Source organism: Elaeis guineensis, chromosome 8 (genome assembly GCF_000442705.2).
Source record: "Elaeis guineensis isolate ETL-2024a chromosome 8, EG11, whole genome shotgun sequence".
Taxonomy (NCBI): Eukaryota; Viridiplantae; Streptophyta; class Magnoliopsida; order Arecales; family Arecaceae; genus Elaeis; species Elaeis guineensis.
This window is the reverse complement of record NC_026000.2, coordinates 121,333,649-121,405,737: the sequence shown is the minus strand read 5'-3', so window position 1 is coordinate 121,405,737 and position 72,089 is coordinate 121,333,649. Positions and strand designations below refer to the sequence as shown.

General features: G+C 36.1%; 1 protein-coding gene and 1 non-coding gene across 9 annotated transcripts; one reads left to right on the top strand and one right to left on the bottom strand.

Moving 5' to 3' along the window:
- Positions 1-37,418: 37,418 nt before the first annotated feature.
- On the top strand, positions 37,419-45,651 carry LOC105061399 (uncharacterized). The gene is made up of 4 exons (XR_012143361.1): positions 37,419-38,375; positions 38,603-38,653; positions 38,799-38,871; positions 45,095-45,651. It is a non-coding gene; the product is annotated as an uncharacterized protein (transcript).
- Positions 45,652-46,684: 1,033 nt separating this feature from the next.
- Positions 46,685-59,350, bottom strand: LOC105061398 (uncharacterized). Of its 8 annotated transcripts, none has more exons than XM_073261857.1 (3): positions 58,314-59,350; positions 58,095-58,189; positions 46,685-47,127 (listed from the first exon to the last, which is right to left on the bottom strand). In XM_073261857.1, exon 1 carries the CDS (start codon positions 59,241-59,243, stop codon positions 58,380-58,382), a length of 864 nt encoding a protein of 287 aa, XP_073117958.1. In that variant the 5' UTR covers positions 59,244-59,350; the 3' UTR covers positions 46,685-47,127; positions 58,095-58,189; positions 58,314-58,379. The 8 variants fall into 8 exon arrangements, with proteins under 8 accessions (XP_073117958.1, XP_029116622.1, XP_010943724.1 ...); XM_010945422.4 differs by having other exon boundaries at positions 46,730-47,127; positions 58,318-59,350; XM_073261856.1 differs by lacking the exon at positions 46,685-47,127 and adding an exon at positions 47,235-47,964.
- Positions 59,351-72,089: the final 12,739 nt, after the last annotated feature.

Here is a 72,089-nt window from a genome sequence, read left to right as displayed (position 1 = left end):
TTTAGAGATAAGGTGGGGTTCTTATCTGATGGGATCAGAGACATCACTTCATCAATCAAAATTTTTTTAGAATTAATTAGAATTTTCTGATTGGTCGAATGATGTGGCACTGTGCAGCATCCAGGATCTATAAAATCCCTATCTGCGCCTAGGGTTTGTAAGTTTCTACTCAATACCCAGCCAAAATGAGAATCCTCTCCTCTCCTCTATATCCTACCTGCTCTCCTCTCTCCCCTCTTCACGTCCAAGGAGTTGGACGTCCATCTGGCAAAGGTCCAAGGCGTGGTGATGCCTGGAACAGAAAGGCTGCAGGACATCTTTGACAAGCTGCTACTCCAACTTCAGAAGGAGTTCTGAGGTACTTTCAAATTAGATAAAGATCTGATTTTTGGAGCATAGATTTGTGAGGAGAAGACATTCTAGGTCCTGCCCGAGTGGATACCAGTAGAGGCCAAGCGCTTGTGTGGCTACATCAGAACCTCAGGCTGTACTGAGATCATCTACAGGGTAATCAGATTACCCTTGAGGTATTACTTGTTTCCTCATCCCTTTTAGATTTATTTTAGACTTAATATTAGATATGAAGATTAGATCTAGAGACTTAGATCTGAAATAAATATAGGATAAATTTTTTTTTTAAAATTATTCTATCCCAGATTTGATGAAATCCGAAAGATCCTACAAAGAAAAAAGATGATTTTTCCTTCACTATTATGGCAAAAATAAATGCCACAAATAATTGCCATCAAAAGCTCTGACCTTTTACAACAATTAAAAGGCCTTTACCGACACTACCCTTAATCACTGGTAAAATCTTTTCTGACGCTGCCTTAGGTGGCAAATTGCCTTTTGCCGATAAATATAATAGCAACGAATATAATCACTGCTAAAGGCAATAAAAGCCGCCACCAAAACCTATTTCTATTGTAGTGCAATTATAGAATATGCTCTTTCTCACATTACATGAAAATAAAGTAAAAATTTTAATACATTATGAAAGTATACTTACACCAAAATAAGGCTTATAGCGAGGATGTTTTAGCTTGTGAAATTGTGCTTCATTATTGTAGTTTGAGTGTGGTCTTATTATATCTCTCACCAACAACTGCCCATAGAACACTATGAAAATATCATGAAATTATTTCACTTGAGTAGTTAAACATTTCTTGAACCAGTCGATTCCCAGCCCCATGAGCACAAGTGAGTAAGAATATACCAACCATTTCATAAATTGAGACATACTTTGTGGGCTTCAGGCTATAATTATCCCTCAAATCATCATATAAATCTTTGAAAACCCATTTGTGTAGGCAAAAATTTTGGTAATAGTGAGCATCATTTCCATTCAAAATCTCAAGAATAAATATATGCCCTTCATGAATTAACGTACGGCATGGTTCTTTGCAAAAGTATTTGGCATAGTATATTGCCAGGTATTGACCTGCTTTGACAAGATTGCCTTGTTATATCGTTTATCATTGCTAATTTATTGACCTCTTCCAATTCATCCTCCTCTTCATCATCACCATCAGTGAAAGTAGCATCCACAATATCACAGATATCCCAAAATTTCATAAGTCTGGAGAAAGACTTGAAGACATTAATCACATATCCATAAGTAAGTTTGTCTAAAGATAACATCTACATGCTATAACATTAATCACATATCCATAATAATTGTCCAACCATGCATAGATACTAGAAAAATCAAATAAACATGATAAGTTTGTCATTCTCAAATTCAACAATATAGACAGCTACAAAACGACTTAAAAGTGCATCACATATTCTTCCTAGAATAACCATCTATCACTTGGATCTATTTTGTTTACTCTCCAAGTACTCGTTGTAGTATAATGAATCCAGTCCATGCGGTCCTCATCGGTTGGCTGAGCAACAAAAGTCTCCCAATTGTAAGGCTTTGCCATTAGGTTGACACTACAAAAGTACATATAGGGCTCTTTGTATCCATTATAGGCAAACTTCTGATAACATTCACACATTCAGTAATCTTGGATATTTTTGGAGCCATGGGTCAAATGATGTACCAGTGCTCAAATCATTAGCAACTTTCAAAAGTTTTTCTATATTCTGATTCACAGTGGATATGCAGACTTAATGCCCTTTCTCTTACTAGCACTGCTGCTTCCCTCCCCACTTTTTCTCTTCCTGGGAGTTGGTGGGAACATGGGATCACCAGGAGCACTAACACCCATCCTCGGATCATCACTATCACCACTTCCCTCCTATTGATTAGCATCAGCCTAGGCTATGGTTGGTGTATCTCCCAAGGCATCATCAAATGAATGTGGATTCTCTGTACTCTCTTGAGTGGCTAGATGAATTTGGTATAGTGCATGTGCTCTATGACCAATTGCAGCAATATCAGAGAACAAATTATCATAACGAAAATACAATAAACTCAAATCTTTATTTCTAAACTTCTTATAACTCGCATTAGCCTGCAATCATTCCGATCCAAAAAGCACAACATCAATATATGCATTAGTAGATATTACATTATAAAATCTTAAAAGTTCAAACAATAAGTTTAATAGATGGTACCTCAATTTTTGCTGCCACCACTCCTTAGATATCATAATAGTTTTTTTGGTGTCACCCCATCCTAATCTTGTTTCTCCTTTGATAAGATTCTTATAAAGAAGCCATTCACTTTTCATCGAGGTCCAATGATTCATCAATTGCTTCTTGGTGTAATTCCTACCAGAATGCACATTGAATAATCGGGCTATATTGGCCCAACCATTTTGCTAATTTCATCACCTGGCCTAATTCTTTTACTAATTTGTTCTTCACAAACTTCAATGAATGCAAGGTGGGCATTGTCATCCCAGTTAGTTGCATGCCTATCCTTACTTGTAGCCATCACCTAAAATCAATAAGTTACAGAACAACATCTAAGACTGCATATGATTACCCCTCAGATCCTTAGCATATTGAACAAAATATAATAGACCAAATATAGAGCATGACCATCCATACACACACACACTAATGTCAATGTCCATAATATGTGGTGCAAGAAAGCTAAATAAGGAGGAGGAGGATGAGAGGTAGCTTACCAGTGGCATCTCTACTCACGGTGGTGACTGCTATTTTCGGTAGAAGAGATAAGGAGCTGCTTTCGGTGGAAGAGATAAGGGAGATGTGAGAAAGGAAAAGAAAGAGACGTTGGGAGGCAGTTGGTTGGAAATTGAAACAAATACATAAGGATAAAATAGATATTTTATTTTGAACTTTAAGTTCGAAGCAAGTATCCAGCTATTTTTTGCTTCTTGTTTATTTTGAACTTTTAATACCCGATTTTAAGTTTAAGTTAACATTTGTAATAACCAAACACCCAAGACTTTTACCATCTACTTTAGGTCTACTTTAAGTTAGAAGCTCCTCCATCCAAATGGGCTCTTACATGTTTTAACCAAAGTATTTATGTCATCTAGAGACATTAATAGATACTACAGTCAAAGCCTTTGAATTCTAGCATATAGTCGACCTCGAGGGCTCACCGCAATAGCTAATTACAATACCTCTTCAACTATTACCATTATTTATTTTATCAAAAAGCTACATACGATCGGAAATATTCTTAAATGTGAAATATCAATACATTACTTATCTCTATAGGCTATATTATACACCCTCTTGCATATTTCTACACTTAAAAGGCATGAAAGTGCATCCAAATCTTACTTAAACCATTTTAAACAACCAGTCTAAATCCATCTCCAATTGGATGTAACTCTACTACCTTTATAAGTTTTGTGTTACACCAATTATCCATCACTCAAACCAGCCTTTCATTAATGTCATCTTTAATGTTTACCACAGCAATACCTGATTCTTATCCTTTTAATTCACTCTTTGATCTTTCTGATGATCAACAAGAATCTCTGGAGTATTTTAGGAGGCTATGTTTTGGAGTGAGAAACTTTGAGGTGTTTAGAGAGACGTCTTCTTCTTGAGTTAATCCTATATAGGATGGGAAGAACCCTTCAACCAGGGATTAATGGTGTGGAGACCTACTTGAGAGGTGACTTGTCATCTTGCTTCCATATGGTCTCTTGCAAGACAAGAGAAGAGGATCGTCCTTCAACAAGCCTCCGTCGGTTGGAGTCTCTTGCTCCCACAAGATGAGGATGCCCCTAAGAAGATTTGATGTCTGTAAGGATTTCTGGTGTAAAAGAGGTTAAATCCTATAGAGATGCTACTGTGGAAGGATGGACTCCTAATCTTTCTCCACCTTCCTTGGGTGGGTTGGTGGTGCTTACGGTGGTGGTTAGTGCATGTAACTGGGCTTCTAACCCTGAAGAGAACTGCTTCCACCCCTAAACATTTCAATACTAGTGTCTGTTTTAGATGTGGAGAAGGTCATTTCAAATCTATTTACAAAAATGACCTCAGTTAACAATTTGAATGTGGAGATATGAGGCATTCTTATTCTAGATGCAAAATGAGATCCAAGTCTTTCTTTGCCTCAAGATTGGAGAGTATGCACCTTCATGGGTATCCAGAGGCAGCAAATACCTTCTTGACCAGATGCCGGCTCTCCTCAATCACCTTGAATCGGCAAGCATTTAGAGGTATCTTGGAAAGCTCTTCCAAAGGTTATTATCAAATTTATTTTGTCACTATGCTTACAGACCAAGCTTATCTTGTTTCTTACACTAATCCAAGTGTAGGGCACACTACAAGAATTCAGACTATTAGCGACAGCTAGTTGCCATCGCTAATAATTCACATACCATCGCTAATAGTCCACATGCCATTGCTAATAATATCACCGTCGCTAATTCTATCATAACAGTCAATCTGAAAAAATTTGATAGCTAAATATCCTTATTAGTGACGAAAACTCTAGTCGTCGCTAATAAGGCTATTAGCAATGGCTTTAGTGACAGAACTTTTTCATCGCTAATTATTTTTTAATTTTTAAATTAAATTTTTAAAAAAATAAAAAAAAATATTAGTGACGGTATTTTCATGGCTAATGTCGTCGTTAATAATTATTAACGACCAATAATACCGTCACTAATATCGTCTCTAATTTTTTTTAATTTTTAAATAAAATAAAAAAATTTAAAAAATATTAGCGATGGCATTATCATCGCTAATACCATCGCAAATAAGTATTAGCGATGGTATTTTCCATCGCTAATACCATCGCTAATAGTTCATTTTATTTTTTAAAAAATTAATAATAATATTTTTTAAAATTTATTTTAATTAATCACAATGAATTATGATTCTTAATATCTATTATAATTAAAATTCAAAGATAATATGATAATCAAAAATTAAAAACTAATTATATTATATTAAAAATATAAATTATATAATTTTTTTAAAAGCAGTATCAAAAAAAAAAGATTCGATCCTCATCGTCGTCTATCTCCATCTCTTGCTCCTCTCCAGCAGCTGGTAGATAAGAGCCGGATATCCCAGCATCCTGTAATGAAAAAAATAAAATAATATTAGTAAATTTTGATACGAAGATGTATCTTTCGATATACTCCTTCGATTCTCAAACAGATTGTTCTTATACATTTTATTCGATGATATAGAGCTATAGATACCCCTGACCCATCGATTAGATGGTTAGATTGAATTTTTAATTCCTAGATCTCCTTCTCGAACTCAAATCTAAATATATGAAGCTTCTAAATATGAAAATTTAAAACAAGTAAAAGGGTTTAGTAATATAATTATCTAATGTGATGGTTGGGAGGACAAGCTCAATCGATCGTGCAGCTGCAGATCTCGGAGAAACTCCACAATCGTATCACGGATGGCATCCAAGAGGCTCTAAGCTCGCTGGCTCAGAAGCCTCTGCACAACCTCCTCCATGTGCACATCGCTTCAGATCTAGGACGTCGAGGCCTGTGAGGATGTCGAAAGGGTATCAAGCCGGTGGAGGATCGAAGCTGTGGTCGAATTCTATGACTCGGCTCCTACACACCCTCTCGATGACGTTGAGCCATCCCTTAAGATCAAGGGGGGCTGAGAAGATGGGTCATCACCGTACCTCTCAACAACGTATGCTGCATAAAGCATCTGCAAAGTTCAAAAATATATTAATTCTAATATAAAAATAAGATCCTGTAACAACTTAATTAATAAATAAAGTTTGAAGTTTTTATCGCAATTTGTTACGATGTAGAATCTAAATAGTCACCAGTCCTCCTAGACTGGCGTATGGCCTGCCACAACTGCAACTGGTCAGGTGGACGATCCAACTGCCGTATCTACAATAAGTAAATAATAAAATTAAATTAATTAAAGCATGCATATAAGAGTTTTTATAGTTCTAATGAAGAGTTTTGGTATAGATTTTTTATCAGTCTATCAACTACAATATGTGTGCTGACCAAGCCATCCGTGTGCCTGATCGAATCCTGCTAGGTGATCTGATTCTATCGAGCCCTCTGCCATCATCAAAGTTCTCCTTGCTACTCCACTGATTGTAAAGGGCCTGTCATATATCTATCTGTATCCAGTGATCTGTAAAGGATCTCCAGTCCGATGGTGACTAAAAATCGGAGTGCTGGATGGTAGACTGCTTGAGGTTGTAAAGGCTATCTCGGAGCCTCTATGTGGCTACCTCCTCGAAGGTTAGATGGCCAGTCTCCTCATCCGAGAGAGTCTTGAATCAATAGTACTCCTACAAGATAGAAGCGAACATATATTAATATGTAATTAAAATACCAACGTACTGAAAATTTAAAAATTAAACTAGTCTTGACTTACAAGAAATATCTCTCAAGCTGCATCATGAGCTCCTGACTACGGATGGCAAAATCGACCTGACCCGATGGATATGCACCCTACCCAAACCTGATCAAACCCAAAAAATAGGGTTTGATTAGGTTTGGATAAAATCAAAAAACTATAGCACGGGTATGGGTAGTGCTGTTTTCTACCCAAATCCAAATTCGATCTGAACTTATGGATATAGATAATATCTGAACCCATACTCGAATATATATATATATATATAATATATAATATATATATATATATAATAAATATATAATATATATATATAATATATATATATATATATAAAGAAAGAGAGAGAGAGATCATCTATATATATATGTATATGTATGTATGTATGTATGTATATGTATGTGTGTGTGTGTATGTATGTATGTATAGATGATCTCTTTCTCTCTCTCTCTCTCTCTCTTTGTGTGTGTATGTGTATTTATTTATATATATATGATCTATCTCTAGATATAAATATTCAATTTATAGTTAATATGATAATTATATTAGTTTCATCAATTATTGAATTATATTTATATATTTTTTTCTTTATTCTCATTATCTTTTAGTATCTCAAGCTTTTTTTTCACTTAATCTTTTTTATTATAGAATAAGATAATTAATATTTTTATATCTTAAAAATATTATAATTTTGAATTTTTTATCTGTTTGAACAAGTCGTAATAGAGATAGTCTTATTTTATTTAAAAATAATGCCCTTCCATCTTTATAAAGTGAGGAATATAAACTTATTCAAAATATCAATAATAATAATAATAATAATTATTATTATTATTATGACTTTATCTTCAAATAGATAATTTCAATTCATCTAACGATAGTGATTTATCTTTATTTCATCCCATAAAAATTAAGTTTAAAATTAAAAAACACATCAAGTTTATATCAACCAAGCTAATAAAGCAATTGAATCTAATAAAAAACTATTTCTACACTATATAATCATTAACATATATTTTATAATAAAATTAATTTGTTGTCTTGGTTCTAAAGTAAAAAATTGAAAGTAAAATATTCTCATCATATATTGCAGCTAAGTGTATAATAAGTAATTAATATAGAACTTATAAGTATATATGTGTATTCAATATTTTATTACATAAGTGTATAATAAGTGTTATATAAACTATAGTAATTTCAATATAGCAAATTTCAATATAATAAGTGAGTAACATAAATGTATTCAATATTGTTATTACATAAGTGTTACATAAATTATAGTAATTTTAATATAGTGAATTTTAATGTAATAAATGACTCATATAAGTATATAATAAGTGTCTTTGATATTGTTATCATATAAGTATATAATAAGTGTGACATAAACTATAGTAATTTCAATTATAAGTATTACATAAACTATAATATTTATTTTTATAATATAAGTGTATAACAAGTATAAAGTGTTACATTAAATTATAGTAATTTCATAAAATAAATTTAGTAAGCAAACCATTAACCAACTAATGTCTATTGTCCAAATTCAATTAGAAATAAACTCAAAATTATATTATCTATTAATATTCTAATGTCTAAATTTAATTAGAATAAACTCTAAATTATTAATTATAATATCTAAACTCTAAATTAATAAATTATAATATATATTTTTTTGGTAAAATAAATTGTAATATATTAAAATACGCTAACCATGATAGTAACCCTAAACCTAAATTCCTAACTTTATTTCTTAATTTTCTTCTACCTTCTGAATCTGGAGACTGGAATCTCATTCGCCACATCATTGTGCCCATCCAACCATGCCACCTCACCATCTAGCCGTGCCTCTGCACTGTCCAGCCATGCCTCCGTGCCATCCAGCCATCCCCTGCTTGCCTCACATCAAGCCTAAAGCTTGCTCGTCGCCTCACGACTTGCTCACAGTCACCGCCACTCCGCTGCTCTTGCTTGCCACATCATGTGAAGCCCTACAACCACACCTTCACCGCCTCATGTCCAATCCTGCTGTCCCTACTTGCCTCACATCAAGCCCCACAGGCCCTGCTCGCCGCCACTCCACTGCCTCATATGAAAGGAACATTATTTAGAGGAACATTATTCAAAGTAAAAAGAAAGCTAAAGTAACAATTATGGTCGAGTTGGACCATTATTTAGAGGATGATGTGTTGCTTTGGTTTGATGATTTTGATATTTTGGTATGGTGGAAGCAAAATGGACTAAAATATCCTATATTACAAACTATTGTTAGAGATGTAATTGCTATTCCTGTGTCAACAGTTGCTTCTGAATCTGCTTTTAATACAAACAGTAGACTTATGAGTCCTCATCGAAGCCAACTCTATGCAAAAATAATTAAGGCATTGATGTGTGCTCAAAATTGATTATTGACTTCTAAAAAAAAAAATAAATTAAATTTAGCATTGTCTATTAGTTTGTATATTTTTCACTATATTAATATGCTTATCTTATTTTGAATCATTAATAGATGGATCATTAGCTACAAATGGTTATGATGATGACGATGCTTATTTGGATTATTCAAGTAATAATATTTTCACTTTATGATTAATTTTCTAACTTTATTATATATATTTACTTAATTACATATTTATTTCTTTTGATTACTTGTTGCAGAGCCTACTATTTACCTTGAATGATTTGTGGAGTTGCAGTTGTTACTTCATGAAATTATTTGAAAGTTTGATATTTAAGTTCACTACTTTTTCAGTACTATACTAAATTTTCATGGATGAAATAATAGACTAAATGGTTATATTTTATATTAAATTATAATTCTATTTTTATGTTTGATTTCTATAAATCTGGACTTGTAAATTATGTTCTATATTGAATTGATAATTTTATTTTAGTTGATAATATGCATAAAATTATTTTGATTGTTTATATGTTCTATATTAAAATATAATTCTATTTCTATATTTGATTTCTATAAATCTGGACTTATAAATTATGTTTAATGTTGAATTGATAATTCTACTTTGGTTAATAATATGCATAAAATTATTTTGATTGTTTATTTTTTTAGGTATGGGATGGGCATAGGGCAGGTATGGGTTGGGTCTAGAGAAATGGATTATGCATGAGTATCTCTGAACCCATTGGGTATGGAGATGTGTATCTCTTTTCTTATCCGATCAAATATCGGATAGAGTTTGGGTATAGGGTATTAAGTTTGAGTTTGAAGATGGATAGTACAATATCTGATCCAAATCTTATCCATTGCCATCTTTACTCCCAATAGCCAACTTGAGAACTCGTTCACCAATTTTAGCATCAATCGATGTATGATCCCGATAACGACACAAGATGTAGAAGGCTCTCTAAATGTGCTGCAAAATTGATTTCAAAAAATAAATATTAACTCTAAAATTACTAAATTCTAAATATATTAATTGAGCATGTAGTACTTACGAGCGGCTCTGGATATGGATGATCTCTCTATCCTTCGATCAAGTTGGAGATGCCACGAGCTGGATGGGTCCTCGACCACAGTATTGTGTTTGAGAGCCGATGATAGCTACTGCATACGACTGTGCGGTCACTTGTGACCCTCTATCCTTCGAATCTGAGCATAAAATATCTAATACAAAGAATGTTATATTAGTTAATAAATGATAAAATAACATAAATGAGAAAGCTTACCCTCTGATATGAGAGGTACATAACCATATGAGCTAGCCGCATGATCGCTCTCTCCTCGAGAGCTCCATCCTTGACTAATGCGGCTCTGGCCTCTGGAAAACATGACATATGCTCTCTAAAAATAAAAATAAATAGATTCACCAAATTAATTATATAATTATAGATGGCAATATAAGATTTAAAATGATGCAAGATAAGTAATTAAAATGATCCAAAAATTATATACTTAGCACTACTCATCGACCTCTTCAGATGTTTGGTATCCTTCGGAATCTTTTTTCGATTCTTCCTCTTCTTCTTCCTCTTCTTCCATCTCTTCCTCTTCTTCTTCCTCTTCTTCCCCTTCTTAAGGAGGATTATCCTTTAAAACAATGTCAGTTGGATCTACCTCCTCATGCTGGCCATCTTCACATAGGAGAATTTTTGGAGCATCCAATTCCACATCATCAAAGGATTGATGAACTCCTACTATCTCATCCTCTTGAAAGCATTCTGGTAATTGAGACTCTTCTTCTTCTTTGAGTGTATAATGAACAACTCGAGACTTAATTTTGCATATAGCCCACCAATCTTTCTTTCTTCTTTTTTTGATGGAAAAAGAGTATAATACACTTGAGCAGCTTATGCAGCTAGTACAAACGACTCATTGACATAAGCTATCGATCTATATTTGATTTCAATAAGCCCGTACTATATATCAACCTTCATATCATTATCGGTATTGAACCATTGGGACTTAAATAAAATGAGACTATTACCATCCATTGTAGCTCATTTTAATCATTTCTTCGAGGATTCCATAGTAGTCACTCTTCGTCTTATCTTCCCACCAGCTACCTTTTATACACACACCACTAGTCAAATTTATAATATGTACATCAATCAATTGACGGGTCTATCACTCAATGCAATGCAAATTTTATTAAACTTAATACATAATTAATGCTGCCTGGCACCTTCCATAGGCCTGAGTGCACAAGGCACGCGAGGGTTAGTTGCCTTGGATGTCAGCTGTGACCCGAGGCCTGGGCACGCTCCGACTCCATGTTTGTAATGATGTCTGACACCTTCCCTCGATCCGAGCACTCTACTTGTCGAGACCCAAGACCGTGCATCTAATTAATTAATTAAATATTTAACTAATTAATTAAATCAATATTTAATTAACTTTTAGCGATGGCACTAGCCATCACTAATACTAGACAACACTAGCCATCGCTACTGCCATCGCTAATACTCACAATAGTCGGTGTGCTAGCACGGGGACAGGACCGCGGGTCGGGACTGTAGGCTCGAGGTAGTGAGGCAGGGGCCACGCGGTCAGGCCGGCAGGGATGAGGCCATGGGGAGGCCGATGGGGCAAGGTTCGCGGGTCCGATCGATGGGGTCAGGGTGACCGCGAGCAAGGCGGGGTCGGGGTGGCTGGCTCGAGGCCGCGGCATAGAGGCACCGACGGGGTTGGGGTGACCATGGGGTAGACGGGGCTAGGGCGGTGGGCTCAGGGCCGTGGCGTAGGTGGTACTGGCAGGGTCAGAGAGGCTGCAAGCAAGGCGGGGCTGGGGCGGCTAGCTCGAGGCCATGATGTAGGAGGCACCGGTGGGGTCGGGGTGGCCACAGGCAAGGTGGGCCCGAGGTGGTGGGCTTAGGATCGTGGTGTAGGAGGCACTGATGGGGTCGGAACATTGGGAAGGAGGACACACAGGGAGCAGGGAACGTCAAGAAGGATGCATCGGGGAGGGGGGTCACCGTCGGTCAGGAGGAGGTGCCGGTGAGGTTGAAAAAAGTTGAAAAAGAGGAGAACGAGAGGAGATTCACAGGGAAGAGGAGAATGAGTGTGAAATTTTTTTAACTTCGACGGGCTGGGGGTGTTTTTTGCTGAACTATTGCCGACGACAACATGATCGTCGGTAATACGGTCGGTAAAACTTCATTTTACATGCCAGGGTATTAGCGACGGTAGTTTCCATCGCTAATACCCATCCACCATCGCTAATGTTATTAAATTTTTTTAAAATATTAAATTTTAATATTAATTTTTTTCAAAATTTTTAAATAATATATATTTTTTTAAATCATTAGCAATGATAAATTATTCTGTCGCAAATTATTCCATCACTAATACTATTAAATTTTTTTAATATTAAATTTTAATATTAATTTTTTTTCTTATCATTTTTTAGGTGGCTAAAAATCATTATTGGGTTTTATTAAATTTTTTAGCTTAATTAATTTATGGATCAAGTCCTAATTGATTTAAATTAGATTTAATTTAATTAGGTTTGATTTAATTTGAGGATAATTAGGTTTTAATATTTTAAGTAGGACTTGGATTCAATGTATAATTAAATTAAGTTTGATAGAATTTTAAATTAGATTCAAATCAGATTCGAATTAGATTTGAATTGAATCATGGATCAAGTCCTAATTTATTTAAATCAAATTTAACTTAATTAGGCCTAACTTAATTTAAAATTAATTAAATTTTATAATCTAAATAAGATTTAGATTTAAAGTCTAAATGAATTAGGTTTGACAAGATTTTGAATTGGATTCGAATCAAGTTCGAATTAGATTCGAATTAAATCATGGATCAAGTCCTAATTGATTTAAATCAGATTTAATTTAATTAGATTTGACTTAATTTGAAGCTAATTGAGTTCTATAATTCAAGTAGGACTTGGATTCAAAATCTAATTAAATTAGGTTTGACAAGATTTTGAATTAGAATCGAATCGGGTTCGAATTGGATTCAAATTAAATTATGGATTAAGTTTTAATTGACTTAAATCAAATTTAATTTAATTAGACTTGAATTAATTTAAGACTAATTAGATTTTATAATTCAAGTAGGACTTGGATTCCAAGTCTAACTGAATTAGATTTGATAAGATTTTAAATTTGATTCGAATCGGATTTGAATTAGAATCGAATTGAATCATGGATCAAGTCTTAATTGATTTAAATTAGATTTAATTTAAATAGACTTGACTTAATTTTAGACTAATTGGATTTTATAATCTAAGTAAGATTTTGATTCAAAGCCTAATTGAATGAGGTTTGATAGGATTTCGAATTGGATTCGAATCGAATTTGAATTAGATTCGAATCGAACCTAAATTGAAAACTATTTTCTCTTAATTGATTTAAATCAAATTAAATTTAATTAGATTTGACTTAATTTAAGTGTAATTAGATTTTATTATCTAATTAAGATTTAGATTCAAAGTCTAATTGAATTAGGTTTGACAAATTTTTTGAATTAGATTCGAATCGAATTCGAATTGTATTCGAATCGAATTTGAATTTTATTCGAATCAAATTCAAATTAGATTCAAATTGAATCCAAATTAAAAATTATTTTTTTTAATTGATTTAAATCAGATTAAATTTAATTAGACTTGACTTAATTTGAAGATAATTAGATTTTACAATTCAAGTAGGACTTGGATTCAAAGTCTAATTAAATTAGATTTGACATAATTTCAAATTAGATTTGAATTATATTCGAATTGGATTCGAATTGAATCCAAATTATTTTTTAGATTATTAGTGATAAAAAAATATCACCGTCATTAATTTCATCGCTAATAATATTTTAAAAAAAATATTTTTTTAAATTAATATTTAATTTTTTTAAAAAAAAATATTAGTGATGATAAAATTTTTATCACTAATAATTATTTTATATTTAAATATTATAAAAAAATTTTAAGAAATTTAAACACTGTTAGCGATGGCAAAAGTCATCACTAATAATTAAATTACCATCGCTAACAGTGTTAGTGACGATAAGATTTTTGGTCAATTTTATGGTGGCTCAAAGGTGTTATTAGTGATAAAATTTTTTTCATCACTAATACCATCACTAATATTCAATATTCTTGTAGTGACATTTCTTTACAACAATAGAGTAGCCTATTCATAAGAGCTCTCTTTCTCTCTTTCTATTTTGCCAAATTTTCTTTCTTGTCAAAAATAACATTATAGTTAGGTGATTTAGCCCATCACAGACATAGGGATTTGGATGGTTGTTGTAGAGATAGTAATTTTTATCGATCTGTCAATCCTTACTACTGTAGAACAGGCCTATGGTAGTACTTACTACGACAGTGGTTCAAAAATCGCTGCCATAGCAAGTATAGCAGTAGTTATTCATAACTGCTATCATATATTGGATATATCACAACGGTTATAAATAACTGCTATCATAGGTAGAACCTATGGCAGCAGTTAAATATAACCGCAGCCATAGTCTTGACCTATGGCAGCAGTTATAAATAACCACTGCAATAGGTTCTAGATGTTGCAGCGGTTGACTAACCACGGTCATAAGTTAGAGATATAACAGCGGTTACAAATAACCACTGTCATAGATTTGATCTATGATAGCGGTTATATGTAACTGCTTCTATAGGTTCGATATATGGCAGCAGTTATAGTAACCGCTGCCATATCTCCAACCTATGATAGCGGTTAGGTATAACTGCTGCTATAGAAAATCTATGGCAGTGATTAATAATAACTGCTACTATAACTAATACAGTGGCGGTTACGTAACCACTGCTAAAAATGTATAGCAGCGGTTTCATGCAACCACTACTATATAGATTGAATATAAATTTTTTTTATATTTTTCTCTAAATATGATATAATTTTAAAATTTAAAATTTATCTTTATCATTCATTATTTAAATAATTATCATTAGAGTATGATCATAAAAGATCACCTCGATCCGATAACCATAGCTATGTCGATCAATAAAATTTGATTTCAACGATCGTGAACGGCCGCATGATGATCTGATAGATAGAGATCACTGATGGATCTAAAAACTTGCAAAGATAATCTTGATGATATTCGTAGCATACTGTCAAAATTTTACTTCAATTAGATATTATTATCATGGTCAATTTAGCACAGAATGATTTTGACCATTAAATAAAAAATGAATGATGAAAAGGTCAAATGATGTCCGATTATAAGATAATTTTTTAGATAAATGATCTTTACCACTACTTTAATTATTTATATGGTAGTGATCATAAAATTCAAACTGTGCCTATATGAACTATCCACATTAAGTAGATCTTACAAAAGCACAAGCATAATTACTTAAGGACTTTAAAAATGAGTATCAAGAGACATATAATTTTGGATCGTTCATATGTATGCAGTTTAATTTTTTTAATCACCATCATATAAATGATTAAAATAGTAGCAAAGATTATTTATCTAAAAAAATAACTCATAATTGAATGTCATTTGGCTTTTTGATTACTCATTTTTCATTTAACAGTCAAAATCATCTCGTACTAAATTGACCATAATAATGATGTCCGATTGAAGTAAAATTTTGAAAGTATGCTACAAACATTATTGAGATTATCGTTGTAAGTTTTTAGACCTATCGATGATCTCTATTTATCATATCATCATGCGATCGTTTGTGACCGTTGAAATCAAATTTTATTGATCAACATAGTTAGAACTATTGGATCGAGGCAATCATTTGTGACGACACTCTAATGATAATTACTTAGATAATGAATGGTGAAGATGGACTTTAAATTTTAAATTATATCATATTCAGAGAAAAATATAAAATTTATATTCTACCTATGGCAATGGCAGTGGTTATGAAGTGGCAGCGGTTATTGGTTATGAAGTGGTAGCGGTTATGAATAACCACTGCCATAGGTCACGTATGGCAGCAGTTATGGATCGCATATGGCAGTGGTTTTAAAAATCGCTGCCATTGGTTAGGTCTTTTTCCCAACCCACCCCCTCTTCTTTATTTTGCACCGATGTTTTGGTTTCTCTCATCTCTCTCTCTCCTCTCTACCCGAGCCCTATCCTATCCACCGTCAGCCCACCCCACTATCGCCCCCTCCCTTTAGCACTATTGTTAGTTCCCTCTTCCCAGATCTCCCTCGACCCCGCACCCCACCTCCCTCAGCCCCGGCCTTCGCCGGCCCCGCCTCCCTCTTTCCTTAGCCCCGCCTCCCTCGACCCTGGCCTTCCTTAGCCCTGCCTCCCTCGGCCTTGCCTCCTTCGGCTCTGGCCTTCCTTGGCCCTCTTCCCCAGCCCCGCCTCCCTCTTCCCTCGACCCCACCTCCCTCGACCCCGACCTTCTTCGGCCTCACCTCCCTCTTCCTCGACCCCACCTCCCTCTTCCCTCGGCCCCGCCACTGGCCCCCTTTGGCCCTGCACCCTACCTCCCTCGGCCCCGGTCGCCTTTGGCCCTGCACCGCACCCTGCAACCGCCCTCTTCCTTTAGCACTGCTGCTGGTGACATCCACAGCTCTGTGCAACCCCCCTCCCACAGTTATAGGTATGACTTTTATTTTTTTTCATTTCATGTCATATTATTTTTATAATTATATTTATAATTATGTCATAATAATATTTAATAGTAATTATGTCATAATAATTATGTCATAATAATTATATCATAATAATATTTAAACAAAACCACCATCAGTAGGTTCTGGGCCTTGCCAACAGCTATGGGCCGTGACGTCAGATTTTGGGCCATGCTGGTGGGTTTTGGACCATGCCAGCGGGTTCTGGACTATCAGGTTCTAGGCTGGACTAGTGGGTTCTGGGCCGGACCAATGGGTTCTGGGCCATATTGGTAGGTTTTTGGACCGTGCCGATGGGTTTTGGGTTGTCGAGTTCTGGGCCAGGCCGGCAAGTTCTGGGTCCAGCCGGTGGGTTTTGGACCGTCGAGTTCTAGGCTATGCCGGTGGATTTTGGGCCATGCTGGTGGGTTCTAGGCCATTGGATTTTGGGTTGTGCTAGTGAATTCTGGGCTATTGGGTTCTAAGACATCGATATTTCCTTCATCGAAACCATCCATACAGAAGGGATGCACGCTCCTTCGATAGCACTATTGAAAAAGGTGAGGCATCTAGTCGGATGTCTGGAAGTAAGGTATTGAGAGAGTTGGATGGTCTCAGTATTGAATTTGAAAAAGATGATCTAATTGGTGATAAGAAGAGGAAGCGTCGATCAAAAGCAGATGACACACACTTTAATTGGAAGAAAAAAAGTATATTCTTTGACTTACCATATTGGAAGACAAACTTATTGCGCCACCGCTTAGATATCATGCACATTGATAAAAACATGTGTGAGCTTCTATTGATAATGATCTTGAACATCAAGGATAAGACCAATGATGACTTGAATTTCTGATTTGACTTGAAAGAATGGGGTATTAGGAGATCACTTCACTGGGAGCCGGTAGGGGGAGTACAGTGGAGGTTCCCTCATGCAAGCTATGTTATAAATGTCTCCAAATGGTCCATATTTTTTCGTGTGTTGGAGAACATAAAGATCCCAGATAAGTACTCAAGCAATATATCAAAGCATGTGAATAGTAAGAATGTCAGACTTGGTGAATTGAAGACTCATAATTACCATATGTTGATGCAAGAGTTGATCCCAATAGCTATTCATTGTATGTTGTCAAAAAATGTGAGCATGACTGTTATTCATCTTTACAACTTCTACAGAGATATTTGTACGAAGAGGTTACTTAAGAAAGATGTGAAGAAAATGAAAGTAAGGGCAGCGACTATATTATGTGATCTGAAGAAGATATTTCCACCATCATTTTTCACAGTTATGATGCATCTCACCATGCACCTTACAGGAAAAGTTGCATTTGGAGGCCCAATATTCTGTCGATGGATGTATCCCATCAAGAAGAATATTCAAATACCAAAATCTTATATAAGGAATATGAATCGCTCAGAGAGATCCATAGCAAAAAGTTATTTGGGTTAAGGGTGTATGGATTTTTGTACCATGTATTTAAACAAGCTCGAGATACGTCGTAACCAACCAATGAGGAATCAGAATGATCAGTATAAGCCAATTGAACCTGCATTTGAGTCTATTCTATAGCCAAATGGACTTTCCACTTCATACCGCCTCACTAGTTTGAGCCTTGAAGAAAGAGATAAGGCACACCGCTACGTGTTGTTCAATTATGATGTCATTAAGCCATACATAAGGTGAGTCATTCAGACTTATTTATTTTTTATTACTTAAAATAAAATATCCCATTACATCTAATTTATTCTTTATGCATGTAGCAAACACAAGGAGGTCATAAGAGTAAAATACGATGCTCTAAGTATGTACAAAAAAGAGAAAATATACAGAAAAGAGTTCTCTGAGTGGTTCAAAGATCATATAAGTAAGTATATATTTCTGTCTTGTACAACTTATTTGAACATGTTTACTAATTAGGTGTCATCTTCTTAGGTGTAGAGATTATCGCTTGATGATGTGAGCCCTAAAGTGCGTGCTTTTTCAATGGGACCTAATAATATCGTGTGTAAGTACAAACAGCTTGTCATTAATGGCTATAGATTCAATATTCACAGTCGGTCTGTAAACATAGCAACACAAAATAGTGGCATGATGTTAAGCACTACCACTAGATGTTATGCTAGTTCGAGAGATTCACAGTCTCGTATGAAGGATCTGAACTGTTATGAGGTTGTAGAGAAGATAGTCATCTTGGATTTCTATTCTAAAGGGAGAATTGTATTGATGAAATACGATTGGTTTGACACCTTATCTCAGTTAGGGATGAAGATTGATAAGTACGATTTTATTCTTGTCAACATGCAACGCCATCTCCATACTAAAGAACCATATATACTTGCCTCTCAAGCTAGTCAAGTCTTCTATGTTAGTGATCCCTTGGTGCCTCAATTGGGTGTTGTGAAGATGGTGCCTAAGCATATCTTTGATGATACTGAGGTTGATGATGATGCTGGACCATGTATACAAAGTATTCCTCTAGGACAAAACTTACCTGGTGTTATCGAGGTCTCGGATACATTTGTCAGGAGTAATGGTGATGTCCATATTGTAGATGCCATTGGACAATGAGTTCAACATCCTGATATAAATGTTAGTATTTATTTATTGATGCTCTACTAATATTATTGTTCAACAACATGTTATATTGGTTAACATTCATTAATATTGCAGGTCACGATGGCACCAAAACGTCATCTAGCTTTCACCTCCGTCCCTCGACAGGCTATGCGGAGCTCCGCATCTGAGCCGCTGCTGATGCATACTCCATCCACCTCCGCATCAGCTTCAGCTTCATAGGCACCACCGACATCTGAGCCTCCACTGACAGCCACATCTCAGGCACATACTCCACCCATCGATGAGGCTCCACCAGCATCTACGTCGCACGATCCCAATGAGAGTAGGTTTTCATTATGTTATTTATTTATTTATTTATTTTTTATATAGTTATTGCATACTCTTATATATTCGTAATATATTTTCATTGCAAGTACATCATCCAATAAGATATTTCATGATCTCACACGCATGCCGCATATGTGGAACCACTAGCATTAGGTCATAGTGGAGTACAATCAGGAGGAGAGGCCAGTAGGGGAGACCATGCAGAAGATGCGTTTCTTTTTTGGAGTACTTGTGAGGTAGTCTGACATCATTTTCGTACTATCTGTAGACTGACGATTGATGGACGCTGGTGTCAAAGATCGGATGTGGAAGAAGATTTGGATAAGTGTTTCTTAATATATATATATATATATATATATATATATATATATATATATATATATATATATATATATATATGCATGTGATATTTTTACACTATATTTGATTAAATTAATTTCGTAACTGACTTCTGATAATTTTATGCAGAGGAGGTATGATTTTTTAGATCATGAGAGCACTCAAGATGCCCGACTGCAGAAGATTGGAGAGTTGTACCAGAACTATAAGGTCAAGCTTTGTAGAAGGTGGCTAGAGCACCATAAGGACACTGAGGAGGAGCTTATTTCTTGGATCTAGGATGGTCCTCCGAGTCAGTGGGAGAGGATGGTCAAGTATTAGAGGAGCCAGGAGTTTCAGAATTAATTTGTAACTTATAAATTTTTTATTACACTGATAATTATATTTGATTTTAATATATATAATTTAAATATTTTTTAGGCTACCTCCTATTAGAATCAGAAGAATCAGACTGCTCGGGAGTACACGCACACTCTCGATCGAGAGTTTATGGCCAGTCGTATGCACAGAAAGGTAATGAATTCTAACCCTTAGTTTGCAAGTTATTGAATTGTTATTTTTTTGTGTATTTCTAACAAGCTGATTGATCATTATAATTGACGAAAGAGGGGGTGATGCCCACCCATAGCACCATCTTCCAATCCAGTCGTACGGACAAGAAGGGCGATTCAATGAACACCGCGATCAGAAGGATTTTTGTAAGTAATAACTAGAGTATGATTAGTATGATTAGTATTATAGTATTTTTTATGAGATTTTATTTGAATTTGTAATTACATGAGTAGTTAGATGTGCTTGCGAGCGAGGGCCCAGACATCTCTAGCCCCCATGACCATCTGTCTCAGGTCTTAGGATCTGAGCACTCTGGAAGGATTCGTTGCAAGTCCGGATATATGCCGACGAGCTATTGGTCTGAGGTGAGTGTCCCTCACACGCTTTCAGGATCGTCAGTTGAGAGCAGCTTGACAAAGCCTTGACGCATACAGCTTAGGCTCAGAAATGTACATCTCAGACTGAGCATGCATCTCAGTTACAGAGCATCATGTCTACTATGGTGATAAAGCTCTCTGCTCATCTTGGAGCTGATTTTTCTAACATTTAGGATATGTTGACCAGCATTTCAGCTCCAGTCCCTCCAGCTCTTGCTCCAGCCCCTCCAGCTCCTACTCCAGCCCTTTCCGATGATGATGAGATGCTTGGAGAGGAGAATTTAGATTTAATAGATTTTTGATATATTTTATTTTATTTAAAAATATTATAATATAATTTGATCGTAATAAAATTTGAGTATTTGAGACATATTCTTGCATTATTATTGAGTTTTATATAAAATTTTTGATTCTTTCAAATTTTAATTTGAGCAATTATATATTGAACTAAATTTATCAGATAAAAAAAGATTAAAAAAATGATAAATTTATATATTTTTTACTGTCCAACAGTCTATGACGGCGGTTGCACAACCGCTGCCGTATCCGTGCCAATTGCTGCCATATATTTGTGCCAACCGCTACCATAATCTATGGTAGCAGTTCAATAACCACTGCTATAGTCTACAATAGTGGTTACAAAACTCTGTCGTAGAGAGAAGCTATAGCAGCAGTTTCTAAACTGCTGCTATAGAAGCTATAGCAGCGATTTAGGAACCACTGCTATAGATGCTATAGCAGTAATTTACCAACCGCTGCTATATATCGCTGCGATAGATTGTTTTAGCAGCGGTTTAATAACCACTGCTATACCCATATACAGCAATAATTGCAGTAACCGCTACAACAACCACTGCCATAGACCTACGACGGCGGCGATAGTGACAGCGGTTATAAAATCGCTACCGTATGCTATGATAGCGATTTTTTAGACTACGACAGTGGTTCTGAACCGCTACCATAGTCCTATCCTGTAGTAGTACCTGTCTGTAACTTACCTAAAATAAACAAATCCAGGATGAGAATATATGGGTTCAAATTGCAAACAAGTTTTTCTAATTATTTTGTTCCAAAAAAAAAAAGATGGTTGGATTCAAGGTTAGAAATTTGATCCCTTCAATCTAAGTCAATCCACATTATCATTAATTAGGCTGGCATGACCCCCACCACCTCTCTTTTTTTATAGTAGAGGAAGGCAGCAAGGGATGGTGCCCTTCCCTTAGTTGAACTAGGAGGAGTAATGGGGTCCCCTCCCCCTAGCCTATCTCATATATTTCCTCTCTCATGGCTTAAATAGCAAATTAGTGTCATTTGGTAGTCAAATCAGGTAATCAACCTACGTCTACTATCTCCCAATCTAAATTGATGAGACTAGATCTTGGTATGAAGAAGCTTGCTAAACCGTCATCGCCCAATTTGCTAGGAGCTGAATTTTTCAAGCCAGGGAGGATTGATGCAAGCTAAAACTAACATTGCCCCAAGATTTATGGTAAGCTAAATGAACAGAATGAAGGCATCATAAGCAACCTCTAGGGAGTGTAATTAATGGCTTAGTATGACTACTTGGCGGGACTTGACTCATAGATATCCGAAGAAAAATGATCACGGTATTAGGATGTACCTAGGTAGCAATGATTTTAAAATTTTACTAAAAAATTTTTGGTTAAAATTTCTATATGAATTTGCATCATGTTAATCATCAAGTAAGCTTTCCAATACAAAAGAAATTCGCATTAGCTAGAAATGAGAGGAGAAAGTTGTAGCCAAAAAATTTGAAGCTATATCAATGCAATCCAAGTCTATAATTTGATGGCAGTCAAATTATTAGATGTTAAATGATTCAATGCCTAGCAGTAAACTAGATCAAATAGAAGGGAGATGGAGTACAAAGAAGTTGTTTATAGTAACGAATGCATTACATTTTTTTTTTTTTTGCCATGGCAGCATTGTCTTGAGTTTCACTATAGCCACTAGAAGTTGACACTACCAGAAAAAATAAAGATTTTCAACTTATTGACCATCAAAAATAGTCTTTACTTCCGAAAACATGAATAAAGAAGATAGATATGACTTGAAAGATATCCCCTCCATGGAAAGAAGAAGAAACAACTTGCCATCTTTTCATCAATGGTCTGCTTGTTCTGAATTTGCTGTGCGCTCAGTAAGGAGCTCCTTTCCCCTTGGATTTATTTGGGTCTTGTAGTTTTTCTGAACGGACTTGTTATCTTGTAGCTTCACTCTGAAAGGACTCTTTATGCTTTTGTGTTTCTCTTCCTTCTATCCTTTTGTATATTCTCTGCTTCACCTCTTCATCTCCATAAATTTCTGACTCTGAATAAAGTTTAGGTGGCTGCTTTGTAGCTTCGGATCACATTTAAAAAAAAAAAAAAAGAGTTCCTATCACCAATTTGGGAATAGATTAGATTATAGTTGCAAGTTACTCAAGTTGATGTACAAGCTTCTTGGATGATCTGAAGAACATCAAAGAAAATAGGACTTGCATGGGATTGCCTTTTCTCTATATTGTGTTGGAGCATAACGAAAAAAAGGAACAACCATGTTTTTTGCTTTGAAGTATCATCGATAGAAAAAGTACGGCAAAGCTGTCTCTTCTTGCTTAGCAGATGACTTCATGTGATCATCAAGGAAAATGTAGAAATCTAGTACAAGAATGTTTAAGAATTCTCAAATGGGATGACAATAATGATGCAAAACAGAGAGATACAAATCAATTGGAATCACAATTAAATTTTCTCTATGTTTTTGTACAATTTTTGAGAGAAAATGGATGACTAGGACAGCAGGTGCAACTATGACATCTCCACAATAGCTTTGATGCAGCCTGTCTCCGGTGAGCTACTTGGCCAGGAGCCAAGTTGTTGTTGCACTTAAACAATGAATGATAGAAAATCTGCAAAAGAAGTTCACTTGCTGGAAGTTGTTCGGTGGGAGACCTTTGATGCTTAAGTTAGGCAAAAAAAAGGACAGCCCAAGAGAGCCAAAAATGAGAGTGAAAGCTAATATTAAGAAAGCTTATCAGGTCCTCAATTACTTATCAGTATTTATAGAATAAATGATGCCATTACTGCATAACTTTCATCTCTAAATGTTCGAGACATGGGAGTTATGGTATTTACTAGGCGGTTACCTTGTTAACTATTGTTAAGGTCGAGTAATAGGCTGCTCATGGGTGACTATTACACTCCACATTCGCATATAGTTAATACCCATGCCAGATAACTGTCGTCGATTTTCGAATGTATGAAATTCAAGTAGTCGGCATGGTATCAAGGAAGTAGTCGGCATAGTATTAAGAAAGTAGTCAGCTATATGCTGAATATCACTAGTTAATTGTAGGTTGCGTGTCGAATTAAGTCGGTTAGATACCGACTTGATTAGGTCCATCGCCTTTAGTTGGTGGTCAAGTCACATCGATCTTAGTCAGTCGAATTCGGTTGTATGTTGATCTTAGTTGGCCAAACTTAGTCAGCAGAATATAATCAGCTCAACTTAATCGGCAGAACATAGTCGACTCAACTTAGTCGGTAGGATATAGTCAGCTCAGCTTAATCGGTAGGACATAGTCGGCTTCTTGGCCCCTGCTTGTTTTTCTTCCTCTCCCCTTCCTTAATTTAGTAAGCTCTTATACATAAAATCCATTATTAATAAATGGGTGGTCATGATCCTCCCTTTTCATAAAATAAAAAAAAGATGTTAGATGTTAAATTGACAACAAGACAAATCACTTTTTGATAGCAATAATCCTATCGTCGAAGGGAATTAAAATCCTATTAAAAGTCAGAGTCATTTGAGGATAATTCAGGCATTATTAATTCATTTTGACAGCACCAAGACTTTTATCAGATGGGTTTTTGCTTCCAGAAGCATTTTTAAGGTGCAAATTAATTTTGAAAGCTGATTTTGGGTGTTAATCTTGAAGTCCAAATTGAATTGAAAATGCACTCATGAGATCTAATCTATGTATAGAGCCCTAAAATTATATAAGTATCCTATCTACATATCCATCTCTTTTGCAACACAATGGACATAATTGAAGTTCTTTTAACTTCTCCTTGTGAGTATTCTTGGTGATGCGCCTTTGCCTCCTTATGATGTGACTCTGCAACAATCTTTGTTCAACTCGAAAACCTTTTTTCTTCTAATGCAATGCTAGAAAGCATTATATGAATCTAATGTAATGTAGGTGGAGATATGGGAAGCCTAAGCGACAACTAGTGCAAGTATGGTCAAATCAAGGGGTCTAATCATTGAGATTTTGACTAGTTACCTTATTTAAGATTGCTAATTTATAGTTATTATTTAGATTTTACTACCTAGAAATCTAGATTGACCTTTTAGTTATTATAATTATTTTCTAGCTTGAATACTTATTATAAAAATGAAAAAATATTTATTTTCTCATATTGTTGGAAAATTGAATAAGTAGACGAGGTCTAGTTTCGATTTTACAAGGTTTATTCTGCGCTTCAGATCTGCTTTCACTTATAGGAATCCTAATACTTTCACAACTCTAATTAAACAAACCTTTTGCTTCCGTATGCTTAAGCTAACCTTACATAGTTGGATCCCTATCTTTACAAAAATAATATTTTGTGAGGGGATGCATGCAAATATTAATTTTAGACAGGTATTATCACAAAAAATCTAAAGATTATTTTGTGTCTATACCCTCTTAAATATATAAAATTATAAAATTACTATTCACATATATATCTTTATAAATATTTTTGTTATATATTTAGCATTAAGGTATCCCAGTCATTTCATTTTTAAACTACTAATTTCCTAATAGTGTTATATGACATGGGTACATATGCAAAAAAAAAAAAAAAGAAAGAAAATGTAGTCAACAAATGCAAAATAAGTGTTTTACAAGGTATACATAAAAATATCAATTTTAGAAGGGTATTCACATAAATTCTAATATTTATAAGGGTACATATGCAAAAAAAAAATTCTTCTTTTTTTGAAGCCATTGGATTTTTGTCATGTTTTGCTTTGGAAAGATTTATACATAACCTACCATGATGGGCAAAAAATCGGTTCTTTATCCTTCAGCTTGTATTTTTTTTCTTATACAACTTTTGAAATTGCTTATAATCTTTTATAGGACCCTATTTAATATGAGTATATGGAGTCGCTTCAAAGTTTTGAACTCATGGATGATTAAAAGTAGTTCTTCTTTTATTTATATCTTGATGAAATGATTAGCAACATGTTAAAATTAACAAGAAATTTTGATATGGATATAGAGTGATTTTTAAGGTTGTTTGGTAAATTATTTGAATATAAAGTAAAAAGATATTTAGAGCGGCAAAATGTTTGTAAAACCAAATATGAGACTGATTTAACTAGTAGATGATGTAATGTATATTTTTGTGTCAATGTGATATCAATTATAGGCTTATAAGTTGATATCATATGGATAAGCAAATGTAAGATAACATCTATCATCTAAATCTCTCTCTCTCTCTCTCTCTCTCTCTCTCTCTCTCTATGTGTGTGTGTATCATTATAAATGCCTGCAATTTCAACCTTGGACTTCTTCCATTGGACCGGTTGCCATCATCGGATATGGCCTTGCTTAGTTGCCAAGGACTGGAGCCATCATTACTGGTGGCCAAGATGTAGCCGTCAGTCGTGGTCACCACTATGGATGTGGTCGGCCTATGCCATGTGTTCATGAAGAAGGAAAAAGAAAGAAGAAATTAACGAGAGAAAGGGAAAAGAAGGAAAGGAAAAAAAATAGAGGGAGAGGAGAAAAAAAAAAGAAAAGAAAAAAGAAAAGAAAAGAAAGAAGAAGAAGGAGAGAGATAGAGAGCATTTATCTCTCTTCCTTCTCTCCTCTCTCTACCTTCTCTCTCCACCTTCTTTCTCTATGAGTTTCTCTCTCTAAATTATTTCTCTCTTCATGGATTCTCTCGATCTCTCAAAAAATTTTATGGAACAATGGATGGTCCAGATATTTAGGTAAATCCGAATGAATTGGTTGAACCTAAGAGAGGTCTTGGACCTATAATGATTAAATATTTTCTATAATCTTTATCATTCATGATTATCTATGATTGATCTTAATTATATAAAATAGAAATTATCAATAAGAAATGTCGAGCGAAATATTTTGATCTTGAGTTTATAGATTAAGGAATTGATAGGTAGTGGTACTTAAGTCTGAGGCTGGTAGAGGTAATAATCTCTTTACATAATCCCATGTATGTACATGTATTTTATTTTGATACCATATATGATGACTTTGGCTTTATTTAGATATATGATTATTTATTATATATGTACCGCATATTGACTTTGATTTCTTAAGAATGAAATATCGAATATTTTGAAATTGAGGAAGAAACATAACATGAAATCATTGAATAGTTTGTGACTATATAAAAGAATTTGGACTAGCCACAATGTGAATTGTCAGTCATGGACTGAATCATGACATCTTGGATTGTCAATCATCGATCGAATCATGACGTCCTGCTTTATCACTGCAAACTAAAGCACAGATATCTTGGTTTGCCACTACAAACCAAAGTGTAGATATTATGGTTTGATACTACGAGTCAAAGTGTGGTTATTATGAATTGCCACCATGGGTTGAAGCATGATTTATGGTTTGTCAATCATGGATCAAAACGTATATGATTAGTCCACTACAAGAATATTGAGTATTAGCGACGATAAATTTGCCGTCGCTAATAACCTTTTTTTCCGATGGTAAATAACGATCAAAAAATCTACCATTGTAAAAAATAAAAAAAATATTAGTGATGGCATGTTTGACTTTTAGCAATGGCAAGATGAGTCATTAATAAAAAGTAATTTTATTTTTTTTAATTTGATTCTAATACTATTAGCAATGAAAAATTATTATTAGAGATGACAACAAGCCGTCACTAATACTAAAGTAATTTTATTTTTTTTAATTTGGTTGAAGGATTATTAGCGATGAAAAATAATTATTAGCAACAGCTTTTACCGTCACTAATACTAAAGTAATTTTTTTTTTTAAATTTGATTGTAGGATTATTAACGACGGAGGTAAGTTATTAGCGACGACAATAGCCATCCCTAATATTAAAGTAATTTTATTTTTTTAAATTTATTTATAGGATTATTAGTGATGGAAATGTATTACTAGCGAGCCCTCAGTCCGCCTCCCCTCAGCGCCTCCCCGAGCTCGTAACCACCTCCCTGATCCCCAACCCACCTCCCCCTTCTTCCCCCTGCTTCCTCTTTCCTCCTCGGCCCCCCTCCCCTTCTTCGGCTTCGTGACACAACATCGCCTTCGTGACGTAGCACTGCCTGATGGATTGGTGAGTATTAATGACGGCGATGGCAACGGCTACATAGCGATCATCAAATACATTATTTTAAATTTTTTAATATTTTTAAATTAATATTTATTTGACTTAGTTAAATTATATTTAATATTTAATTAAATTAATAATATTTAATTAATTTTAGTTAAATTAGTTTTAAAGTAGTTAAATTAGTTTCAAGGCTTCTATGTTTAGCTAATGTCAGGAAATGCTTGAGTGGCTCTGGTACACAATTTTATCAGGGAGTAGTACTCACCAAAGGGGTAGTACTCACCAAAGGGGAGGGGGCAAAGGATACGGAGGAGAAACAGCTACAATAGCCATGGTGGAGGAGAGAGAAAGAGAAGTGAACAAAATAAACTATTCTTGGTAGCTGGGTTTATAGGAGAGAAGAAAATCAAGACCTACTTGTAGCTAAGAAGCTAGACCCCAAAATGCATCTAAAATATATATTCAACTTTAAAACTATATATTCATTAGATTTTATGAACATAACTTTTTTAACGTTGTCCTTGAACGATGGCAAATGGTGCACCATAGAGACCTATCCCTAGACCCGTCAATAATGTGATCCTCCATCAGAGAGATCATCAGACTCTACAAAATATCGAGCAAGAAAAGCAGCTAGATGTGCATAATATACTGGAGAACTGTCAAGAAAAGATATTATGTAAGAAAATAGATAAACATGAGAGCAGGCACAAATTAGCAAGTATAAAACTTACAACAGAAAAGATTATTAGCAAAGCTTTTAGCGATGACATTTTTTCGCCGCTAATAGTAGGTATTACCAACTGAAGAGTGCTATTAGCAACGGCAAAATCATCGCTAATAAATTTAGAATTTAAAAAAAATTGATTATAATTATAATTAAATTAATTAATTACTAATAGTTATTAGCGATGGCTGTAATTACTGTAGCTAATAATTTAAAAAAAAATATTTAAAAATAATAAAAAAATATTTTTTTCTGATAAAATATTAGCTACAGTTTAGCAACGGAACTGCCGTCGCTAATACTTTTACCAACAACATTAGTGACGGCACTTTGCCGTCACTAATACTCCACCTCATTTATCATCCACGGGAGAAAAAAATTTTTACTCGCGTGTGCCTCATCCTTTCCCCTTCTCACGATTCTCCTCTCACCGGGCCCAAACCCCCCTCAAACCCCAACCTCCTTTCCTCCCTCCCTGTCCTATCCCTCCGGCATCCACGGCACGAGCCCACATCCCTTCATGCTCGTAGCCACCTCGATGTTGTCGGCCGACCCCACGGCCCTGAGCCGCATCCCTCCACACCCATGGCCACCCCGATGTCGCCGGCCCAACCCTGCGGCCCCTAGTCCGTATCCCTCTAAGCCCGTGGCCTCCTGACCCCATCGACCCTGACGTCGCCGGTCCGACTCGTGGTCCCTACCCACCATCCCTAGCCCACGGCCCCGACCTGCACCTCTTTCTCGTAGCCCATCCCTGCACCTTCATTTTCGCAGTGGCATCGCCAAGCCATCGCCCCGACCCGCCAACCCAACCCAGTGGCATCTGCTCCGCCGCCCCAACCCACAGCCCCGATCCTATGGCCCTGCCCTACTGGCCCAACCCCATGACCCTATCCCCATGCCCTCATCTCCACAGCCGCATCCCCGAGCTACCTGCTTGCTATTGTGAGTATTAACGACGGCATTAGTGATGGCTAATGCTATCACTAAAAGTTAATTTTTTTATTTAAATTATGTTAATTAAGTATAACTAATATTAAAAAAATTAATTAATTTAATTTAATTAATTAGAAGTATAGGACTTGGGTCTCGACATGCAGAGCACTCAGATCGAGGAAAGTGCCAGGCAGCATTGCAAACATGGGGCCGAGGTGACCTTGTGCATCGGGCCTCGGGTCTCAGCTAGCATCCAAGACATCCAGCCCCTGCACGCCCTACGCACTCAGACCGAAGAAGGTGCCAGTCAGCATTGCAAATATGGAGCCGAGGCGTGCCCTGCGCGCTCGGGCCTCGTGTCTCAATGACGTTCAAGACATCCAGCCCCAGTGGCCCTGTGCACTCAAATCGAGGAAAGGTGCCGGTCAGCATTGCGAACAAAGCCAGGGTGTACCTTGCAGCTCGAGCCTCGGATCCAACTGACGTCCAAGGCATCAGCCCTCATGCCCCTATGCGCTCAGCCGATGGAAGGTATCGATCAGCATTCAAACATGGGGTCGGGGCATGCCATGCGCCTCGGCCTTGGGTCTCAGTCAGTATCCAGGGTAGCTGTCTCGCGTAAGGATGAGTGCATATTCTATGAATCTCATAATTGGATGTTAATTTAAATAATTAATTAGATGTTAATTTTTAAAAAAATTATATTGCATGAAACCATAGACCTATCATTTGATTAATGTACATATTCTACTATATCGTATATTTATATATTTTTGTACAGATAGAAGAATTATGTACATTGATTAATTGATTGTCCAGTATAGATAGTTTAAAAATATAATTAATTTTATAGGGCATTACAGTAATCAAATGGTATGCTGAGGCTTCGAAAAAAATTTCAGACATATTTTTTTTAGTTCTCCTCACATATCTTCAGCCATATAGAGAGAACTAAAGAAAAGTGCTATCAAAATTTTTTTCGATCCCTATTGCATATCGTTTGATTATTGTAATTGACCTATAGAATTAATATATTTTTTGAATGAGATTGGATCTTTATATCTATTAGTTGATGATAAAATATATTTACTATGTAAGCCATTTTGAATGATAAAATAATTAATTAGCATTGCCTTGTATTTGTGTATATGCAGAATTCTTAGATGGTGTGCCATAGACCGTAGTTGGATAGATCGTCGAGTAGTCGATGGGATGATTTCTGTTGAATATAGGGAGGGTATAGAGTACTTCTACATTTTACTTTTGAAAATGCAGCACTCTTACATCAAGGACAGGCTTGTTGCTCTTACAACAGATGTGGCAAAAGAGAAATATTTGATAGGGATACAATTATTGTCTATTTGTATAAGAGTAGATTTATATCCAACTACAAATATTGGTACCTATATGGGGAGACATGGATAAAGTTGCAAGGATTAGAAGCGAGCAGGATGGGACACAGATAGAATGATAGACATGGTTATAAATGTGGCTGATCCTAAATTTAACTGGATATAGAGGACGATCCAGAAGTTGGTAGCGGTGATTTTGTCGTATACTGAAAGATGCTGATGAACTACTATGGCAGGATGTGAAAATATATGTATTATCAGCTGTGTCAGATTATTGAATTTGAAGGTCGAGTTTAATATGATGGTCAATTGTTATGATAGGATGGTAGCAATAATAAAGAAGATGCTATCCAAGGATGAGAAGCTTGTGGGAGCTTCTATACTTCAAAAAAAATGGTGAAAGGATTAGGCATGGGATACGAGAAGATAGATGCATGTCGTAATGATAGCATATTTTTCTATAAGAAGGACCAACTGAAGAGCTCATGTGATATATGTGGTGAAAGCTGATTTAAGCTGAGGCAAGAAGATAGAAATTAAAAGGGCATATCATATAAGGTTCTTCGATACTTTTCGCTCACTCTTAGGCTTCGGACGATAGAGGGTCACTAATGACCCCATAGTCACACGCACCAGTGACTGGCTCCCAAACATAGAGTCATAGTCGAGGACCCACTCGGCTCACGATATCTCTGACTCAGTCGAAGGATAGAGAGCTCATCCACGTTCAGAGCCGTTCATAAGTACTAGAACTTTAATTAATATGTTTAGAATTTAGTCATTCTAAAGTTAACATTTATTTTTTAAAATCAATTTTGTAGCACGTTTAGAAAGCTTGAAATATCTCATGTGGTTACTGGCATCATCCGATGCTTGATGCCAAGGTCGATGAACGGGTTCTCCAACTAACCGTCTGGAGCTCGTGATGCAGTCTGGGAGATGTTTCGGATAAGTCAGAAATATTTAATTTTTAAATTTACGATACATTTGTATTCTACTTATTAATACATGCTTCGATTTTATCTTGTAGAAGTACTACTGAGTCGAGACTCTCCAAGATGAGGAGGCTGGCCATCGGACCTTCGATGAGGTGGCCACACGGAGGCTCTGAGATAGCCTTTACACCCTCAGACAGTCTGCCATCGAGCATTTTGGTTCTCAATCACCATCGGATTGGAGGTCTTATAGAGATCATTGGATACGGACGGATGTATGGGAGGCCCTCTGCGATTAGTGGAGCAGTAAGAAGTACTCCAATAGGCAGTAGAGGGACGATAGAATCGAACCATCCAGTAGGATCCGATCAGATACATGGATGGCTCCGTCGACACACATATTGCAGCCGATAGATTGGTAAGAAATCTATATCAAAACTCTTCACTAAAACTGTAAAAACTCCTATATGTATACTTTAATTAATTTAATTTTATCATTTACTTATTATAGACACGGCAGCTAGATCATCTATCAAACTAGCTATAGTTGTGGAAGGTCACACACTAGTCTTGGAGAACTAGTGATTATTTAGATTCTAGATCGCGACAGATCACGGTAAGAATTTCAAACTGTATTTATTAAGTTATTATAAATTTGATATGTATATTAGAACTAATGTATTTCTGAACTATATAGGTGGATTACGTAGAGTAGGTCATTGTATGGCACGGCGATGACCCGTCCACTCTGTCTCTTCTTGATCTTGAGGGATGGCTCAGGATCACCGGAGGAGTGAGTAGGAGTCGGATCATAGGATTCAACTACAGTTTCGACCCTCCAGCAACTTGATACTATTCGACGTCCTCACAAGCCTCGATGTCCCTGACTTGAAGCAATGCGCACGTGGAGGAGGTCGTGTAGAGGCTTCTGAACCAGCGACCTCAGAACTTTCGGGATGTCGTCTACGATATGATTGTAGAGATTCTTCAAAACCCATAGCTGCACGATCAGCTGGACTCATTGTCCCAGCCATCACATCAGGTAATTCTATTAGTAAACTCTTTTATTTGTTTTAAGTTTTCATATTTAGAAGCTTCACATATTTAGGCTTGAGTCGGGAAGGAGATTTAGGGGCTAAAAATTAAATCTAACCATCCAATTGATGGACCGGAGATGTCTATAATTTTATATCGTCAAATAAAATATGTAAAAATAATCTGTTAGAGAATCGAGGAGGTGTATCGAAAGATACACTTCCATATCGAAACTTATTATAATATTTTTTTTATTTCAAGATGTTGGGACATCCAACTCTCATCCACCAGCTACTAAAGAGGAGCAGGAGGAGGAGGAGAGGAGAGGAGGAGAATTTGGATTGATTTTTTTTATTTTGATATATATATATTTTGATACTATTTATAAAATTATATAATTTATATTTTAATATAATATAATTAATTTTTTATTTATGATTATCATATTATCTTTGGATTTTAATTATAATAGATGTTAGGAACCATAATTGATTGTCATTAATTAAAATAAATTTAAAAAAAATATTATTATAAATTTTTTTAAAAAATAAAATTAACTTTATCGATAGCCCATCGCTAATAACAAAATATGAATTTTTTAAAAAAAATAAATATTACGGACAGCATTAGTGATATTTTTAGCCATCACTAATACTTATTAGCGATGGTATACATTAGCGACAACAAAGCCGTCACTAATTATTTTTAATTTTTTTAAAATTTTATTTAAAAATAAGAAAATAAATAGCAATGAAATTTAGCTACACTAATGCCGTCACTAATACCTATTATTGACGATGGCTAATAAACCTATCGTTAATAAGAACTATTAGAGACTCAAATTTTTTTAACCATCAATTAGCGACGGGGTGCCATCGCTAATAGTATTAGCGATAACAAATCTACTGTTAGCGATGGCTAATAGCCGTCACTAATAGTCTAATTTCTTATAGTGGTCTCAATTAAAAGACAATGATTGATTTGAAAAATATTAATGAAACATAAATGATAAGTTATATAAACTTATATGTGATATTTATGGTAGATTTATGATAATACATGATTTGTAATATATGTTAATATAACTATTGAGTTATATTGGATGCCTAATATGAGATTTTGTGGCTTATGATTTTTCTTTGATAGTGCTCATTAATTATTTTTGAATTATATTATATATATGTGATGGGATTCTTACTGGGACGTAAAGCTTGCAATCTTTTTTTCCTTTCTTTTTTAGAGTTGTAAGATGTTCATGATTTACTATGGTTTAGATTCATGAATAAAAATAGATAGAACATCATTAATATCTGATCAGATGATTGAAAGAATTAAATTTATAATTATACAAATTTTATTAATTATTATAAAATTAGATCATTATAATTTATAAATATCAAAATTTTATTAGATCTTGAGGTCTAAGGTTTTATATGATCTCTCGCATATTGTTCTAGGGCTTATGTGGTTGTATTGTGTCGCTGAACCAAATATTAGATTTGGGGCATGATAGTTACCCCACAATCAAATGCATTCTGAGGGCATTCCAACTATCACTGAGGATCCTACTAAGCCAAGCCAATGACAGGAATAAACTTCCATGATTTCAGGTGTCCTGAAGCTCAATGTATACATATTAATTGCAGTCAATTCTTTTTCAAAAAAGCATATGCAATTTTCTTCATTCTTTCATTTGCCCCATGAAACAAATTACTCAGGCTAATCTCTCTCCTCTCAGCCAAAAAAAAAAACCCATTCATCACCTTTATCCTCTCTTGGACGTTCAGGATCATATCTTCACCTTGCATCCACCCTCGGAACAGCATATATCTTTCAGGGACCACACGTGGCGCGGTGTAGACCAGAATTTCGGATTGGACTCACGGTCCAATCACCCCCTGTGCATCCACCGACAGACACCCATTACATGATTGACCGGTCACCACCGTCCGATGCACCGCCATCATGACGCCGAGAGCAAAATCCATGCACGGTATACCGACCGGCTTCCACTACCTTTACACGGTTCTTCTCCGTGTGGAAGACTAACATCGTTGTATATCTGATCCACTATATCACGTCAGCATGATGATTCCTTGTCTTCTCCAAGGCATGTCAGCATGTCGACGTGTTCGTATTTCTCCTCCTAATTTCTGAAAACATTAAATTATGACATATAATAAGAATGGGACGTAGATTGTATCCGATCAGATTCAAAAAAAAAAAAAAATATCTGATCAAATTTAATTTGAAATAAAAAAAATTCAACTCACTACTGATCATTTATTATATATATAAATTATTTAAAATTAAATTAAACGATTTGTAACATATTCGAATGGATTGTATCGATTTGGATTTTAATATTGACTCAATATTGATCCATCTAAATTTATTTTTTTTATCAATTATATAAAAAATATTTAAATTTAATATATTATAAATTATAAATTTATTTTTGAATCTATATAAAATAAAATAAAAAAAATAAAAGATTTATTTGTTTGAAAGTAAATTTTATATTTATATTTCTATGAATCCAAATGAGTAACGGAATGATTTTTAAAATGAAATATTAAAATCTAAATAACACCGTCCCAAAATAAAAATGAATTTGTGAAATACTATATCGGTTATGTTTGGTTTCAAACAAATTAAAAGTATAAAAATCGAATTCAATCGTAAATAATCGATTTTTTACAAACTCCAATCTGATTCCATCCGATTTATATCTTTCAATCGGTCGAAATCGATGTTTATTAAATCGTATTGGATGGATTTCTTCGGATTCGATTATTTGCTCAGCTCTACATATAACGTACTATTTTTTTTTAATTTTTATATAAATTATTTATTTATTTATTTGTACAAGTTTTGTGGCTACGTTCCATGTCCAGGTTGGTACATGTTGGATAAATTAAATAAAATCAGTATCATTTATCTTCAAGAAACCTTCCATATACATTTAAAAATACACAAGATCTTGCAATTGGAACTCGCTTCTTAAGCAGTACAAGGTGCCATTACCAACTCAGTGAAGTTACTGGTAATGTATAAGTGTCTTGGATTAAAAGACATGAAATCAATGAACAAGGACATCAAACAACTTTCTGTTTTATTTTGAAATAAATCTTGAGTTCACCCTAGAATTATGAAGCAGGTGGAGAACATAAATAGGAAGAGCTTGCTCTAAGGACCCTTTTTTTTTTTTGCTTTTGTAATAGAAGATTTTCTATTATAAAATAAGTGTGATACATGGGGTATGTTGACATTCATGGTTAACCCATGATTAGGTTCCAATGCAATAGCATACGATTGCAAACATCATAACATGGACCTATAAGTAGTGTAAGAAAAAAAAAAAAAAAAATAAAAAAAAAAAAATATATATATATATATATATATATATATATATATATATATATTATATATATATATTGTGTAATAGATGTAATTTGCATACTACCAATAATAATCTAAAAAAATGAAAAGTGTAACATACAAAAGAAAAAATTTGAAGATCGAAAGAGTTTCAACTTCCACTTTTCCCCCTTTGATACTATACCTGTTGGAAGATTTACTTAAATAATAAAAAAAGAAGAAGATGAGAAAAAGAGAAATGAAACCTATAGGCCTTTCCTAACTAGTTGATTTTATCATTGTCATTTATCTTGCATCATCCCGTTTCTCATATCCCATCACTATCACAAGTCAGACTTCTCACAATTAGCTTTCCCTTCATGAACTTTGATTATTTGATGTAACATATAAATAGCAATAGGTGCAAGCATTGTTATTTCTAACTGTACAAGTTGTTATTCATCGTTAATAAAAGACATATACAAGGAGTTACATGCGAAAAGAGAATACTATTTCTTCAACAGAAAAAGAGCAGGTGGTTGTCGTTGTACACTTCTAACCCGCCAAACCAATCAACTAGGAAACACGAATACTCTTGTAGACCCCACTGTCCAAGTTGCCAACGTTCGTAGAAAATCTCTCTCCAGCACAAAAGGTTAAAATCACAAATACATCATCCAAATTCCATGAACTTGTTTACATGTGGATCCAATAATACTTCACTAAAATATAAATTACCTAGATGTAGCTGGACCTCCTACCATCCCATCTCCCCACCGCCCCGCTCTCTCTCTCTCTCACTATTTCATTTCCACAAGCCTCTGAAATTGGGGAATAATGGAAAGCGAGACCTTAAATCCTTTCTCTTCTCCTTGTCTTCTCCTATGTTCCCCTCCAGGGAAGAAGAAGCCCTAATTCCTCACTCTCTCCCTCTTACAACCTTCACCACTTTTATGGTTTCTTTTTCTTCTTCTTCTTCTTCTCTTCTTTTCAACACCTACAACCTTTCTCCTTCTTCTATTCCTTGAGTATCTGCAGAACTACTGCTATTACGTACGCTCATGGAAATCGGACGGTGGCAGCCCCTCAAGGAATCAATATAACATGATGGTCCCAGCACGTAACCTCCTCCGGCGACACTACAACAGCTATGGTGGCCATTTTGATGACATCCAATCGGAATTCCACCGTGAAAAAGCTTCATCAGTATCTGGCCTAATGGCCGAGGAGGTTCCTCGGGCCATCGGCGGTGATGAGGAGGAGGAAGGAAAGGAGAGGCAGACTAGCTCGAAACAAGGAGATGAGAACTACCAAGGGTGGCTCCAATTAGGCATCAGTGGCTGCCCATCTGGTGGTTCAGGTCTCCATGATGCTTTAGTAGACCGGATGAGTACAAGTAGCATAGACAGGAATAGGGGTGGACTGGTGGAGCTCAACTTGTTCTCTGATAGGTTACCCGGTCCACTGCAGCCCCGATTGCCGGCTGCCGGTGCTCCGATGATGGTGCCATCGTTTCCGGCATCAGCGGGGCAGGAGGTCTCATTGGAGTATAGGCGTCTCGGTGCAATGGCAAGTAGTTCCTCAAAGCCGCTGCCGATTTTAACAAGCTATGATTGGGGGCAATTCATGTGCCCATCAGGGAGTCTCAGCCTCTCGTTGGAGATGAGCGGCACGATGAGGGTGGTTAGCCCGCCCCGAGGAGGCAGACCGGGGTGTGGTTTGTGCTCCAACCAGCGCAAAACCAGTGAGTTGTGGGGGACTTTTGAGGGCAAGGATCAATACCCAATTCTAGATTTTGATCATTTATATATCATGCATGTTTAACTCCTATGTATATGTATGTAATTCTTTCTTTCCAAGAATTGTGTCGTGATGCAACAAAGGAGATAGTCCAATCTCTTTGTTTTCTTTTCTTTTTCCTTTTTTGAGGGTGTGAGATCTCTTTCTCCTCACTATTTTTCATTACTGCAGGGAAAAAGGACCATTTTTGCCTCAGATATCCAAGAGCTACTTGAGGATCAAGTACTTCTGCTCCCCTTTTGTTCTTTTTTTTTTTTTTTTGAAATACAAATCTTGCCTCAGCTTTTACTATTATGGTTCAATTTTTTGTCCTCTAAGATACTGGGTTTTTATGCTCTTTGTTTTATAAAAATTGGTTGGTTTGCAGGGATGGGAGGATGACAGTTAGGTTGCTGATGAAATACTTGGCTGATAAGCTTGGACTAGATGATGAAACCCAGGTATCTAAACTCCATCCATTCATCCTTTTGTTTCCTTCTGTTTGTATTAGGTAGTTGGTACCTGATTTGGATATAGAATATTCATTGTTTCATCATGTAATGAAGCCAAAATTGACTCGAAAGAAGCTCACAGATAGAATCAGAGCCTTGCATGAGTTCATATACATGGTTTTAGGCGCCTACTAAGCTTTAAAGTGTCGTACATGGTTGGTGTTGGAAGAGTGAAAGGAACTTGAGAACCGAAAGGATTCTTATGCTGAATGCTCAAGTTGAAATGTGTGCATCTCTTCCTCCAAAAAAAAAAATTGTGTATCTGAGTGGCAAAATATTATTCTCTATGATTGAGATTGTGTGACCTTGGATTGGGACAAATCAGGTTAGGTAAACAGTTTGTTGTCCGCAGTGGTGAGGGATTTATTAGGTGTAGGTGCTTAAAGTGCAGCTGGTTAGCTTGTATACGTTCTTGACAGCCTCAGAACTGGGAAGCCTATAACCCATGGTAGAAATTATTTTACAAGGTTCGATACATGCCTTAATTAAACCATTTATCTTGTAAAATTTTAGGAGTGAGAAATCCATATAGCATGCTTTGCTTTGCCTGCATCATGATTAATGTCGGACATATTCCAAGTAATGGCCTCTTTGCTATTTACTTGTTTATTAAGAATTCTATTGTCCTTGTTATTAGTTGAAAACTGTGAATTAATTCCTGTTCCTAAGTCTTCTTAACTTCTTAAATTAAATTTTTACTGAATCATATTTCCAAGGTATAATCATATTTCCTATGTCTTTTTTTTTTTCTGTTGAAACAAAATAAATAAATGCAAAAGGAAGCTGTATGAAATAGATAAAAGAAGTTCCCTTGTTATTCTTAAGCTGATACTTACAGTAAACATGATTCCTATTTAGGGCATGTTTGGTTGTTTGGAACGGGCCATGGAAAACCAAAGTTTTTGTAAAAAGTTTTTTTTTTTTACTCTTTGGAATTTGGTTAAACTAAAATAATATAGAAATCATGATTTTTCAAATTTGACCAAAATTTTCATTTCTTTAGAAAATATATTCTTTTTCCTTTTCGTTTTCCACAGAATGCATATATTTATTCTTACCGGATCTAATTGCCAAAAGAATAAGCACAACAATTATCTTTACGTACAGGTCGTGCTCACCATTTACAGTGCTAATGCTCTAATATGAATGTAGGAATTTGATTCCTCTTAAGGTAAGGCAAAATTGAAGAGCCAAGAAAGATAGGTTTTACATGAAAATGCTTGTCTAGACTCTTGCCTTCAGAGATCATAAGGTTAGCACTAGATGCAAGTGAGAGCTTGCCTGCACTATTAACATGTTCTCCTCTCTTAATCTTGCTTAACTGAGATCAACTCTCTCTCTCTCTCTCTCTGTATTACCTAGAGACAATCTGTTCCTCAAACTTAGTTGGCTTCTCTCTTTTTTTTATTCCTCTTTTTGAGCAAATTTCCTTTTTATCCCTTTAGATACCCATCTTTCTTAGTTTTAGTATTTCCATACTTGTTGGGAGATTTTGCATCAGAAAGAAACGGCATATCTAATCATAAGAAGTTTGTTCTCTTCGTGTCATAAGCAGAAAATTCTGACACATCCATGAGGCAAGTTTATAACTCAAACTAACTAAATTTATAAAACTCAAAATTGAAGAAAAACTAAAATGAAAACTAATTGAAACGAGATTGAAGTAATCAATAATTGGAGATTCTACAAAATTACATCACTTTTTAAGTTGACTTACAGGAGTTACTTGAATCTGTAGAATAAAAATTAACAAACTTTATGTTTACACGCACAAGATTATAATGCTGCAAAAGATCTCACAAAATCATGCTATGCTTCCATTTCTTAATCATATCTGCTCATAATAGGAGAAGTTAATTTCCTCTATACTTGGAATTCAGAAATTTAGGTTCTTCTTTTCTGATGAAGAGATTAACGTATTTCAGGTTTTGTGTTGTATTCATTTTGTCTGACTTGTATACTTAAGGATCAACCCAACCCAGCCATAATTTATTTATAAAACTTGAACCCTTTTATTAAAATTTGACTTTTCGCGCCAATGGGCAAACTGATGATTGACAATGTAATTTTGAAAAGAGAAAAACAAAAAGAAAAAAGATTCAGTTGGGGATTTCAGAATTCAGCTTGTTTCTAGGAACACCTTCAATTTGGTCCAGATGCTTATAATCAGCCACATATTGTCCTTCCTTACTTAAATATTCTATTAATTTTATGATCCTCATGGGTACTGTTAACATGAAGATTAGTGTCTAACATAGACAATACTACAATCCTTCCCCCTGTATACAATTTTACAAGAATAATACCTGTTTAAATATATGTGTCATTCATATAATAGCTTTTCGTTGTTTCTAAGATCAGCTCTAGACCGTCATGTTCCCCTTATGTTTATTGTAATGTCTGGTTTTAGCTGTACTCTGTATAAAATGCATTGGCATAGATGCTAAATTGGTGGGACATGAATGGTATGGGAAGGATAAGTAAAGACATGACAATATGGTTTCCCATCTGTCATGGCGATCAACCACACATTCCTTTTCACCCATGCCTTGGCCCTAAACAGCCAATGATGGAAAACATATGAGATGCATATATCTATCACCTGAATTAACAGGAAAATTCCCTCTTACCAAATCCTGAAGGCACAGTATGTTATCTTACCTCATGCTCAAGTAATGATATTTCACATTTGTCAAAAAGTTCATATTATGTTCATAGTCTCCTTGTTCTATTTTTCTAAGTGCAAAGTACTACTGTGTTAACAACCTAGATTGACATCTGATGAAAGCTACAGATTAGTGAAAACATGCATCTGAACCACTGGAATGACATAATCTTACAGCAGAGACCATCTTCATCATTGTTACTATTAGCATGGAATATGCTTTGACCTTGCAACCCAAGCAACAACTTCAACTATGATTACATGGCCAAATGGCCACACCAATGTGGAAAACGGAAATTATTAGTTGCAAAGAGGCCCAGTGTTGTCCTATAGGAGACATGAATATTACACGTTGGACCCTTTGCATGATGTAGCGGTGATACAGCTTCCATCGTCATGCTTTCGCATGGCTCACGACAGCTAACACAAGGCCGTACAAGCCCCCTTAGTATTGTCATTAGAATACACATCCAGGCCCCAAGTGGTGCACCTTTCAGAATATTTAAGACCCCATCGTCTCATCCACAACCAAAACGCATGATAGGCGATGGAGAAAGGCATTGCATGGGAGGAGTTTTTATCAACAACAAAATGATTCCAAATAGGTGAAGCGGAAAGCATCAGAACATAAGGAAAAAAAAGGAGGCCACTTTCCCCCTTAACTTGTAGAACATGATCTGTTGAGATCATTAAAGGAATGCATGGGAATTGTGAAAGCACGAATAATGCCTTCCAAAGGGCTGAAAACAAGGAGGGTAGGGTATGGAAATGTTCCCATCATTCTACTTTATTAATTTGTGGTCATTGTGCGGTTGGAAGAAATATTGACTTGTTTTGGCTTCTACGATAAGGGGTGGGGGTTGCAATTTGAAAGTGGACGTGAGAGAGACGTGCATGAAATGATCTGTTCGTATGTGTGTCGCGTTACGTTAGGTAAACGGGAGGCGGAGCGGAATAAAAAAGACCTACACATGTGGGCCGATTCCTCGGCGTGCTTATAGGGTCAGCCACCTCTCTCTCTCTCTCTCTCTCTCTCTCTCTCTCTCTCTGTGTGTGCGTGCGTGTGTGTGGTGTGTGTGTGTGTGTCTGTGTGTGTGTATCAATCTCTCTCTCTCTAACTCGCATAGAATGTTGAAGGACAGATCCCCATACTCAGCCCAAAACTTAAATAGTGTCTTTTGTTTCTTTTGAAAATGCCAAGTTTTAAACAGAGTTTCTTTGACATATCTTTCATTTCTTTCATTGAAGTAGGCAGAGTGTGTTACTCCTTTCTCTCATTGATAAAAAGAAAACATAGACACACACATACACACACCCAAAAAAAAGAAAGAAAAGAAAAGAAAATCTCCACGCGTCTATGTTATACATGCATGAATGCAACTTTTATGGACCAATATAGAAGAAAGCTAAAGTCTATAACATCAGAAGCAATCAAAAAAAAAAAAAAAACAAAATTAAAGTCAAATCAACATACACAAACTGTCATGAGGCATCCGATCCATTCTTTGTCATTTTTCATGTTGTGGCGTTGCAAGGAGCACTATATCATTATTTATTTAAAATTGCAATGTCACCTTAGATTCGGTAGTGGACAATGGGGTTTGATTTGGTGTTTAACTAAAAGTTTTTCTATAGTAGAAAGACATCTTGTTTTCAACTGGTACCAATTTATCAGAATCTCCAGACTTATAATAGATGTTTTTTGTTTGGTAACCATAGAAACATTGGTGTAATGACGTGATAATTAACAAATACCATAAGCTTATAGATGATAGGTTAACTTGACTCAACCATTGCACTTTGCACCGAGTTTACAGTGAAAGGGTCAATTAAACGTGCCAAAGCTACACACAATTTTACTGACTAACAAGATTAGTCAGAGTAAGCCAATAATGACCCAAACCTATCTTGAGGAATTGGCCCAACTTTCCTAAGCATTTTAGCTAATCATGTCAAAATTTGCTGTGCAAATCATGTCATGAGCCATGGATGTCAGAGTAATTGATGTTAAGCACTATTAATTAGGTTTGCCGCTATGTCGTATGGTTTACAATAAAAACCCATGCGGCAAAATCGTAATCTACCATGTTCATCTAGTATCTCGTATACCGAAATCTTTAGATGTTATGAATTTATAGCTGTTATTATTAGTAATTTTATTCCCCATGAACATATCTTGTAGGAAAAAAGTTTCTAGATTTAAAAGCCATGGGATGGTCCCTAGGATCATTATAATTTTTTGCAGCTTTAAAGTAAAAGATGAGCTATTTTCCTTTCAATATGATTTAATTCTTAATTGTATGACTTAATTTATATAGAAATGTACTATTTGTGATATGCAAGTGTGTATAGATCAATGCATTTGTGTGTGTGTGTATAGATATATGTATATGGTATATATATGCATATGCCTATGTTTGTGTGTGTACAGAGATGGCTCTTAATTTCCAGGGAACAAGTTGCTTGGTTATTCACCATCTGTAAACAATAAAAATTAAATATCAATATGCGATAGTTGTGCATCAATAATATTATTTTGCCATTAGCTTGATAATTTCACTTTCTAGAGTATTATTGCATCTGTCAAATAACAAAATTACTCCCATACAAATCCACGCATGCAGTGCAATACATGCGGTTTGTTGCCATACGGGACAACAAAGCAGGTTGTTCCCCCACAGAAACACACATAAATGTTTCAAATCTAACAAAAATTTGAGATGATAGTTGTTATCCTAAAATTTTCTCATATTTGTGAATGATTAGGTGAATAGATTAGGTCCAAATAAAATGCTATTTTTAAGTTTTATCGATGATTTGCTCTTGTGGGCAGGCTCTACTCATATGTTTGTGAATTATTTTCCTTGAAAAAAGGGTATAAAATAATTATTTGGTGTTGCTTGTTCGTGGGGTCATATGGAACTTCCATATTGGTGCTTAATGAGAAAGCAAGGGAATTAGGCCCATGCATTAAAATTTACATACATGGGCATTAAACTGAGATGCATCGAACAAGGTAATTCCTTCATTAAGCTTACAAACAAAATCTATAATGATGCATTCTTCAACCTTGTAAATAGTTTGTCAGATTTTAAGGATGGAACAATATTTCAAACTACTGCCATTTAATTGAGATAATTAGGTGTCCAAATCTTGCTGATTTATTCATGCTTGTTATTTACTATTTGGTATCATATCCTGTCAGATTTGGGTCGTACCTTTCATGCAAAAAAATAATTTGCCATCTTTCATGATGTTAACTATCAGATGATCTTTCACGGTGTCAACTATTGGACAATGCAACTATTGGACAATGCAATGGCCACTTCAAGATTTATGCAGATAGATAAAAAAAAAAATTTAGAATACTTTGAGATCTATGTAATATGCAATCGAATAGTTACTATCAATCATTCTTTCATACGAAACATGCAACCCGAAATACATCTTGCATGCCCTCTTTGATTAACATTCTACCACTCTAACACATCCATGTTAACTAATCAGGTAGTGATTACATGTAGAGGCCAGCAGCTTCCTCCCACCCTGACGGTACAACATGTTCGGGACCAAATATGGAGTTCAAGAGAAGCAATGGGATACCTTCCTGACTCGCCAAGCACTGAACATATCATGACCCTTAGATACAGCAGAAGTGGGTAATTGCATCCTTCAGGCAGATCTCATCACTCCAATGGAGATGTTTGATCTCAAATCTCTACTCTGGTCTTCTCCCTTTGCCTAACTTATCTGAACTAAAGAGCTTGGAGATACCAACCCCACGTTCAAACAAGGTACAAGGAATTATAAAGAATTATAAAATTAAGTGTATGGTGTGTATTTCCGAGTCTGCACGGGCTTGATTTTTCACTTTTTCTCGGTTTTCCCATCTAATTAACTAATTCGAGATCCAACTGTTATTTTTTTCTTTTTTTCCCTTGCTCAGAAGTATGACTTCTGTTGGCCAGCTTTATTTTGCTATCTTGTCTACGGTTTTACATGAGCTTTATACCAATGTAGAAAAGAGAGAACAGAAGCATGGCACGGCCAGCTTTATTTTGCTATGTTGTCTTACATGAGCTTTATACCATTGTAGAAAAGAGAGAGAAAACAGAAGCAAAGCATGGCATGGCTCATTATATGACTTGCATTGAAAATGAGAAGATAAATGCTACTAATGCGCAAGAAAAAACCATAGTGACAAATAATCTGTACGACCCAAGAAAAAAAAAATTTCCAAAGGAGACTCGGGCTCAGAGAGTGACTGCTTCGTTCAGTAATGAAAGAACTAAATGCACTTTGAAGGACAGTGGCTTAAAGAGCAACCCGTTGGTCACTGATAAAAGAACTTAATTCACTTGTGTGCAAAGCAATGACTTGCTGCGCAACTTGCTTCAGTTACAGATCCCTGAATACTGATCTCAGGCAGTCATAAAAGATGTTATAGCATCTAGCATGTGAGCAACAGTTGAGGTATCAGAGCTATCATCAGCAGATGATATGCAAGAAAAAAAAATGACGTTTACTGTCATCAACAGTAATGTCAACAGCTTATAATGATATGGTAGATCCACGCAAGTCCTTGGACATAATATCAAAACAGGGAACGAGCAGCGACAACAGGTTGTGGGACCAATTGCTCACAAGCCTCAAGTATATATGTTTGGCCAGAGGAATAAATCAGCTCTAGTCATGCTTCAGTCAAATTTCAGAGTACGAAAGAAATCAGACAATGTAAATGTGTGAATCCAATAATTGTCAACCAGATCAAAAAGCAGAAAAGCAAAACCAAAGTAAACCATTCTGAACTTAAAATGGACCAAGTGTAACAAATATATGAGAAATCCTGGTTAAGCTTGGATCAGGAACCACTAAAACATATCATGAGCAAATTGTACAAGTTAACATTGCATGGCAACCACACACTAGTTAAAGGTCACTATACTGTATCACAAATTGTTTAACCGTGGTGGCATAGGAAGAAAATATAATCATGAAAGAGACATTACTGCACCTGTAACAAGAGGTCATAATTCATATCCTGGTATGCCCCAGTCCCAATTGATAAAAATCACGTACTACTAATTCTGGAAGGAGGCCTTCGCTACTTCTAAGAAAACTCTATGCAACAGAAAGGCCCAGAGGAAGGTCATGAAGAACAAAGCATGAAAAGAAAGGCTTTAAACACACAAATATATGTTTGGAAGGACAAAATGGAAATAATGTGAAGTGCAGAGTAATGATAACAAGCCTTTGAACTGCTATCTTAATATGTTCAGTTGCCAACACTGCCTTCATAGGCTGAAAAAAAGAAACCATTCACACACAATATAACAAGCAGATGCTGATGCACAACCAGCAGCAGCAGCAATAAATCAACAGAGCTAGACTGACAAAAGATACCGTCCAGCCATCCAAATCTTATATAACAGGACATATGCTGCAGACCAAGCAACAGCAGCAAAGAATACAGTAGAGCTAGAAGCTTGTCCATGCGGTATAAGAACTTCCTCCACTAAGGCGATTCTTGAGAACGTCATCTACAATGAAATTCAGAGTCAACTTATAGGTCCAGAACTTCTATCTATTTTCAGGACATCATTAACAAAGAATCAAGAAGAATGGACACCACATCACAAGAAGAGAATGAGCAAGAAATCATCACAGCGACCGTTAGGTCATGACATGAATTACCAGATGAACATAGGGGTGAAGATTTATCCATGAATACAAAAAGAAAAACAAAGTGCCTTTGTTGGAAATAACAACATCGCCACAATAATTTAGAAACTGCAAATCTAAAACTTGCAAAACCCTTCAGAGTTTTCAAATACACATTGCTGTTGAAGCCAACCATAATATGCCAGATTCTAATTTCTTGACAAATCTGCAGTTTTTTTGCAGTAAAGACTCCTAATATTACACTCGAAATTTTCCCACTTCTTATGCTCTAAAGCTTGCTCCAGGTTAAAAATTTGAACACAATCCAAAAGATGCATTCCTAATATAACTTTCATCTTTGGATAAGCTGCCATTCACCATGCTAACTGGTTGTCGCCAACATTCTGATCATTGCAATGCCATGGCTTTTCTTTCATCCTACATTTTTTTTCCTTAAAAATCTCAAGGACATGCAGCCATCAAAGAGCTCCTATAAGCACTTCGCCTCTTTATCCACTGCTCAAAACATGGTAACTACTTTACCTACTTCTATCCTCTCCTGAGAAAACGAAAACACTGTCACAATATCACCGCTTGGATAGCAAAACTTTTTGGCTCTCAATTTAGGTACACCCAAGAGATTCATATTCAGTGCTGGAGGGCACAACAGCCTTGCTACTGTGCTTAACGAACTCAAAGATTGATGACCCTACTTTCTGCAAAAGGCAAGTACACAAGTTGATCATTCCAATCAAGTACCAGGAAAAGGAGGGACCATAACATGAAACAAAAGAATAAACACCAAAAACCCATGAAATCACATTTCTACAAGGACTTAACCCCACCACATAAAGAGATAAAGATCATCTTCCAGAAGCACATCATAATTCAAACCTCCCTTCTAAGATGTCATGAACGTACAGAAAAATTAGTTTTATTTGTGTTTTATCTAAACAAGGGCAGTACCAAAGCTTGGCCTTAAGGGGAAGACCAATAAAATAGTAATCAACTATAAAAAATTTTGAATTGAACGAGAAAGAACATTTTTCTTCCGTAATCTATTGTGTGCATTGGTTAACTATCATGCGAACATGCAAAAATTTGGTTCACAAGTTTATATGGGCGCTATTTTTTCAACATACTTTAGAGTAAAAAGATGACCTACTATTATTAAATTTTGTATTTTGAAATAGACCATAAAGACCAGCTTTTCTTAACTTCTGATCATTATCACTAAATCAACTAAAGATGATCTATAATATCTTATAATCTGAGCCATCAAGTCCAAGTGCTGATATCAAGTACCTTAATTTTCATATAGTGCTAACTATGTTGTGCTACAAAATCGAGAGCAAGGACACAGAGAAGTCATCATTACTTAATGGAAAATATACAGACATAAATCACTGAGCCTCACAAATAATTGCTTTTCCAAATACATCCTTTTAAAGGAAAGAAGTTAAGAAGTTGAGGGGTAGATCCAGTGCTTGGCATACAAGATACCTTTAGAAAGGAGTATGTTTAATGGTAAACTCTTTCACTCTAAAAAGACATCAGGTCCACAATATTTTTCTATGAACAGCCACAATGTTGTCTCTCCTTTATATCCCCCACTACTTTCCCTAGGAAAGACACCAGTTATACCTGTCATTTAATAAGGCATGGCCTCTTGCTCATCTTTAAGCACCTATTCTTCTAAAACCCAATACTCCTCTTTCTCCTTTTGTAGAGATTGAGATAACATAATAGAGGGAGAGACTGGGGAAAAGATGATAAGGAAAAAGCCATAACTGAAAAGATCATGGTAATTCAAGATTATCATGAATTCTACCGAGACCTTTAACTATAAGGGTTTATTTCATAAAGAAATTGAATATGGTTAATTTCCATTCAAGAATTGGGGAATCAAGGTTCTTAAGATTTTTCCTTTTTTTTTTTTTTTTGGTGGGAGGAGGGGGTTGTGGGGGGGAATTGTGATCATTTAAGAAAGGACTTCTCTTTCATTTATGAGATAATAAAATTTCTTCTTTTACAAAAGAACCCATGTCTCTTCTCATCACATTCTTTCCCTTTTGATCACTCTTCTCTCTTAAAAACTGATGGCATTTTCCATACAATAGTGTTCAATATAGCAAAGCGATCTAATGCCATATTAACTTCAACAGCTCAAAAGCAATGCTTAAGTTAGATCACAATAATAACATGTGATGTAATGTGATAAGCTTAAATATGACAAAAAAAGAATGCCATTGTTAGATAATATTAATAAGATAATGGATGATATACACAATCTAGGATTTAAGCAACAATGCATGCCAATCCATACCGGCCATACCATATTGTGCTGGCAATGCACTGGTAACAATATGCCCCCATGAGCTAATATTGACATGTGTAGCACCCTAACCTTCTGCTATGCCTGTGCATGGAGCTGTACAGTGTCTCGCTAACACATAATCGTTATTATTGGATGGTTATATGAGAGGGGAAAAAAAAAAGAAAATATTATAGGAATTTAATAGGGAGTGAATATTAAGAAGTTGAAGCTTGATGATTCAGTTGCTTCTGATTCAGTAGAAATGATTCAAAGACAAAATCAGCTTCTGATGATCCAACAATTGAGGATCAACGGGTATTCAGCAGACAATCGATTTTGTCTAGTCATGGAAGATCCAATCGACAGACCTGACTATTGACATGGAGCCAATGAAGATGGTCAAGTTCAAATTCCATTATCCTTTTTTATCATCCCATCAAATATCTAGTTAATGAAACCCCTCAAACTGATGATCAATCATATTATGGTAACAACTGAGAATCATGGGATCATGCATGCATTGTGTTTGTTCATGTTATTGTTTAGAGTAATTCTTTGTGCACCAGGGGCGATGCAATAGTAGCGCACCGCCTAATAATATTGGGGCACAGCATATTTAAAAAGGATGGACATTAAATGCCGCTTAGCTTTTTCCTTTCCCTAATGTCAGTGATGAAAATACCATTTCCTCTATACAACAAAGAAAGAATAGTATTATTACTTTCTAATATATGGTTTGACTTTTCGTGAATATATATGACATCCTGAACCATATATATAACTTCCTGTATATTTATGACATTCTGAATAATATATATGACTTCTTGATGCCTTGTATGACTTCTTATGAATATATATGACATCCTAAATAATATATATGACTTTCTAACACCTTATATGACTTTTTATGAGTATATATGACATCCTACACAATATATATGACATCCTGTGAATATATATGACATCCTGAACAATATATATGGCTTTCTAACACCTTATATGACTTTTTATGAGTATATATGACATCCCAAACAATATATATATAACTTTCTGTGAATATATATGACGTCCTGAACAATATATATGACTTTCTAATGCCTTATATGGCTTTCTAATGTCTTATATGACTTCCTATAAATATATATGATATCCCGAACAATATATATGACTTCTTATGAATATATATGACATCATGAACAACATATACAGCTTCCTAACACCTTATATGACATTAGAAAGCTATATATATTGTTCAGGATGTCATATATCTTCATAGAAAGTTATATATATTGTTTTGAATGTCACATATATTCATAGAAAGTCATATAAGACATTATGAAGCCATATATATTGTTCAGGACGTTATATATATTCACAAAAAGCCATATATATTATTCAGAATGTCATAAATACTCACAGGAAGTCATACATATTCATAAAATATCATATATATTGTTCGGAATGTCATATAAATTCATAGAAAGTCATACAAATCATCAAAAAATCATATATATTATTCAAGATGTCATAAATATACAGAAAGTCATATATATAGTTCAAAATGTCATATATATTCACGAAAAATCATACAAGATATTAAAAAATAATAATACTATTTATTTTTTGTTATATAAAGGAAAAGAAATTTTGGTCACTGAAAATTGGAGGAAGAAAAAGCTGGGTGGCATTAAATGTATGTCCCATCATTTAGTATGCTACGTGCTTTAAGATAATTGAGTGGTGCACTCCACGTCAAATTTATTGCACCGAATGCGGTGCACAAAGACTCTATTGTTTAATTTCAAATATATTCAACATCATGAATTCATAATACGTATTCATACAAATATGTGTACATACATACATTTGTACATATGTTATGCCTGTATGTATGTTTATATGTTTGTGTATTTATGTATGTTCTATTTATGAATGTAGATATAATATATGTCTATATGCGTATGCACATATATGTCTATATTTACGTATTGTATGCATATGTATATACACATACACATACGTAAACATATAATGAATTCATGATGTCAAAGACATATGATAATAAAAAATAACACAATTCAAAGACAACGTAAATCCATATACAAACACAACCAAAGTTGGTCGAACCATCCCTCATTTAACTGATCAAGAACCAAAATAATTCTAGTGGTTCGAATTCACTCTTAATAAAACCCCAATCCTCCCTCTCCCCCTCCCCACGGTCTCATTTCTTACTCTTAATAGAAGATCTCCGCCCTTTACTAATGCATTGCCTCTCGATCTCTTGATGACAGCCCTCTCACACCAGAGGAATGCAAGGATTCCATTTTCAAAACCCTTGTAAGCACCAACCTCATGAATCCCCAAATAAAACGTCAAACCCAATGCCACCCAACTTGAATTGTCCCCCTTGGTCACTCCCATCATTGGAAAGCCCCTCACCATGAAGCACCAGAGCCTACTTCCCATACATCTGTGGCAATCCTTGAACCACGCCACCCTCTCCACAAGGAGCCCCCTCAGGCATGCTGCTTCTTTGAGATTTTGTCTCCCTCTCTCTCCCCCTCCCTTCCTCTATCTCTCCCCCCCCCTCTCCTTCTCTTTCTCTCCCTCTCTCTCTCTTCATTTCAATATACCCTAGAACTGCAATGGTATGGACCCATACCACACCGAACCAATTGTCGGCCAGTACAACCTCAACGAACCTTAAGCACAACAAATAACTCCAGCTACACCGACAAACAATTAACAAATGCATGTACACAAATATATAACATATCCACAAAATTTCAAGATTCGCCATCTCAGTGCCGGGCCATGTACCGATGCCAACATATTTAGTACACGACCAGTTCGGCATACCGAGTGTCGGTATGCCCCTCATATCGTATTTCGATATTAAACCAATACAGTACATCCTGTTCAGTCTGATAAGGCAAACCTTATCATAAATAGTCATTAAAGAATAGAACATACAATACCACAGTTAAAACCAACCTTTACATATATACACAATACACAATCATAAACGTGAGCCTTTTGCCTCATACAGGATGCACATAAGGCACGCTTTGTAGGTGCTTCGATGCATCCACCTCACTTTGAGGTAGAAGAGGAATTATGGTTGCACCAAGGTCAGCCTTGCATCTTGGGCACACCTTTGATAACAGGTCACCTTTCACCACTATTCACAATAAAAGATCAGGTTGAAACTTAACCAGATCATGTCAACTTAACAAAAAATTAGTATAAATCTATAAATTGTTAGGAAATCTAAGGACAAGCTTCAGATAATAGAATAAAATGACTTGAGAAGACAAATAGTTTGCTTTCAAATTTTATTTTATGTTTACGATTATCTTTATGATAAATAAAAAAGCGTCCTCAAAGTCTTTAGGTTATTTAATAGTTCAAGTGATTAAAAGTAATATTTATTAGATTGTGAAGAATTAAAGCGCTGAGTTTTATGTTGATTAAAAGTAATTTTGAGTCAAATTGTGTCAAAAGAGTTCTAAGACCATACATGTATTTTGAGCCAATCCAAAATTAGGAAACATTATCATATATATAGTTATTAGGCATGGAATGCCGTACCATCCCGTACCGTCCGTATTGTACCGTACCGATCTCATACCAGTACGCTATACCGAAGTGTACCAACATTACCGTACCGTATTGAACCGCGTACTGACATTAAACAGAATTTCACCAGTATGGGGTCCAGTACCGGTACGGCGAACCTTTAGGTGTCAACTCCAAAAGATTTTTCTAACTCACTAAATCCTTCCCATCACCAAAAAAGGGAAATGGCTCCTATATTTGGTTTAGAGATCAGAGGCATCATGGATTGCTAAAGCAATTTACAAAAATCTTCGTAGGGATGGATTCAAAAGCTCACATCACCAACTTAGACAAACCAAAAGAAAATACTGAAAATCTCTAGCTACCATTTGAAGGAGCTATCGCTTTGAAAATTTATAGATGGAACCATAATACCTTTTCATAGGATTAACCAAACACCTAATTTGTACAACATGCCAAATTCAACATGATACTCCTAGTCATTTAGTTTCTCATTGCAAGTCCTTAAGTCCTACAGAGGAAGAGATCATTATGAATTTAATTTGCCTACCATCCAAGACAGAGATAAGGATTCAACTTGGTTGACTAGCCAAAGAATGTTTTTATTATAAATAAAAGCATTAGCAAACAAAATAAAGCCATGTGTGTGCCAACAAATTAATCACCTTCTTTCCATAGGAATCTTAGAATAGAAACTCAAAGCAGCTTTTAAGATAAAGCTTCACTAAAAAGCTAGCATACAGAAAAGAAACAATTATAGTGGATTCCCTTTTCCAATTACAGCATATGTGACATGAAAAATGATGTCCTTATATGTTCACTAGCTTCTCGAAACCATTCTTTAATTGATCAATATTTGTTATGATGGCCTATTCATATTATCAAATGCAACAAGTCAAATATTAAATACCATAGTAGATTTTACCAAAAAATACCATAATATATCGAACAGTCTCCTAAAGCAATTGTACTAAGTCTTGAACCACAAAGATATTTCTACATGTTGCCTACTTAAAATAAATACAAATTTAGATGGGGATTTTAATTTAGGAAAGATATTGATATGCTAATTAGCAAAGACCTTTGCAATGATCTTATAGTTGCAATTAGGTAGGTAATAAGCAAGTAATCAAAAGACCTTCCACTTTAGCTTTTCTAGAAGACCACAAAAATTTGGTTCAATCTTTGAGACAAAGTTTGCCTTGCTGATCAGTACCATAATATACCATAATATACCGTACAGATATCAAACCGATACATCATACCGTACCATATTGACACTTGATACGTTAAACTTTACCATACCATACCACATACCAACATTGCAATAGAATTGTACCAATACGAGGTCCACTACCTAGATGGCGAACCTTGCTTGGGTCTGCATAAAGATGAGAACAAAAATGCCATAAAGTCATCCTTAATCAACAACCACATTTTCCAATAAGAGTTTGGGGTAGAAAAGTAAGCTCTAATATTTATTGTAATAGAAAATGACAATAACACCCCTAAGTCTCCCATGTATCGAGAATTCTGATTAGATTCCAATTTCTATTTTCCAATAAGATAGGAAGAAATTGAGGATGGAATCATTCTCTTCACTATCAACTTTAACCCCATAGCTCCTCATTATGTTCTACACATTATTTCAAGATTTCATCTTTATTTATGACATTCTCACCAAACTAGGATTTTCTCGATCTAATTTAATTAACATTATATGCAAACCATTTGCCAACTTTAGTTCTAAGTCTGCAAAAAAAAAAAAAAAATGAAATTAGCAAATGGGCTGCAGACTTTGCTTAAGCGATGTCTGCAAACCATTTTCCAACTTCAGTTCTACAGGTTCTGGTGAATCTTGGTACCATTTCTCAAGGCCGGCCAAAGAGATAGATCTCTAACTGGATGATCCCTACTATTTTCTTATTTGATAGTGAATTTAAGATAAGCCTTATTTTGTCTTTTCCTTTTCCTTTTAGCAAAAACAAGGAAAGAGTCCTTTGATTGCTTAAAGTCCAAGTTTGAGAGGAGTCTCAGGGTCTAAAAAGTATCTTAGTACAACAATTTTGATGATTAATTTATAGAAAAAATCAAAATTCATTTTTCTTATCGTTTCTCTTTATTTTGAGAATTTTGTATAATCATTAGCACTAAAAATGGGCTTGGGCCAGGCCAACTCCACGTAGTCTATAGGCCAAGCTCGAGGTTATCTAGCTCAAGCTTGCTTGGCCCGAAAGATTTCAAAGCGAGATCAAGTTAATGCTTGGCCCAACTAGAGCCAGAACCAAGGTCAAGGACGGACCCACAAACTGCTTTCTCTCACACCCTCCCCTCATGTCCCATGCCCCAACTTCCCATGCTAAGAAAAGCCCTCCCTCCTTCCTCTCATGTCTCCATCCATATTCCTCACTTCCTCTTCTCTACCATCCTCAAGAATTCTCTCTCCCCCTCGATCTCTCTCTCCACTCTCTCCTCTCTCTCACCTGATCTTGTCCTCTGCACTCTCTCCTCCCAATCTCTCCCTTCTCCTCTTTCTCCTACTCGATCTCTCTCTATCCTCTCTTACTCTCTCTCCTCCCTCCTCTCTCCCTCCCAAACTCCCTCCCCTCTCTCTCACTCGATCTCTCCCCTCTTCGCTCTCTCTAATATCTCTCTCGTCCAATCTCTTTGCACTCTCCTTTCTCTCCCACACAATCTCTCTCCCCTTTTCGCTCTCTCACCCCTCTCTGCACTCTCCTTCCTAAACTCTTTCCCCTCTCTCCCCCCTCTACCATCTTTTCTTTCTCCTCTATCCATTCTGATCTCTCTCTCTCCCCCATCTGATCTCTCTCCACTCTCCGAGCTCGTTCAATCAACCTTTGACCTAAGCTTGAGTCAGGCTCGATCGAGAATTTGAAAAAAGATTTCTGACCTTGGCCTAGCCAGAAGCCCAAAAGTTTTTCAGGCCATGCTAGGGCTGCATAGAAACCCAATCCAGCCTGGCCTGATTCCATCCCTAATAAGGATTAAGCTGTAGCATACACCACATTCTTTGTGGATTCGACCTAGGCTGCAGAGATCGATGAACAACCAGATTTTTAACCAAATTTTCCTCATTTCTCAGATCTGAAATTAATTTCAGATCCATGTGATAGATTAATTGTCTTAGGTCAATTTAAGCGATCCTACATTAACAAATGTATAACATCTACATGGTTACAACAGAACTTACAAACTCATGTTTGCTATTAACTATTCACAGTCTGCAGTATCTTCAGCATATGAAGAAAAATAGTTGCTTGTGAAAGCAAATGTACAAAAATACACTCAAGGAAGCCAAGCTCGCAGATAGGGTTAGCACCTGCAAAGGTTCTCCCATTACTTCCATCTGAGATGTCCTTGATATCTCCCATGCTACCCACCCTCTTTTGCAACCTTCAACTTAAAGTCAAGAAACATCCTTGTCAAAGTTCTCTATAAACAACATTGCAAACGTATACATGATGTATACATTACCTTACATTATATTTTCCCACTTTATCCTCTTGACTACCCGACATTCTCATCCATACGATAATTTCAGACACACAATAAGATCATGAATTTTTCCTTTCGGCCTTAATGGTAATCAAAGACAATCACTTCAAAGATTCAAATTCACTTTGTTTATCATACTTTAGTGTAATCCGAGACATCCTTGCCAAATTGACCAATCCTTCCATTTTTTGTATTATAATATTGAAATAGCATCTTTAGTAAATATCTTATCCTTCAATTATGACTAAATCGTTGACACCATCAAAATCTTTTAAAGTTGCACCAGATACATTCCATGTCATGTCCACTAGTTTCTTAAAGATTTAGTTTATTGAATGTCTTCCTTAATTCCCTTCATGATCTAAAAGAACAACATCAATATTATCACTATTATATGTAGCAAGGGCTTGCCTTCTGAAAGTAGGCCTTTCACTTATTAAAAGAGAAAACAAGGGTGGTTGTGAGTTGTGAGTCAGCAATTAATATAAGTGGAAAATAAGAACAAAAGTTTCAACCTAGCACTTCTAGAAACCCCTATGACTTGACTATCCCTAACATCCAAATCCTTTCTGCAGTTTTTTTCCCCTTCCCTTACACATGTGGGTGCTATTTATGTATAGGCACCATCCCTAAAGATCTTCTTCATGGATCTTTTCCTTTTTCCAATGCCACAGCCTACTTTCTCTTCTCTTCTTCCCATCATCATTTTGTTTCCTTGAATCCAAAAGCAGTAACTTTACGCTTCTGAAAGATTTTGTAAAGGAAAGTGGTTGTACATTCATACTTGCAAGCCTAATTTGCATGGTATAAACTGTTATAGCATCAACCTTTTTCTCTCAATATACTATTCTCAGTAGATTAACTGGTTTGTTTATGTGCTTGAGTCAGGTGCATATTATAGCAACCCCCTGGGTCAAAACACAGAAGTCCAAGTAGCATTACACAAAACATCATAACCCATAATCCTCGCCTCTCCAGGAGAGTTTCCAATTAGTGAATATGTTAGGCTGACCTGCTGCTGTAGTAGCCACTATGCATGAACCAAATTTTCAAAGCATCCTCTTGTACAATGTCACTCAAACTTTAAGATAGACTATGACTATGAGCAAGATCAATCACCAAAGTTTCATGGAAGCTAATATCAGTTACATGAATCAGTAATTATATTAGGCCAAAGAAACAAAATAAGCTTCAACGGTACACTTCATGCTTTTCAGAAAAGTATACAAGGTATATATGAATTCCAGTTTTGTAACTGAAGGCAGCTTCATAGTGCAATATGTTCCTAAAAAATTTGACTTTGAAGCTACAATGCATAAATAAGGTGCACATACATAAAGTTAATTGCATTGGAACTCTTCTGACATATTCTACTTGCAACTGGCAGAGAAAACATTGCCATAAATAACAATGATATGATAAACTTTTCACCTTCTTCTTTTTATAATCCTATATTGTATTTGAACTTGCCATACTCAAATCATTTCCATGGTGCTCCTTCATCAAAAGTTGCGAGAAGCTGAGGCCTAACATTTATGACCACAAAGCAGCATCAAAATATACATGAATTTAAGGTGTTATGACTAGAAACAAGTAATTAGATTCTAAGAAACTTTGTAAGTTGATCCATGGAAGATAGAGATCACCAACCAACCATTTCAGGCATCCGAAAATATCCTTTTTCCCTGAACAAAGCCGTCCATGCAAGCGAACCGATCACATGACGTTCTTCCTGAGCTTCTGGATAGCACAGTACATCTTCCTCCTTGACCCGACCGCATTAATCCCCATGTCCTTCAGATCCTCCAGCGTCAGCAATGGCAGAACGTCATCATCCACTTCATGGATCTCAAACACCGGAGCGTACCGGCCCAGCCCCAACCCATTGAGCCAGGATCGGACGCCACCGTCCCCGACCGAGCGCCACCACCCGTTCCGGTTGTTCCAATCCCTATTGTCCGTCTCCGATGGCAAATCCCCCTCAGCCCAAGGACCACCATCCCTGCTCTCCGAAACCCTAACCCTCGCTGCGGCCCGCCTATCATTCCTATCCGACGGACTCTCCAAATTATCCCTATAGCCCTCATCGCCAGCGTCCTCCCCGCTGCTCGATTTCAAGTCGGGGCCTTCGTTGCCCTCGTCGACCTTCGGGATCCAGCTCGACCTCGCCCGCCTGACTCCGCCGCCCCGCCACGCCTTCCCGTCCCGGCTCCCCCGCCGGATCCCGGCGCCGTGGAAGTCGAGGTTCTCGTCGACGGGGAGGAGGACGTGGTCGTCGGAGGTAGGGGGGCCGTCGAGGGCGTCGCCTTCGGGGGCCAGGGTGGTGAGGGGGCGGGTCTTGGAGGAGTGCTTGAAGGGATCCCTGGAGAGGTAGGCCCGGGGCTTGGCGTGGTCGGAGGGAAGCTTCCAGTGTTTGGTGCGGCGGATGTATGGCTCATAGGGGATGGCAGCGGGCTGGTCACCGATCTCGCCGAGGCGGACGCTGGGGCGGCGCTGCCGCTTGGAGCCCAGGCAGGGGACAAGAGTTTCCGCCGGGCCGCCGCCGTTCGCCGGAACCTCCGGCGGGTGGGGATCCGCCATTGGAGCCGAACGAATCGAGAGAGAGAGAAACAGAGTGGGGTTTCCGAGTCGGCAAGCGAGTGGCAGGAGCGAAGGAAGAGAGTGGCGCTCTCGGGATCCTTCCGTGGACGCGAGGCAGGGATTTTGCTCGGCCACGGATGCAAGGCCAGGCGGAATGATTTTTTCTGACATGCTTAGATGCGCGACAAGTGTTAATCTGACGGTCGTGAGTGGAGTTCAGAAAAACACGGTAACGGTTTTTTTTTTTTTTTTTTTTTGGGGGGGGGGTAAGAAACACAGTAACGGCTTTAATGCCTCGAAGTCGTCTCCGTTGAGAAAGTTTCGATTAGACAGCTTTCGTGCATCCAAGACAGTTGGAGAAAGATGTTGTAACTACTCTTACAGCGAACCGACGCTACATGTAAACGACGGGGGCCACCGTTTTTTCCGACATGAGTTGACTCGGTTGACTGTGAATGAAAAGGAAGTCAATCCCTGTAGTGGGTTTGAGTAAGATAGCAGTCTAATTGATGGGATAGGATCTGACGTGATAACATATTTACTGTTTGCACATCTGTTTTCACTTTTATTTCACAAATACACGTACTAATACAGACAGAAGTATTATTCAGATATTAAACTTTTAGATTTATATTTACTTTAAATGAAGAGATTAAAAATTGGATGATGAAAATATAGATATAGGTACAGATTAGTTAAATTTTGTGAACAAAATATTGTTCCACTTTATATTTTATTAACTCAAGATATAAGATAAATAATAGAGCAAAAAATAGAAAGAACAATTATTCTACTTAATCATATGATTTGTATAGTGGATCTAAATGATTCTAATAAATTATACATTTTGATTTTTTTCTGGAATCAACACTTTAAAAGGGTGGCTGTTAAAATGCAATTGGTCAAATTAAAAATATTACCGTCTGCAACATATTCATATTGTCATATATTTTTCTTTTGAATTGATAAGGGTGGACTTTAGTATAATGCTAAGATTGCTTCATTATTTCTTGAATGTCATGGGCACAAAACATAGAAGTAACCTCTTTTTTCTTAATTATGGGATGAGATTGTATACATCTAACCCTTTTGAGATTCTGTAATAGTAAAAATTTTGTGCACCAAAATGTCTTTTAAATATTTTCCTCTAGAATTTTTAAACAAGATAAGGTTGAAAATAGGTTCAAGTATTTATGTGTTCATAGTTGTATCCACTTTTTTAACAAATATAAATATAGATTAAAAAATATTGGTTGGATGCTAAAATATGTGTTTATATCTGTCTAGATTCAAATAAAAAAACAAAACTAGACAAATACTATCCTATTAATATTCAATACCCTAAATGTCATATTTCTGACTAATTTGTCTTTATGTACGGCTAAGCTTGGATCATATATTTCATATCTTAAAAGATGTAACGTTTACTAAGTTCTAACTAATTTAAACTATGAGAAAAATTGTGTATTTTTATAATGAAATTAGAGCATGAAGGCATGTTAGATCTTAAATTAAGATGGCAATTGGGTTGGGTTGGATGCATGTTAGGTCAAAACTTTATCAACCTGAATCGAACAATTTATTAAATAGATCAAAAATCTAAATCCAAACTTAATCTTTTTCTTAAGCACATAACTTAATCCAACATATATAACCTATTTATTAAATGGATTGAATTAGATTAAACAGATTAAGTGAATGTTTAATAGATTAAATAACTTAAATAGATTAAATAGATTAAATGATTTTTTAATGGGTTAAATGGTTTAAACATATTAAATAGGTGATGCAGATTAGATTAAATAAGTATGAAATAGGTTAACTAGATCTTAAATATGTTAAATAGTTTGAATTATGAATCGAACCAATTATTAAATAAGTCAAAGCATATTAAATAGGTCATAAGTCCAAAATTGAACTCGACCTATGCAATGAACAGGTTTAGATAGGTTGATCATTTTATGATCCAAATATATTTATGCTAATCAAGAACATACTTAAAACAGGTTGAATTGATGAATTAGGTCATAAATTACCACTCCTATCTTAAATCATAAAAATATTTTTTCTTCCTTTTCTTTCTTTTCTTTTTTGGTGGGGGAGGGGAGCGGGGGAAGAGAACGAAGAACTTTACTATAATAGCTGTTCCACGAGCATTAGAAGTAATTTTTTTTTTTTAAAAAAAAAGAAGGTCAAATACTTAGGTCGATATATGCATCTTGTGCTGTAACTGGCTATCAATTATACTTGAGGTCAACCAATTAAGTTATTATCTTAATTTAATATGAATATATCTCAATTATATAATGCAAGGGGTAAAGAGTATAGTGCATTTAGATAGATTCTAAAGACTCTGCTTTGTTGTATTTCTTATTATTACAAAAGTGATAGAGTTCACATACTACACTTGGAGTGAAAAAATAAGCCTTTATAATCGATAAGCCCATTCCTACCCTCCATCAAATATTCCTTCTAATTAAAGTATGTTCACTAGGCATGCAAATAATATAATAATGTAAAGGACTAACCTAAATTCATGACCTCATATAAATAGAGGAAGTGCCAAATATATGAAAGCAAAACATGTTTTTAATATACAAAATAACAAACAATAGTCACCTAAACATTTGAGGATAAGTGTTGCCATTGTCTATCATAGCTCTTTTTAAAAGGACACACACTTCTATTAATAAGTGAATTAATATAAACTCCTAAGACCTATTTTGCTTTTAAATTTGTTGACATACATATGTTATAGTCTATGCTCTTATTTAAAGCAATTGCTGCATGATCTAACCTTTATCAAGTCATCTTTACTTTTCAAATTCTAGCCCTAGGTTGTGTAAACTAATAAATCACTTTTGCTTGATAAGTAAGATTTCCTATTTTGTATTCCATCAAACATTGTGTCTAGAGAGATAGAGTCATATTCTCTGCACATATTTATTCATTTATATGTTTTAGCAATCATGTGCATTTCTATAAGTTCTTTTTCATGAAAATGATGATAGGTGTAACTACTACACTAAAAAAAAAAAAGGGAATAAATCAGGCTTGAGGGGCAGGCATCCTTCTAATCCTTAAAAGAGGGGGAAAAAAAAAGAATTAGTTATTAATTTAAGAGGAAAAAAGAGAATTAATTATTAATTTTACTTGCACCCTTAACAAGTAAATACTATTGTAGAAAAATACTAAATAACATACAACTCTCACAAAACTACCATGAAGAAATAGGATGAGCATCCAACTAATCGAGATTACAAGGTGAAGGTTACATGCATACCTTTCTCATGGAGATTTTTAATTCTAAGAAGAAAAGGAGCACGTCAGTCCACCTAGATTTCATTGTGTAGTGAAATCGGATAAAAGATAACAGAAAGGAAAAAGGGCTATGACAATAACTGAAGTAAAGAACTTATAGAGGAAACAAATAAAGGATAAATGTTTTGCTTGCTTGGTGTTTAAACTAAACTCAGCTTGATAATTGCAAACCTAAACTAAGTGGAGATAGGCTATGGAAGGTTTGCTGGTGGATCTTCAGAAAGAACAATTTCCATGGACTGAACAATAAAAGGGTTTAAAAATCTTAAGCTGAGGTTTATGATATAGATTAAATGCCAAGGTACGTACAAGCCAAGTACCAAGGCATGGCCAGCTCTGTAGAGATGCAGATCGAGTCTCAAAGTATGGACTAAGTTCTAGAGTACAACGGGAGTCCCAAAGTATGCATCAAGAACCAAGGTAGAGCTACAGATCGGACCACAAGTGTCAGCCGAGTACTAAATACAGATAGGCCCTAAGGAGACATTCACAAGTGCATATCGGGATGACCACTGCAGCAAAAAGGATATTGAGCGACTGAATCTTGCAAAAAGGGGAAAGTATCGGCTGTGTCAAAAGAGTGTATATATTTGTCGAAATGCTTCTAAGAAGCATCAAACGATAAGAATATGTAATTATGTCGGAAAATTTTCGGCTTTTTTTCGCTATGCTATATATGTGAGCAACAGGGATCTAGGCACAATGATGGCACTTTTTTGCATCATTAGTGGGTGATGCAAATTAGCATTGTTGGGAGCCATATAACTCTTTATTTCACCCCCAAAATCGGTAGCCCTGATCCAACTATTGCCCCTCCGATTCTACCTCTCCTCAGATCTCATCTTTCTGATGACCCCCCTTCTCATCCTCTCTGTCATCTCTCTTCTCTCTCTCAAGCAAACTCGTCCACTCCCATCCTGCTAGTCCATACATCCCCCACAATCCCAGCTCATCCAGCTTCTCCTTGTGCACTTCTATTCATCCTCTGCCTCAGGTAAGTGAACTCGAAACCTCCGGATTTGTGTTGTTTTCCTTCTTTTTTGGATTGATGAAAAGATTTTCCTTCTCTAGGAGCAAGTGGGGCATCCACATCGTGCCAGGGAAGAAGGCTAACTTCCATCTCGACTGTGGCAAGGTTAATTAATGGAAGATCTAAATTTTTACTAATTTTATTTCTTGGATTCATGTTGTATTATTATAGATATAGGTTTTTAATTTGTCCTCTTCCTTGCTACCTGTTCTTCCTTACATGAAATTAGGGGTTTCAAGGGGGTTGATTCATATTTGGATTAAGGAATTTTATGATTTTACACACTCAATAGAAAAGACTGGCAAAAAAAAAAAAAAGAAAAATTGGTTCATAGTATGTGTAGTTTTTAAGAAGGTAAATCATGATAAAGGGACTGTTCTTACAAATATTTGATGGAGTGGTAACAACCTTAAAGGAGGCGTTTCCCATTGTGAACTTGCCTGTCCAAAAAATTGAGTGTAATTTAAATCAAAAGAGGAGAAATTAAGAAAAATCAATATTTTTTATCTAGTTGTCTATTTGCTTTATATTGGATACAGAGATATGAAATTAATGTGTCAACAAAGATTTCTTTATTTTTCTTTTTGAATTTTAAATATAATTTCAAAGTGCAATGATTCAACAGAATGTCCAAAATGATAGTTAATCTGAAAATTTTGGTCTATTAATCAATATATCTTAGGATTCTAGCTTTATATGTTAAATATATGGGGAATTTTGTTTAGAATGATAAACAGGGATTTAGTTAAGTCTTGGCGTTCCCACCTCTCAGTCTTTAGAAATTTTCTAGAATATTTTTTTAAAAATAGAAACTTCCTAGAATTGCATCTTAGTGGAGAGGAAACAGTGTGACTTCGCTGCACATGGTCATACCTTGGAAATCTTATAACATCTAATTCCCTCAATATATGGTACATTATAATAATAAAGATTCCTATGAACTAAATGAAGTTAGGATGCTTTTCTTGGATGATGCTTCGAGAGCAACCACCATGGTTATGCATACCTTTCAAACAAGCTGGCAGAAAGAACCAGAAAGGACCCAGAAATATATATATTAGAATTTGAACTCATTTCAGGACGTGCTAGAAATACTTTTCGTTTCATTAATTTCTTCTTCCTTGTTTAACACATTGTTATGATCCTAAGAAAATTATTGTCTATGCATATCATTCACTCAAATTGACTCTCATCATGCATGAGCTAGAAATAGCAAAACATGCATTAACTAAAGCATCGAAACAAAACTATGTTCCACACTTACGAAATATTAAATAACCAATGATAATAAATTTTTAGATAATAAGATTTTTCATTTTATTAGTTTCTAATTGCTTCTTTCTTAGACTCTATGAGGATTCGTACGGATGTATATTTAGTCCCATATCGATTATCTATCAGAGAGATTTTGGATACTTATACAGGATCAAAGAATCAAAATAATATCTTTTGATTAAGTTTTTTGATGAGTTATAGTTTCTTATTTCTATTAATTAAAAAGCCATCTTCATATATTAAGAAGAATTCAAAAAAAATTGGTTGTTTTCTGTGCATTATTTTTCCGATTTGTAAAGCATCATGCCTACCTTTATGAAGCTGGGTATTCTTTTTTTTCACCACCATATTCATTGTCTTAGATTGATCTGTTGTTGGTACCTGCCAGGGTAGACTGTATTAAGTGATGGAACCAGATCTAGAGTTTCAGGGTTAGATCTTGAAACTTTTTCAAGATCATACAGCAGAAGACTAAAATAAATCAAAATTTATTTTCTAAAATCAGAGAATCCTTAGATCTAAAATTTTATTACATGATTATTACATAGCATTAAATCAGAAATTAAAATATATATATACAGCATGAACTACATGTTGATCATATCAACATGTTTCTATACTACATCTAATGTATGTATTAAACAATAGATCAGATCTATTACCTTGCAAGTTAGACGTTCTAACCTCGCTGATCCAGGCTTGAGAATGATGTTGCAATCCGCATACGTGTCCGGCCTCTAGGAGTCATCCACACGAGCCCATGAATCTCGATCAGAAATCCTGCTTCAGAAAATCAGCACAGTATGCTAGTACTGCGCTGATTCTTCTTTGATGGTTGATTAGGTGCCTCTTTCTTCTTGATTTAGACTCTTCCAAAGATGAAAAGTAGGAGGAGGAGTTTCAGATCTGAGATGCTCTCAGGAAACTCAAGATGGAGGAAGGAAAGAGATGAAAACAAACAACCCTAGAAGAAGACCCTCTTCTTCTTCTCATTTTTCTCTCTAGACACCCTATCTTGTGTCTATTATATCTTCACGACCCAAAGGTCTTTCTCTCTGATTTTTGGATGGCCCAAAGGTCTCTCAAAAATTTGTCTTCACCGAAAATTTCATGAAGAAACTAATTTTATACAGAGAGATATGATAGAGTCCTTGTCTAGGTCAAATACCTAGTCAAGGCTTATCCAAACATGGCAAGATAAGGGGCGCCCAACTCTTGAGCACCTCCTCCTTATTTTCGTGTATGGATCACCAGCAAAGGGTGCACAATATGTACCCTAAAGGCCATGAAAATTTTAAAAAAAATTTGGATAAATTCGGTGCAAAATTGAAAGAGTTTTGGATTTCTAAAACTCTATCTCATAGAATTCGAAATCCAAACTTATTCCTCTTTGATTTTATCCAAACCACCTTCCATGTAAGAAAGAAGAGAGAAAACCTTTTGTGAACGTGGGAGAGACCTGGGAGACGGCTTTTGTCATACAAAATAAGAGGAGATTGACGTTGAATGAGAGAGAGGGCGTGGGGAAGGCTTATGTGGCGCAAGGTGGAATCCTAATCTTACTAGGATTCTATCTTATGATTTGTTTTAATTTGGTTTCTCAAACCAAATCAAACCAAAATTAGATTAACCCAATTAAAATAGGTCTTAACCCAATTAAGAACCTAATTTAATCAGATTAAATTAGATTTAAATCTGATTTAATTTTTTAATCAAATTAGAAATTAGATTGACCCAAGTCCTAGTTGAACTAGGACAAGTTTTTTCTTGCACTTGGCTTATCCAATAAACCAATTGGACTTGATCCAATCAAGTCCAAATCAAATCTAATTAAATCATATTTAATTAAACTTAATCTCAGCCCATTGGCTTAATCAAATTAAGCCAATTAGCAATCGAATTGCTAATCGATCCTCCTACAATACTTGCACTGGGTTAAATGTCAATCGTATTGATCATTTAATCCTAGAACGATTCTTAATCATTGATCAACCATCCGATCGGATCATGAACTTTAATGTGTGTGACCTCATAGGTCCGAACCTAAGTCGGTAGCACAGGAATAAATTTCTGTACCAATCAAAGTGACCATCTAGCAATGGTACCCGACGACCGGATAGGTCGAATGTGTAGAACAACATCCTTAGAACCCATACGGATATAATTTTTATATAATTCATCCCCTTGACCAAAATGATCATAGGACACCCCAGAGTTCAACTGTCAACTCTGATTATGTTGTCCACATTGTATTTCAAAATATCAAATCCATCTGATGGATTATCCTGGCCAAGGCTTTGCTAAATTGAAATACAGCGACTCATTCTTCTCCAACTCTTGGAGTGGTCAATCCCATCTCGATCACTCTGACTTCGCAAGTACTTGACTGTGCCCAGAAGCCTTCCGTCCCTGAATTAGAAATTCAGTTAGTCCAGTACCAAAGCACAGTGAGTTGCTTGCAAGTCACTGAGGCGATCTCAGGTCTAAGGGACACTTATACCTATATCCCATCAGAGACATTCTCAACAGCAGAATACTCTGGAATTGGTCACGTTCAATGATGATGTACCAGTACATCTCACCTGTATGCCATACCAGTGTCTCCACATTCTTTGGTTAAGAGGACAACCAACCCATATGGCCTACAGCGACCTATGCTCGATAGAAGCTGTCGTCCTTATTAACAGCCTATCATTTGGTCGTGAACAGTTTTAAGGATTAATCGATAAATCCTTTCTTTATCGAATCTAAATAGTCCTAAGGACTTCATCATAACAACAGAGTTCATTAGAAGATGAAAGCTTATGATGAAAATGCCAAATATATTTTATTTATTAACAAATCAATTACAATATTTGGTTGCTCAACTGTCAACAGCTTGACGATTGGCTTTTTGGGACACATTTTCCAACAACTCCCACTTGTCCTAAAGCCACTCGGCACAGTATCTAATTTCCATCTTCGACTTGTGGTTGTCGAACTCCTTTATCGCCAGGGCTTTAGTGAAGGGGTCGGTCAGGTTCTCCTTTCCGTCGATCTTCTGAAGATCGACGTCACCTCGATCCACGATCTCCCGGACCAGGTGGAAGCGGCACAAGATGTGCTTCGTCCGCTGATGTGCTTTGGATTCCTTCGCCTGAGCTATGGCACCAGTGCTGTCGCAGTAGAGCAGGACTGGACCATCGAGGGAGGGTGCTACTCCGAGCTCGTTGATGAATTTTTTCAGCCACACAGCTTCCTTCACAGCATCCGATGCTGCGATGTACTCCGCTTCACAAACAGAGTCCACCACAGTATGCTGCTTGGAACTCTTCCAGCAGATGACTCCACCATTCAGAGTAAAGATATAACCTGACACGCTCCTGCTGTCATCATGGTCAGATTGAAAGCTAGAGTCTGTGAACCCCACAAGTTTCAGATCTGACTCGCCATAAACCAACCATTGGTCCTTAGTATTTCTCAAATACTTAAGGATGGCTTTAACCACTTTCCAGTGATTTTCTCCAAAATCAGATTGGTATCTACTCACTACTCCTAGTGAGTATGCCACATCTGGTCTTGTACATGTCATGGCGTACATGATAGATCCCACGGCTAAAGTATATGGGACTCTACTCATATGCTCTCTCTCTTCAGGAGTTGTCGGATAATCCTTCTTAGAGAGAGAAATTTCATGGCCTATCGGTAGATAGCCCTTCTTGAAATTCTCCATGCTGAACCTCTTCAGCACAGTGTCTATGTACATGGACTGGGATAACCCAAGCATCCTTTTAGATCTATCCCTATAGATCTTCATCCCTAGGATGTAGGATGCTTCACCCAAGTCCTTCATGGAGAACTATGATGACAACCAAACTTTTATTCCCTGTAGTGCGGGGATGTCATTCTCGATTAAGAGAATGTCATCCACGTACAAGACAAGGAATACCACAACTGGACCATTTACCCATTTATAGATGCAGGGCTCTTCTCCATTCTTAATGAAGCCATACGTTTTGATCACCTTATCAAAACGCATGTTCCAACTCCGAGAAGCTTGCTTCAATCCATAAATGCATCTCTGAAGCTTGCACACCGTGGACTCATCTGTGGATGGAAACCCCTCAGGTTGTATCATATACACCTCTTCGGTCAGCTCTCCATTTAGGAAAGCTGTCTTTATATCCATCTGCCAGATCTCATAATCCAGATGGGCAGCTATTGCAAGCATTATCCGAATGGATTTGAGCATTGTCACAGGGAAAAACATCTCGTCATAGTCAATACTATAACGTTGACGATACCCCTTGGCGATCAGACGGGCTTTATAGGTCTTCACCTTTCCGTCTGCGCCCCTCTTCCTTTTGAAGACCCATTTACACCCAATGGGTTTAACCCCTTCAGATGGGTCAACCAATGTCCATACATTGTTGACCTTCATGGACTTCATTTCGGATTTCATGGCTTCAAGCCATTTTTCAAAATCAGATCTCTGTATTGCATCCATATAAGTGATCGGATCCTCATTATTCTCATCAAGTTTGAGGGGGTCACCGTCTCGGACCAAGAAACCGTAGTATCTGTCTGGCTGACGCGGTACTCTACCGGATCGCCTTAATGGTGCAGATACATTGGGCTCTAGATCTGATCTAATCATATCCGACTCAGGTTCAGCTATTGGTGTCGGTCTTTCTACCTGTTGAACTTCATCAAGTTCAACCTTAGAGGCAACGGTTCCTTCACCAAGGAACTCTTTTTCTAAAAAAAATTGCCTTAAGGTTGACGAACACCTTTTGTTCATCAGCATGGTAGAAAAAATATCCTTTTGTCTCTTTGGGGTACCCTATGAATGAGCATTTGTCAGACCTAGGTCCAAGTTTGTCTGTGACTAATCGTTTGACATAGGCCGGGCACTCCCAGACCCTAAGGTGTGAAAGTGCTGGCTTACATCCTGTCCATATCTCATATGGAGTCTTAATTACAGACTTACTTGGAACCCTATTTAACATATAACAGACCGATTCGAGTGCATATCTCTAGAAGGATATCGGCAAGCTAACAAAACCCATCATGGATCGGACCATATCTAACAGAGTCCGATTCCTCCTTTCAGACACACCATTATGCTGTGGTGTTCCTGGAGGAGTCCATTGGGAGAGAATCCCATTCTCTCCTAGAAAGGTATTTCCCTCTTCGGTCAGATCGAAGAGTTTTAATACTCTTCCCAGTTTGTTTTTCTACTTCACTTCGGAATTGTTTGAACATTTCAAATGAATCCGACTTAAGTTTCATCAGATAGACATATCCATATTTAGATAGGTCATCCATGAAAGTTATGAAGTAGAAATATCCACCTCTAGCACTTGTACTCATGGGTCTGCAAACATCAGTATGTACTAGGCCCAAGAGCTCAGTAGCTCTCTCACCTTTTCTAGTAAAATGTGACTTGGTCATTTTATCAAGAAGACAGGACTCACAGGTTGGAAGTGATTCATAATCACTGACTTCGAGGATTCTCTCTTGAGTCAACCTGTTTATTCTGTTCTTGTTTATATGACCTAGCCTCCAATGCCATAAGTAGATATCTGACACACGATCTAATCTAGGGTGCTTGACTCTTATCAGGCTTGATCTTTTGGTCTGACCCTGTACAGATGTCCCAGCCTGAACTTGCACCTTCTTCACTTTTTCTTCTTGTTCTTCTTTCCTTTTTTAAAAGGTCGAGAACCAGAAGACGAACCTCCCACTAAGTTCACCGACTCCTTGTGAAGTTGGTGATCCTTCTCAAAGTTCTGAAGTAACCCCAGTAACCCATGGTAGTTCTCTTCAGGCTTTGTCATTCTATAATAAGTGAGGAATAGGAGATAAGACTTAGACAGTGAGTTCAGTATTGCATCTTTCCCAAGCTGCTCATGCAAGGAAAAGCCGAGCTTGCTCAATCGTTCCATCAGCTCGATCATGTACAATACATGATCAGTGATAGAGGCACCATCCCGTATTTTGGCGTTGAAGATAGCACAACTAGTCTTGTGCCTCTCCACGTCATCGGGTGTGCCAAAGGCATCCTCCAACACTTGAAGCATGTCCTTTGGCTGAGCCGTCTCGAATCTGCGACTGAACTCATCACTCATGACAGTCAGCATGATACAGCGCACCGTGGTCCAGTCACTAAGCCACTTCTGGTAAGTGTCTCTGACTGTTCCACGTGCATTGACAACTGGCTCCTCAGGTGCAGGATCCATTATCACATATAGGATCCGTTCATGCCCCAGGACTATCTTCAACTTTCGGTACCAGCTACCGAAGTTGGGTCCCACCAACTTATCATTGTCCAACAATGATCGGAGCGATAGGGAAGTGGCCATATTTGCACAAAGGAGAACCATAACCTAATTAGTAATTGATTCATTAAACCTAAAGATTTGGACTTTAATCAAAAGATTTCTTCCACTATTTTATTCGAATTGGTAGCCTCTACCTCTAATTCGAGGAATTACCCTAATCCCTTAGTGGGTACTAGAATCCACTTAGACTGCACACAATCTCAACTTTGGTTGGCCAACCCATGTACATCTAAGGGTAGGTTCATAACCAATTATTTCTCTAAACAATTTTTAGTAATTTTAATTTTGCCCCAGAAACTTAATCAGTAGGCTTTGGCCTCCACTGTAAGGATCCGATTAGGTCCAACCATTAACATAATCATACTTGGTGTATCTAACCAATGAATGATTAAGTCCAACTTTGGTTGGCTCACCTAACCACCATTAGAGAGACACTTCCAAGTCGTCATATGATGAGTGATAATTCCATTAGTCAACAAGCACCAGGCCTTTGGGTCTGCAATGATTATTGAGTTAATGGACTCATTATCAAACACCTTAATGGGAGGCTATGACTCAGTTATCTCCATAACTTTATCATTTTAAGGACCTAATAATTTTAGAGGATTTAAATGATTTAGAAGATGAGGTCAGATGAACCAGTTTATCATGATCCTCCCACTGGCTTCACCAAGTCAGCTTAAGGGAGACCATTAAAAGGGCTGGTCTAGGAGCACCTAAATCAGTCATACTGATTTACCTAGCTGACATGGGTCAGCTCGAATAGTCAAGTGATCCGATCAAAACATAATTTCACCAAGAGGTCAGGTAAGTTCGATCAGTGGAAAGGTCGGCCAAAGCTTGCCTTAGGCACCATCAGAAATGGCCAGATAAGCGGGCTCCCAATTAAAAATCACT

What these genes read in the sequence shown, in the direction of transcription:
- LOC105061398 (XM_073261857.1), bottom strand. Translation starts at nt 59,243, where the DNA reads ATGGCGGATCCCCACCCGCCGGAGGTTCCGGCGAACGGCGGCGGCCCG.